We start from the raw sequence: 72,089 nt of genomic DNA on the forward strand, positions 1-72,089 counted from the left end.
CGCAGCGTGAGCTGCTCATCTATCCCCACCACCTCATCTCTCTCTAGCGGGCTCCCAAACAGTCTATTGGGGTTCACGGGTAAGGAGCAGGCTGGTTCGGTCTCCATCCGTTCGCCATTCGGATAGGAGCGCTCCACTCCAAGTGGACATGTGTCCTGATGAATTGGGAAGTGGAGGGTGGAAGAGGAGTCCTGGGGGCCGACTTTATCGTAGGACACAGGACCCTGGTGGATTTGAGGAATCACTGCCTCTGGGGGGCAGGAAAAGTAAAGAACGGTGAGATCGTAGTTATCCCGGGTAAAGAAGGGAAGGGGACCCTCTGCACCATGAAGCCCAAAGAGGATTATAACCTCGGGTCATTGGTCAGCAATACCCCACCCGAGTTCCAGGCATTTGTGCAGGCCCACCTGGCCACATTTGCCACTCACAAACACAACTGTGGGAGGGTCCCAGGGTTTGAGGTCAGAGTAGACGGGGACCCCATGGGCCGACCACAGAAACAGTATAACTTCCCCCGAGAAGCAGAGCCGGACATGGAAACAGCCATTTCCTCGTTAGTGCAGCAAGGAGTTCTGAGGCCAATAGCCACCCATGTGAACTCTCCGTTGTGGCCGGTTAGAAAACCGGACAATTCCTGGATGGCCATGGTGGATTTATTGGGTGCTCAATAGTAACACTCCAGCCCGTGCACCTACAGTGGCAGCAGTTGCCGACCTGATAGGGAGTATTCCAGCATCCGCGACCACTTTCACGGTGCTGCTTTTTTCCAATGGGTTTTGGTCCATCCCTGTAAGGAGGGAGGATCAGTACAAGTTAACCTTTATGTTTAAAGGGCAACAGTACATGTGGAACTGCTTGCCTCAGGGCTTCCATAATAGCCCCAGCATCTTCCATCAGTGCATGGCAGACAGTTTGAAGGACTTTAGCCCGGACAGTTGGTTCAATATGTGGATGACCTGCTCCTGTTCACTGATTCGAAAGAGGAGCATGGCCCGCTATTGGCCGAACTACTGGAGCTGTTAGGACAGGCGGGTTTCAAAGTGAATCCCAAGAAGGCGCAGATCAGCCAGCAGGAGGTGAAATTCCTCGGTCTGACCATGCGCGCCCGAGAAAGGGCCATATATAAGGCTAGGAGGGAGGCAGTACAAGAACTACCAGTCCCCAACACAGTAACGGGTGTGAGGTCGTTCCTGGGGCTCATCGGGTACTGTAGAGACTTCACTGAGGATTATGCAGCTACCGCAGCCCCTCTGCTCAGAATCCTACACAAGGGAGTGGAGTGGTTGTAGGTTGAGGGTTGCCAGGCAGCATTTGTCAGGCTCAAGGAAGAGTTGCAGACCGCGCCAGCTTTAGGGGCCATAGATGGGGAAAGAGTTTTTCCTGGAGTTAGCAGCCAGCGGGGACAGCATGAGTGCTGTACTGCTCCAAGAGCGGCATGGCCGATTGCGGCCGGTGGTCTACTCCTCCAGGATACTCACAGATGCGGAAAGAAGCTATTCCAATTGTGAACGGCATCTCTTGGCCACACATTGGGCTGTGAAAAGATCATTGATCTTCACAGGCACATATCCCATCACCCTCCTCACCCATCACACACCCACCCAGATGCTTCTGGATGGGAGGATCAAGGATGGGACAGTGAGCAGTGCCGGCATTTTCCGCTGGACCCTGCTCCTCTCGCAGATAGATCTGAAGGTGAAGGGTCTCTGTGAGCCAAAGCTCGCAGCCAACCTTGTATATCTTGGAAAAGCCCACCGGTGTTCCATTGAAGGCGTTTGTGAACTAATCATAGGTTTACGGGCCGGGATACATCCCACAGGCCGCGAGATCTATGTAGACGGTTCCAGCACGGTATCTGTTGGCGAGCATCTCACAGGGTGTGGAGTTTATGACCCAGCAGCAAACATTGCCCTGGTGATTAAGCTCCCCATCACCATGAGCGCCCAGCAGGCTGAACTGTCCACGGTGGTGTACGTTGTTACACACCCCGAAAACTTCCCTACCCCCTACACGATTTCCTCAGCCAGCATGTTCACGTGCAATTCGTGTATGGAGTACCTGGCCATCTGGTCCCACCGCGGATCCCCCTCCACTGACGGGAGACCCCTCAAAGTAAAATCCCTGCTGGAAAGATCCTGGCGGCAGTGGTGGAGAAAGCGGAGGTTTTCATCCACAAGGTGATCGCCCATTCCTGCACAGAACCCCGCGGCCAAGGCAACCAGCAGGCTGACTTGCTCGCCAAGGTGGGTGCCCGCTGTGGTAAACCACTGTTATTGTTGTTGTTGTTGTTACACACTGTTGTACCTATGCATGCCTCAACATGTCTCGGCTGGCTCCACCCACAGGCCCAGGTATAAAGGTGATTGACCTGCAGCCCCCTGCCTTCTTGGAACCCAGTCAACCACGAGAGGCATGCTCTGTTCTTTGCTAATAAAAGCCTTTAGTTACTCTCTTAACTCTCAGTCTTTTATGAGTAATTGATAGCGCATCAATTTTATTAGCAAAAACAAAATGTCGACATTTGCTGAACAGCAGGCTGCTGCACCAAACGCTGAACAGCAGACTGCTGCACCAAATGCTGAACAACAGCCTGCTGCACCAAACGCTGAACAGCAGGCTGCTGCACCAAACGCTGAACAGCAGACTGCTGCACCAAACGCTGAGCAACAGGCTGCTGCACCAAACGCTGAACAGCAGGCTGCTGCACCAAACGCTGAACAGCAGGCTGCTGCACCAAACGCTAAACAGCAGACTGCTGCACCAAACGCTGAACAGCAGGCTGCTGCACCAAACGCTGAACAGCAGGCTGCTGCACCAAACGCTGAACAGCAGACTGCTGCACCAAACGCTGAGCAACAGGCTGCTGCACCAAACGCTGAACAACAGCCTGCTGCACCAAACGCTGAACAGCAGACTGCTGCACCAAACGCTGAACAACAGCCTGCTGCACCAAACGCTGAACAGCAGACTGCTGCACCAAACGCTGAACAGCAGCCTGCTGCACCAAACGCTGAACAGCAGCCTGCTGCACCAAACGCTGAACAGCAGCCTGCTGCACCAAACGCTGAACAGCAGGCTGCTGCACCAAACACTGAACAGCAGGAGCTGCTGCACCAAACGCTGAGCAACAGGCTGCTGCACCAAACGCTGAGCAACAGGCTGCTGCACCAAACACTGAACAGCAGGCTGCTGCACCAAATGCTGAACAGCAGGCTGCTGCACTAAACGCTGAACAGCAGCCTGCTGCACCAAACGCTGAACAGCAGGCTGCTGCACCAAACGCTGAGCAACAGCCTGCTGCACCAAACGCTGAACAGCAGGCTGCTGCACCAAACGCTGAACAGTAGGCTGCTGCACCAAACGCTGAACAGCAGACTGCTGCACCAAACACTGAACAGCAGGCTGCTGCACCAAACGCTGAACAGCAGGCTGCTGCACCAAACGCTGAACAGGAGCTGCTGCACCAAACACTGAACAGCAGGAGCTTCTGCACCAAACGCTGAACAGCAGCCTGCTGCACCAAACGCTGAACAGCAGGAGCTGCTGCACCAAACGCTGAACAGCAGGAGCTGCTGCACCAAACGCGGAACAGCAGGCTGCTGCACCAAACACTGAACAGCAGGCTGCTGCACCAAACGCTGAACAGCAGGCTGCTGCACCAAACGCTGAACAGCAGGCTGCTGCACCAAACGCTGAACAGCAGGCTGCTGCACCAAACGCTGAACAGCAGGCTGCTGCACCAAACACTGAACAGCAGGCTGCTGCACCAAACACTGAGCAGCAGGAGCTGCTGCACCAAACGCTGAACAGCAGGCTGCTGCACCAAACGCTGAACAGCAGGCTGCTGCACCAAACGCTGAACAGCAGGCTGCTGCACCAAACGCTGAACAGCAGGAGCTGCTGCACCAAACACTGAACAGCAGGCTGCTGCACCAAACGCTGAACAGCAAGCTGCTGCACCAAACACTGAACAACAGGCTGCTGCACCAAACGCTGAGCAGCAGGAGCTGCTGCATCAAACACTGAACAGCAGGTTGCTGCACCAAACACTGAACAGCAGGAGCTGCTGCACCAAACGCTTAACAGCAGCCTGCTGCACCAAACGCTGAACAGCAGGCTGCTGCACCAAACGCTGAGCAGCAGGCTGCTGCACCAAACCCTGAACAGCAGGCTGCTGCACCAAACGCTGAGCAACAGGAGCTGCTGCGAGCCCTCAGACCAACATGCCTGGACCTAGACCCGCAAGAAGCGGGTTCGGCTACCAAATTCGTGCATTGGCTGCGTTGCTTCGAGGCCTACCTGCAAGCCTCAACTGTGACCCTGGACGAAAACAAGTTGGAAATCCTGGCCTCAAAGGTGAGCCACCAAGTTTATACAATAATCCAGGACGCGACGACCTACACGGCGGCTATCGGTCTGTTAAAAGGGCAATACGCACGCCCGGTAAATACGGTCTCTGCCCGGCACCTCTTAAGATCCCGCAGACAGCAGCCCGGGGAATCGGTGGAGGCCTTCCTACGGGCACTACGGATACTCGGCCGAGACTGCGATTGCAAAGAAGCATCAGCCGCAGCACACACGGAGGGACTGGTCCGAGATGCTTTCGTTGCGGGTCTAAGGTCCGACTACTCCCGGCAGAGACTGTTGGAAAAGGGAGAAATGGACCTGAGAAAGGCAGTGTCCCTCGCGCTCTCGCTCGACGCGGCCCACAGGAATATGGACGCCTTCTCCCCTAACCGCTCCGCAATGTGGACGCCACAACCTTGGGTCATGGGACCGCCACCTCCAACAGCTGCTGCGCCGTCCAAGGCACAGAAATGTTATTTTTGTGGCCAGGCAAAACACCCCAGAGCACGCTGCCCAGCGAGAAACGCTACCTGCTCCGGCTGCGGGAAGAAAGGACACTATGTCAGCGCCTGCAAAGGTAAAACCGCTAACGCCAGCAGCACCGTGTGCGAACCGTGGGGGCAGCCATCTTGTCTGCCATCTTGGGCTTCCCCAGCCGCGTGGGGATCGGGACCATGGGCGCCGCCATTTTGTCCGCCATCTCGGACGTCTCCAACTTCAACCACGGGGGACCCGGACTCAACCACCGCCTCATCTGACGACCACATCGACTCGCTCGACCATACGCTGGCCTCCGTGACGCTGGACCAATCTCTCCCTCATCAACTGTCCAGGTCCATGATGGACATTAAGGTAAACGGCCGCGCCACTACCTGCCTTTTTGACAGCGGGAGCACGGAAAGCTTTATCCACCCCGACACGGTGCGCAGTTACTCTCTCCCGGTACTGCCGACGTGACATCGGATCTCTTTGGATTCCAAAGCCCAGTCAGCGGACGTCGGTGGCTACTGTGTAGTGACCCTTTCAGTAAGGGGCACAGAATACAAAAATTTTAAACTCCTGGTCCTGCCCCATCTATGCGCTGCCGTTCTACTGGGGTTGGATTTTCAGTGCAACCTTAAGAGTGTCACATTAGCGTACGACGGACCCCTCCCCCCACTCACAGTCTGCAGCCAGCAGCTTTTAAACCGCCCGCCGCGCACCATTTGCAGCCTCTCCACCCTTAAAGTCCCCCCCTCCTTGTTCGCTAACCTCACCCGCGACTGTAAGCCCATCGCTACCAAAAGCAGCCATTACAGTGCCGGGGATAGGAGCTTCATTAAATCCGAGGTAGCAAGACTCCTGAAGGAAGGGATTATTGAAAGCAGCACCAGCCCATGGCGAGCACAAGTGGTGGTAGTGAAGACTGGCGAAAAACAGCGCCTAGTTATTGACTACAGCCAGACGATCAATCGCTACACCCAGCTAGATGCATACCCACTCCCCCGCATATCTGACATGGTCAATCAGATAGCACAATACCGGGTGTTCTCGACGATTGATCTGAAGTCGGCATACCACCAGCTCCCCATCAGGGCTGAGGACTGCCAGTACACAGCTTTTGAAGCTGACGGTCGTCTCTACCACTTCCTCAGAGTTCCCTTCGGCGTCACCAACGGGGTTTCAGTCTTCCAACGGGAGATGGACCGGATGGTCGACCAGAACGCGCTCCAGGCCACTTTCCCCTATCTAGACAACGTCACCATCTGCGGCCGCGACCAGCAGGACCATGATGTTAATCTAAAGAAATTCCTCCGTACGTCCCAGCGGTTGAACCTAACATACAACAAGGACAAATGTATGTTTCGTACCAAGCGCCTTGCCATTCTTGGCTGTGTAGTGGAGAACGGAGTCATCGGCCCCGACCCCGACAGGATGCGCCCCCTTATGGAGCTCCCCCTCCCCCACTGCCAAAAAGCACTGAAGAGATGCCTAGGGTTTTTCTCGTACTATGCTCAGTGGGTGCCCAACTATGCGGACAAAGCCAGACCCCTCATCAAGTCCAGCTCCTTCCCCCTGACAGCAGAGGCCCGTGCAGCCTTCACTCTCATAAAAGGAGATATTGCGAAGGCCACAATGCACGCAGTGGATGAGTCCATCCCTTTCCAAGTGGAGAGCGACGCATCCGACTTTGCCCTAGCTGCAACCCTTAACCAGGCGGGGAGACCCGTGGCCTTTTTCTCAAGGACCCTCCAGGGCCCCAAGATTCGACACTCCTCTGTCGAAAAGGAGGCCCAGGCCATTGTGGAAGCTGTGCGACATTGGAGGCATTACCTGGCCGGAAAACGATTTACCCTGCTCACTGACCAGCGTTCAGTAGCTTTTATGTTTAATAATAAGCAGAGGGGCAAAATCAAGAATGACAAGATCTTGAGGTGGAGAATCGAACTCTCCACCTACAATTACGATATCTTGTACCGGCCCGGGAAACTCAATGAGCCCCCAGATGCCCTATCACGTGGTACATGCACCAACGCGCAGGTCGATAGACTGAAGACCCTCCACAATGGCCTCTGCCACCCGGGGGTCACCAGGTTTTTTCACTTCATCAAATCCCGTAACCTGCCCTACTCCATCGAGGAGGTCAGGACCATGACCAGGAACTGCCAAATCTGTGCCGAGTGCAAACCGCATTTTTATAGGCCAGACAGAGCAAGTCTGATCAAAGCCACGTGCCCCTTTGAACGGCTGAGCGTCGATTTTAAAGGGCCCCTCCCCTCCTCCGACCGCAATGTGTACTTCCTCAACATAATTGATGAGTACTCCCATTTCCCGTTTGCCATCCCTTGCTCAGACATGACCAGTACCACGGTCATTAAATGTCTGAATGACCTCTTCGCCTTGTTCGGTTTCCCTAGCTATATTCATAGCGACAGGGGCTCATCCTTTATGAGCGACGAACTCCGGCAGCACCTGCTCTCGAGAGGTATCGCTACAAGCAGGACCACCAGCTACAACCCCCGGGGGAATGGCCAGGTGGAAAGGGAGAATGCGACGGTCTGGAAGGCAGTCCTTTTAAACTTGAAATCTAAGGGCCTTCCGACCTCTCGCTGGCAGGAAGTCCTCCCTGCGGTGCTCCATTCCATTCGGTCACTGCTCTGTACAGCCACCAATGCTACCCCTCACGAGAGAATGTTTTCCTTCCCCAGGAAGTCCACATCGGGGATCTCGTTATCAACATGGCTGACTTCTCCAGGACACGTCCTACTGCGGAAGCACGTGAGGTCCCATAAGACGGACCCCCTGGTCGAGAGGGTGAGCCTCCGCCATGCCAACCCTCAGTATGCTTACGTGGTGTACCCGGACGGGCGGGAGGACACAGTCTCCATACGAGACCTCGCACCTTTGGGTGCTCCCGAAACACCTCCCTCGCCACCCACCACTACCCACGCCTACCCCCAGTATGCTTACGTTGCGTACCCGGACGGGCGGGAGGACACAGCCCCCACACGAGATCTAGCACCTTTGGGTGCCCCTGAAACACTACCATTGCCATCCACCACTACCCACAACCCAACCCCGCTAGATGGCATGCCGCAGCCCCAGGACCCGTCATTGACCACCCAACCACTCAATGAGATGCCAGATTCAATGTTGGATGCTGCACCATCACCGCCGCCACCACGACGATCAGGACGGCATACAAGGCCACCTGATAGACTTACTTACACGAACCTTTAGTACACTTCACCCCGCCGGACTCAACTTTAAACAAGGGGTGAATGTGGTAAACCACTGTTATTGTTGTTGTTGTTGTTGTTGTTGTTACACACTGTTGTACCTATGCATGCCTCAACATGTCTCGGCTGGCCCCACCCACAGGCCCAGGTATAAAGGTGATTGACCTGCAGCCCCCTGCCTTCTTGGAACCCAGTCAACCACGAGAGGCATGCTCTGTTCTTTGCTAATAAAAGCCTTTAGTTACTCTCTTAACTCTCAGTCTTTTATGAGTAATTGATAGCGCATCACCCGCACAGGCACTTTCTGGGACCCATTTGTGTCCAGACCCATGGCGGCGGTCAGAGGTAGGGATGGGACCCAAGGGAGTGTAGGGATAGCGTTAGCCCCGGACCTTAAGACGGTCCAAGCCCAAGACCCGGTCCTAAAAGCAGTCCTCAGTGTAGTCGCTGAGGGAAAGGGAATAGATGGTACATATGGCACAGCGACTCTCTCCGTTAAAGGGGGCATGCTGTTTCGGGGGGGACAGTGGGTGGTGCCGCAGCAGCACAGGAGGGGATTCCTTCAACTGACCCATGAGGGTCCAGGAACGGGACACCACGGGCCTGAGACGACCTGGCAGCGGGAGGAAAAGACGGGATGGTGGCCGGGACTCAGGGCAGATGTCCGCGAGTTCTGTGCAGGCTGTCTTGTGTGCGCTGCGAATAACCCCGACCCCCACAAAAGGAAGGTACCTATGGGTCACGTCAGGAGGGTAGAGGGACCATGGCAGTCAATACAGGTCGACTGCATCGGGCCCCTGCCCACCGCCCATGGAGACTATAAGTACTGCCTAGTCCTGGTGGACGTGTTTACCAAATGGGTAGAGGCCTTTCCCTGCAGACCATCCACAGCTCTGGGTACTGCCAGGATTCTGGTCCGGGAAGTGTTCTCACAGTGGGAACTACCACTGTCTGTGGAGTCCAACCCAGCGAGTCACTTCACCGGACAGTCTAAAAGAACGGGGTATTCCACATACAAGCTAATGACTAGCAGGGTTATGTGGACCACCACCCATGTACTAGCCCCGGTGCTCACGGAGGGTCAGCTCAGAGAGGTCAACCGGGGCAGGATCGCCCGAAACCTCTTTGAGCACCTGAAGCAGGTCCATGAGCAGGGGGCTGGGAACATGGGAAGGCAGCATCGGAGTAACCGTTTGCTGCTCAAGCCAAGAAAGCACCACAAGTGGGAGGTAGGAGATCAGGTAATGGTAAGAAACTATGCCCGAGTAGGGGGTTTGTAACCATTAAAAATGGGGCCCTACAGCATTGTAGGTTAAGCCAGCCTCATGGTATATGCTGTGAAGATGCCCCGGCGTACAAAATGGTTTCATATCAACCAGTGTAAGCGGTTTACACCTGAAAGGGGAAAACAGCCAGTTGGGAAAAGGTCTGAGGATAATGATCCTCAGATGCAGCAGGAGCGAGTTCAAAGACTGCACAGGCAGGTGCTGTGGCTTGATTGAAGGGGGAGGCCATCCCGCCCATCGATTGGGACACTTCCCCACTCTTCTGGGATACAGACGAGGGGGAGGGACATGAGGGCAAAAAACCCACCCCTAACCCAGGTGTAGAGAGGGAGGGACTTGAGGTCGAAAACCCCGCCCCTAACCCAGGTGTAGCGAGGCAGGGACCTGAGGTCGAAAACCCCGCCCCAGACCCAGCCATGGGACCTGGGGGCGGAGACTCTCAGCTCGCAGCAGAAGGCTGCGAAAGGTTACCTGCCCCCAGCCAAGGTTCGGGAGGGGTCAAACCTGAGGGAGCGGCGGTTTGGTTTAACGGCCCAGCGGCCAAGAAAGCCCCACCCGTCAAGGCCCCCAGAAAGGTCCCCATGGACACCCCAGCTGAGAAAGCCATGGTCACCAGCCCTCCAGTTACCAAGAGCCGCCCCTCAAGCCAGGGAGAGGTCCAAGGACAGAGGTCCTCAGCCAGCAGCCATGGGCTGCGAGGGACCAACACTGAATGACGGTGCGGCCACGCCGGGGTTAGCAGTGAGCTGCAGTCCAGCAGGGATTAGCCTGGCTGCCCGGAGATGGGTGGCGGATGTATATAGATTTAGTTTAAGTTTTGGAAATTTTTATGTTAGGTATTTAGCAGTTTTAAGTATTTAGCTTAAGTTTGGGTGTTTTTGCTTAAGTTAAATAAGGTGATGGGTAGTTTCAATTGAGTAGTAATCTGCTAAGAGTGTATATTTGGGTCGAGGTCGCGGGACCCGACCATGCTTCACCAAGCCAGGGAATCTCTTGGGGACCTGGCTGCATGTTTTTGTATCTCTTTGCAGAGAGGATTTCAGGGTGAAGGGGAGCTTAGTCCTATTCACCCTGATTGGGATCAGTGCCGGAAAGTGAGTCGATGTGGAAGACTCCCACATCTACTTGTGCTTGGGAGAAAAGACTCCAATGGTGACTGCCGGGAGCAGCGGACATGGCACGGTGGGACCTGCCGTCTACTCCCACGAGGGAAGATGGCCCAGGTGGTGGGGATGCAACACCACATGGTACTCCAGCCAGACCGGATTCACCTCCAGGGAAGCCTCCCTCCTCTGCCCCAGCATACCGGTTGTGGCCTCATGGATCGGGGTCACTGAGGGGAAACACGTGTGCCTGACGTGCGAAGGACAGATTCACCTGGGAAGATGGTGGTGGCTCAGGAAGCTGAGCATGGACATGGGAGATCACACGGCCGACTAGGAACGGATGGGAAATGACACCCACCGAATGGTTACCGGGACCCAAGAAGGGACGACTGTATATTGGGGCAAGTGGTGGGAATAAGAACAGGGTATTTATGTCTGTATGTGGGGGTCGAAAATGGCCTGCCCTTCGGGCGTATCTATCATCTTCTCTGCAGCCTGGCAGGATAAGGGGAACGGTGTAGAATGGGATTCCCACCTACACACATGCATACTCCCGCGGTACCCAGCCCCAGTAAAAGCCACTGAGCTAGCGATGCGCGCCTGAAAGCCCTTGCCAACGACTCGGGCAGCAAGGACTCGCCGGGACAGGTGCCCCACCACCACCAAGGGACCAGGGAATGGGCTGGTATTGGTGCCTATGGAACAGGTACTGTACCAGGGGCTACACTACGCAGTAGCCTCTGTGACTTTAAATCTCACCGAGGTACATTTGCCGGAGTGGTGTCCCAAAGAGACAGAGCAGCTATACAAGGCCCTATTAAAGGACATGTTCAAGAAGTTTTATGAGTTCGATTTCGCCAAAGTGGACAGAACCGAACAGTACACCACACACCGAGAATTTTTGGGCAATACAGGGAGACAAAGAATGGGTGTATGGAATGATGTTTTTACTGCTTTTCATACTGGGTACTCTGTCATCAACAGTTTGGATGACATAGAGCTGCAGTCCCAGGTTAACGGTTTAAAAACACAGTTACGGAAGATATTACTGGATGAGAACAAGGAAGTGGGCTCGGAGCTGCATGAGAACCAGGCCATGATGGTCCATTTAAAGGAAATCATAACGGAGTTGGAAAAGGATGCAAAGACGGTAAATGCTCTCATAAGGGAGGACAGAAATGCTTCTGACCAGGCTACGCAGAATGAGGTGTTATATGGGGTGTGGATACTGGGCGAGGGCCACAGTAATCTGGAGGATTTAAAACAGGGTTTGGTCCCCTCCTGGATTACCAACAAGCACCTCGCAGCCCTCCACCCATTTGAGAATGTATTAAGCCCGTGTCAACTTTGGCTAACATCCGAAGCCTACCCAGTCCCCGTGGATTGTGGGAGGTCCAAGCACACAATCATGGGCGTAGTAGTTAGGATGCCGGTCATGCGTAGGACAGCCCGACCCATGCCGGTATATAGGGTTGAGAACATTGGAGTCATTCAAGGGGGTGCACGCATTTGTTTCACAGTGGTCCCGGCTTACTTCATAGCATGGGAGCACGCTATCACAGGTACTCAGCTCTCAGGGTGTCGGAGCCAGGGAGCACACATAATCCTCTGTCCCCATCACTTGAATACCTATTCGAAACCGCAGTGTGGGTTCAGAGCTGCTGGCGCGAAACCTATACATTGTAGCATGGAGGCAATGGCACAAGGCCATGTTCCCCCACAGGTAGCATATATAGGAGGTGGGACATATTGTCAGCATAGTTGGTGTCCGGTCAGGGACAGCAGTTTCTGTTTTAAACCCGAGGCAGAAGTTCAAGTGGCCAAGGAGCAAATTGTCCCCAATTCCTGAAACCTCCACTGTTCACCTCACTGTGAAGGAGAATTTTACGAATTAGCAAAAGTACGTAGCGCACTTTGGCTACGAAATTCCCCCTCTCCCTGAAAACCTTACCAAATTACTCAAAGCCATTATAGTTTTGCAGAAACATTTTTACACTCTAGAGCAGAAAACAGTAGAGATAGGGGCTAAGATATTGGATATTGTGATTCCACCCTGGTGGGATATTTTCAATAACATAGAGGCCCCTTTGTGGATCAGATAGGCTTCCCACATTCTCGTGGTTTGCCAGTTAGGGATAGTGTTGTATCTAGTTTGCATTCAATGTAAGGGAAAATGTCAGTTATTAGAATTCCGAAACCAGAAGATCTGGAAGGAAAATTACGTGAAGGTGGCGGGAGATACGCCTGTTTGAGTCTTTTCCTTGTATTTTGATTAAAGGTTGTTGTTTTTTTGTGTTTGTTATTTTTAATAAAGTTTTTTCTGGGTTTTTTTGCATCGCGGTTAATAAAGGTGTGTGTGTACCAAGTAGTGCAGGGGTGTAGGACCCCCTCCATGCTTGGATGTGTGTAAAGTCTGTGATTTATCCTGTGTATGCTTATGTACATTACATTTTCGCTGAATGAGAAGTGCATGTGTTGTGCATATGTTAGATCGATCATTACAGGGGAAGGTTGACTATGGAGGGTCAGAAAATTTTGCTCACCTTGTAACAATGATACATCAAGCAAGTTTTAGTATCAGAGGGGGGACTGTAAGATTCGCAAAATTTCCACATTTCCCCAAAGGTTATTAATAAGAAAAGGGACCCTGCGTGAACATTTTAATCAAAAGGGGTACCCAAGATGGCATCCGCAACTTGTGGCCAAAAGCCTGCAAGATTTTAAAAGGTTGGACTCTGTGGTACAGGCAGCTTCTTGTGAAATCGAAACCCAGGCTGCAGTTTCTGTGAAGAGAGACTTTTGTATTTTGAAAGCAGACAGGACTTTCAATTATGCATTAAGTCAAATCGGAGACAGATCAAAAACAAGTGAGGCCTATACTTGAGGCCATCAAGTTGTTTGCATAAATAATCGGGAACAGCTTAAGGAAGCCATTGAAGCTGGGCAGACCAATTAAGATGTATTAACAACAAAAGCAACTCAGGAATTGGGCCAGTAGTTGCGATTACCAGCCATCCAAAAACAGTTAGTTTAGATTGCTACAATTATTTAAACTAGCCCACCAAGATTGGGACAATGAATCAACCTGATTTGATACGCAGATAAGGATTTTGGTAAGGAGTATAACTGCAGGCCGCGGGTAGCAATCGCTCTATTGACTCTTGCTCTTTCCCTTGACTCTGCTCTCTGCTCTAGTGGCTCTGGCCTCTTGGGCTGCCACTCATACTCGTGCCCTGGCCTCGTGGTGGGTTCTCTCCCCGGAGCAGATTTTCAGTAGCCAGTAACACCATACCAACTGCTAGGAAGTGGAACGAGGCGCAAGTCCATAACCATCCAGGATGCCCAGGCCGCAGAAAGGGGCGAGACAACGTTGAGCAGGTAGCCCAGGACTCGTATAGTAGTCTGATGAGACGAGATGAGTGGAGACGAAGAAGACGATAGTAACGAGTGGAGATGAAGAAGACAATAGTAACTCATTAACGACAGAGCAGGGCAGCGAAAAACGTATCGATAAGTAAACCAAGCGCCTAGTTATAAGCTGATGCTTAGGGAAGAAAGTCCTTGTGGACGCTGAAGACAAACACCTTGTTAAACACTGCAACAACGTATGTGTCTACGCCGCAGCGAATATACAGGCGTTTGATGCATGGCTAGTAAAATCTAAATGGAAGCGACTGATGACTGTTCAATAAATATAACGTTACCGCCGACGACCGCCTGAGGGAGAAGAAGAGGAGAACCAATCGAGACGAGACAATGATGGTAGCAGAGGGGAGAAGGTGTGTTGCAGTTGCAGACCCAGCACCACGCCCCGGAAGACCACGTGGCAACGGGGTACCTAGAAGGGCCAGATACCAGACTTCAAAACTCGCACTCGTTAACATTTGGCTTTTACTTTGGATTGGTGAGCATGAATTCTGGCCCCTCATAGCTTAATCCAGTTAGGTATAGTGGGTGGGATAAGGATAAGGGGATTGTTAAGATAGTTTGTTTTCCCTCGATGTGCCGTGTGTTCCCCATTCCCTGTGAAAGCATAGTTAGTTGTATTTGCCTGTAATTTTTATACTGGTAACTTCTCGTAAGACTGTGTTATTTTCTGTTCGATAAAATCGTGGTTTTGCTTACATCCAACCACCTGTCTACTCGAGTCTTTTCTGTATCGCCCCTGTACCTAAGTCCAGTGTCTAGAACCCAGGGGCGTGGGAGCGATTCGAACCATTCACAGACAGTCAGGGGCATAACCAACTGGGCGCACGCGCCACCCCACAACATCCCCTACAGGCTGTACTCTCTCCTCTGTCTTGTTCATGTATTTTATCGAAAATTTTGCTGTGTCCGGCAGGAAGGAGGTGAGTGTAAGTGGGTTGATGATCCCAGGCAGCGGAGGTGCTCCGGTCATGCCTCCCTTAAGACAGACAATGTCGCCATCTGCTGCTGAGCATCTGCGACCAGTTTGAACTGGCCTCGGGAAATCACAACAAAAGCGAGGCAATGTTCTTTGGCAACTCGGCCGAGCATCCTTTAACCCCTTCTCCGTTAGGTGGGATTACCTAAAGGTGCAGGGAATAAGACTCAGAGTGAATGGGGCTTGCACCAAATACTGGCAGGAACATAACGCCAAGGTCAAGCAGAAACTGGGAATGTGGGAGCAGCGCTCCTTATCGATTAAAGGCAAGAACCTGGTCATCAAGAGCGAGGTGCGGTCTGTGTTGCTGTACGTGGCGCAGGCATGGCCCATACCATGACCCTACACCGCCGCAGTTACCCGAGCCATCTTCCAATTTATCTGGAGATCAAAAATAGACCGTGGCTGCAGGGGCACGATTTGAAAATCTCCAGATAAAGGGGGAAATAATGTAACCAACGTCGCCCTCATCCTGATGGCCACCTTTGTGTGCGGCTGCATCAAGCTGTGCATAAACACTCGGTAGGCAAACACCAAGTGTCACTACGTGCTGAGGTTCTACTGTCCCAGGTGTTGTGAAGGATGGGTCTGACCACATTGCCGAAGAGCACTCCATTCATATGGATCGTACCGGACCACGTGTCCTTCACGGAAAAGTTTGTGCTGGGAAACACCTTTGACCACAAGACCTTAAAGCTGTGGTCTGCACGTAATGTCCTTGAAGTCCCATGGAAAAAGGTGATGGTGAACCCTGTCGGATGGTTCCCCGAGCAGACTGTCAACGTCTGTTGGCAGAATACCTCATCGCCAGAATTTTCAAACAGGCACCAAGACGTAGCTTGGCTGGTTGTGAGTAGGACACTATCCGTAAGATCCTTCATGCATAACCGGTGTCTCAGTGCCACAGCACACCATGTGCGCGGTGGCGGCGGTGGGGATGATATGGTCATCCATTTCCTTCTGGAAAGTGAGGTAGCAAAGACGGTGTGGAAAGAGATGCAGTGGTCTTTGTTGAGGTTCATCCCGAGCAGCTCTGTAACACAGGACTCTCTGCTCTACGGACTGTTCCCGGGGATGCAAACCGATACAGTAGACAGAAGGCTGGAAACTATAGACTGGTTAGGCTAACATCTGTGGTAGGTCAAATTTTGGAGTCCATTATTAAGGAGGCAGTAACAGGACATTTGGATAATCATAATTTAATAGGACAAAGTCAGCATGGTTTTATGAAGGGGAAGTCATGTTTGACAAATTTGCTGGAGTTCTTTGAGGAAGTAACATATAGGGTGGATAAAGGGGAACCAGTGGATGTAGTGTGTTTAGACATCCAAAAGGCATTTGACAAGGTGCCACACAAAAGATTATTGCTTAAGAAAGAAAATCACGGGATTGGGGGTAATATTCTGGCATGGATAGAGGATTGGCTATCTAACAGAAGGCAGAGAGTTGGGATAAATGGTTCATTCTCAGCCTGGCAATCAGTAACTAGTGGTGTTCCACAGGGGCCAGTGCTGGGTCGCCAACTCTTTACAATCAATATTAACGATTTGGAGGAGGGGACCGAGTGTAACATATCAAAGTTTGCAGATGATACTAAGATGGGAGGAAAAGTAGTGAGTGAGGAGGACATAAAAAACCTGCAATGGGACATAGACAGGCTAATTAAGTGGGCAGAGATTTGGCAGATGGAATCCAATACTGGAAAGTGTGAGGTTATGCACTTTGGCAGGAAAAATCGTAGAGCAAGTTATTATCTTAATGGCAAGAAACTGGAAAGTACTGAAGTACAAAGGGATCTGGGGGTCCTGGTGCACGAAACTCAAAAGGTTAGTATGCAGGTGCAGCAAGTGATTAAGAAGGCCAATGGAATGTTGGTTTTCATTGCTAGGGGGATAGAATATAAAAATAGGGAGGTATTGCTTCAGTTGTATAAGGTATTGGTGAGACCGCACCTGGAATACTGCGTACAGTTTTGGTGTCCATACTTAAGAAAGGACATACTTGCTCTCGAGTCAGTGCAAAGAAGGTTCACTCGGTTAATCCCGGGGATGAGGGGATGGACATATGAGGAGAGGTTGAGTAGATTGGGACTCTACTCATTGGAGTTCAGAAGAATGAGAGGCGATCTTATTGAAACATATAAAATTGTGAAGGGGTTGGATCGGGTGGATGCGGGGAGGATGTTCCCGATGATAGGTGAAACTAGAACTAGGGGGCATAGTCTTAGAATAAGGGGCTGCTCTTTCAAAACTGAGATGACGAGGAACTACTTCACTCAGAGGGTGGTAGGTCCATGGAATATGCTGCCCCAAAAAGCTGTAGAAGCTACATCATTACATAAATTTAAAACAGAAATAGACAGTTTCCAAGAAGTAAAGGCATTAAGGGTTACAGGGAATGGGCAGGAATTTGGACATGAGTCTAGGTTCGGATCGGTCATGGCCCTGTGGGTAGCGGAGCGGGCCCAGGGGCCATGTAGCCTGATCCTGCTCCTATTTCGTGTGTCTAATTCTGTTAGATTCAGGAGATGGTTCTGTGATAGTAGATTGGCGGTTAGGATCAGATCAGCCATGATCTTATTGAATGGTGGAGCAGGCTCGAGGGGCCGATTATCCTACTCCTGCTCTTATTTCTTATGTCCTTATGTTCTTATGTTAACATCAACTGCTGCTGGAGGACCACCAAATCAGTGAAAGAAGGCCTTTGGTCTGCCCAAAACTTGCTGGTCTTCCAGAGTAAAGAGTTGTCCATGACTGAGTGTTGCAGACTGACCCATTCCAAAGACCAGGACTACGTGCTGAGGGACGCACTCAAGGTTGGTGCTGAAGCCACAGAGGCCGGATGGGGAAGGTCCACAGTTTAAGGCTCTCCCACGATTGTACAGCGAAGGGCTGGAACCAGCGAAAAATCCCCTTCGGGCCTCATGTATCACATTGTTTGTTTGTAAATGTACATAACACATGAAATGTAACTGGAATGAAGCGCACTAGACTGCCATGCAATGTATCCAACCTGGACTGTACGATTTGAAATATGACATGGGCATTGTGAGTAAAGGGTCACTATTCCCGGGCATGGTGGGTGAAATGTCGAGACAGGCCCCTCATGGCATTGTGGGTAAGGTCTTGAGGGTGAGTACAGCCCCCTGTGGGTGTTTGATTTTAAATGCTGTTAGAACTCATCTTGCTCCCATCGCAGACCTCTCTGTGACCTGCCCAGCGAAGTGGGCCCAGGAATACCAGAAAGAAACGGCAGAGGAACTGTGGGGAGGGGGGAGAATCCGAGCTGGAGCAGAGTCAGGAACAGAAATGGTATGGAGTGGGAAGTGGGAGGGAGAATTAGTGGAAATGCCAGGGTAATGTAGAGAGGTCTCTTTATTGTCCCTGCCCTAGCAGGACTCGATGCTGACACTGGGTATTAGGTGGCTGTTCACTTTCATGCTAATGTAGAGGGAGCTCTGTATTATACCTGCCCTTTGAGCGCTCAATGCTGACACTGGGTATAAAGTGGACGCACACTGTCAGGGTAATGTAGAGGGAGGTCTTCATGTTACTTGCCCTGGGAGCTCTCGATGCTGACACTAGGTATAAAGTGGACGCACACTGTCAGGGTAATGTAGAGGGAGGTCTTCATGTTACTTGCCCTGGGAACTCTCGATGCTGACACTAGGTATGAAATGGGGGTACACTGTCAGGTTAATGTAAAGTGAGCTCTATTTTCTACCCTCACTGTGAGCACTTGATGCTCAAGCTGCAACAACAAAAACTTGAATTTATATAGCGCCTTTTACATAGTAAAACATCCCAAGGCGGTTCACAGGAGTAAGAAAGATCAAAACCTGACATCGAGCCACATTATGTTCGATGACCAACAGCTTGCTCAAAGAGGTAGGTTTCAAGGAGCGTGTTAACGGAGGAAACAGAGCTGGAGATGTTCAGGTAGTGCAGGAATCCCCTGGCTCCATCTCCCTCGCCAACATATATTGGACACTGCTGGGAGAGCTGCTTTCTCAGGGGAATGCAGCAAGAGCCAATAATATTCCTGGCTGCAAAGTATTCAGGAAAGATAGGGGAGGAATAAAAGGATGGGGTGGCAATACTGATTGCAGCAGTAGAATGGTAGATATACTTGAGGGTTAAAGGTCAGAATCTATTTGGTCAGAATTAAGGGACAATAGAGTTGCTATTACGCTACTGGATATGTAATATAGGCCACCAAATAGTGGGAATGAGATAGAGGAGCAAATCTTTGGGCAATATGCAAGAGAACTTGGAGAGACAACTAAGACGTGCTGATAATGGGGGACTTTAATTCTCCTAAAATAGACTGCGATAGAAACAGTGTAAAGACCAAAGAGGTGGGGGGGTTTTCTTGAATTTTGTACAAGGTAACTTTCTTCATCAGTGTTTCTGAAGCCCAACAATGAATTGGGGCAATAGAGAGTGTTTCAGTGGGGGTACATTTGGGGAACAGTGATCAAAATATCATTAGGATTATAGTAGTTAAGCATAATTACAAGGAAAAATCAACTGGAGTAAGGCTAATTTCAGTAATTTTTAAAGGGATCTGGGCCAGGCAGATTGGAAACAAAGATTGACAGGTAAAACAGTAAATGATCAAAGTGAGGCCTCCAAAGAGGAGGTTGTTCGGCGGGTAAAGGAAGGTCATGCACAGCTAGAGCTTCCTGGTCGAGTAAAGATATGGATTATAATGAGAGTGAAAGAGGAGGCTTATGACAATTGTAAGGTTCATAATTCAATAGAGAACAAAGCTGAATACAATAAGTACAAAGGGGGAACCGGAAAAGGAAATCTGAGAGGTGAAGTAGAATAGATTAACGGGTGACATAAAAGGTAACTGGAAAGTCTTTTATAAACATATAAATAGTAAAAGTGTTGTCAAAGGAAGAGTGGGGCCAATTAGGGACTGAAAAGGATTAAAGGAAATTTACTGGAATGGTACCTGGAATGCGGGATTTCAGTTACGTGGAGCGACAAGAGAAAATGTTTTCCGTGGAGCAAAGATTTGAGGAAGATTTGCTAGAGATGTTGAAAATCCTGAAAGCTCTGATAGTTTGGAGTGGCAGGAAGGTCGTTAACCAAAGCGCACAGATTTAAGGTAATTGGCAAAAGAGGCAACGTTAGCATTAGATTATTTATGCTAGTTGTTGTGATTTAGAATGCACCAACTGAAAGGGCGGTGGAAGCAGACTCAATAGTAACTTATAAAGGGAATTGGATGCATATTTGAAGCTGAAACAGGTGCAGGGCTATGGTGAAAGAGCAGGGCAGTGGGACTAATTTGTTAGTGCTTTGAAAGAGCCATCAAAGGCATGATTGTCCGGATGGGCTCCTCCTGCGCTGTATCATTCTATGATTCAATGATGGGAGCGGGGTCAGAGATGGGACTGATTGTGCAACCTGTGTTCAGGCCCAGTGAAACCGCACAGCAGGAGCAGAGCCTGGTCATGTGACACTGTGACACCACGGGTAGGAGGGGGTCCGGTCGATTTGTGACATAATTCCAGGCCGCTGTGTGATTGGCTCCTTACTCCTGCGTGATGTCACCGGGTGAGAGATCCCCGCCCCTGGTTATGGCCCATCAGTGGAATGTCAGTGTCGGAGGAGCTGGAGTGACAGCTGACACTGGGAGTGAGTTTAGACCTGATAAAAGAGCAAAGGGCAGGAAAGAACAATGTAATATTAAAGTAAGTTATAAAACAGACTCATTAATTGCAAACATTCAAATTAAATATAATCCCAGTCACAAAAGCAGCCCCACTGTATTCCAGTTACAGATTTTGGGATTAATATGAAACATTTTTGTATTGATAGTTTATTTGAATGAGGAATACCTCAGGAACGTGGAGAAAGAGGGAAGTCGCAGCATCGCCGCACTAACTGGGACTGGATAATGTTGCTTCCTTCAAAGAGCAGATCTGGTGGGACACAAACCCCCCAGTATCGGAGACGGGAAAAAAAGGGAAAGCTTCTACAATGATTGGAAAGGTGAGGAACTTTACTGAGAATCCCTTCAGTCCAGGATTTATATAAAATATACTCAAAGATTCAGCATCCAACATCCTCTGGGCTGAGAATTCTAAAGATTCACGACTCTCTGAGTGAAGAAATTCCTCCTCATCTCAGTCTTAAATGGACTGCACCTTATCGAGAGTGTGAAAGAGATAAAGGAGAGATCGATGATAGCAGACAACTGAGGAGTGAGAAGCAGATTATAGACAGAGGGAGTTATGCTTCCCTCTTGTATCTGTAAAATTCTGTGTGCTGTGGGCCCTTTGAGCTGGCCATGATCCTTTAACAGAATGTGCTTTATAACTGGGTGTAATCCCAGACGTATTATCTCCAATAATGTCACAGAGCTGAGCTGTTGCCAACTAAACAGAAGCCACTTTTTGGAAGGATAGTAGAGAGGATCCAGGAAAAAAGTCGTTTAATTCAAGTACACTGGGACGACAGAAACAGGAATTGATATTTCGACACTGATCCGACAGAAAGACTGGAGCAGAGCATCCCAGGGAGGAGCATCACTGAGTTTGTGGGGAGGCAGTGATCGTTGGGAGAAGCACAGGGTCCATCCCCGGCCTGTGCTGGGTTAGCCTGATCTCACACCCGGTGTGATACTGAGCCCCAGACAGCCACTGATCATGAAAGAGCCAGGCCTCATTCCCGGCCTGTGCTGAGTTAGCCTGATCTCACCTGCTGTGGTACTGAGCCCCTCACCCATACAGAGCAGGAAAGGCCAAGGCTCCACCCCAGGCCTATGCTGTTTTTGCCTGAACTCACACCCGATGTGGTACTGAACAGCTCATACACAGAGAATGGCACAGTGTAGAGTGAGGTTTACTCTGTTGCTAACCGCGTGCTGTACCTGCCCTTGGAATGTTTGATGGGACAGTGTAGATGGAGCTTTACTCTGTATCTAATCCCGTGCGGTAACTGCCGGGGGAGCAGATTAAACTAATATAGTTACAGAAAATGCTGGAAAAACTCAGCAGGTCAGGCAACATCCGTGGAGAGAAATTTGAGTTGACGTTTCGGGTTGGACACTTCTTCAAAACTGGAAAGAAAAGAAACTAGATCGGAGGCAGGGCTGCGATCGGACAAAAGAATAAAAGAAACAAAAGAAGTAAAAGAGATTAGAAGCTAGACGAGATCTCGTCTAGCTTCTAATCTCTTTTACTTCTTTTGTTTCTTTTATTCTTTTGTCCGATCGCAGCCCTGCCTCCGATCTAGTTTCTTTTCTTTCCAGTTTTGAAGAAGGGTCCAACCCGAAACGTCAACTCAAATTTCTCTCCACGGATGTTGCCTGACCTGCTGAGTTTTTCCAGCATTTTCTGTTGTTATTTCGGATTTCCAACATCTGCAGTATTTTGCTATCAAACTAATATAGTTGTCATTCCCAAGTATTAAATACCTGACCATTACTCTGAGACAGTGTTTGTGTTGATCAGTCCTGTTATTACAAAACTTCTTCTATTCACCCTGTAACGTTTTGTCTCTCACTGTGGTCCGGCTTCCTCGGGCAGTTCCTTCATGTGTCAGTGCTCAGCGTTGCAACTGAACTGTGGGAGTCATCACGGTCAGTCTCCATCCTGATTTCCACATCACTAACATTGGCTGTATCCGCCCCTGCCTGAGCTAATCTTCTGTTGAATCCTGCATCCATGTTTTGGTTACCACAAGAAACGATATCCTGAGAACAACAGATATAAATAATGTAATAGGATTATAATCAATGATTTTTACTTCACTGATTGAAACCAGGCAAGGCCTGTGATCAGAGCGGGGAGTCATGCTCCGCTGAACAAATTACATAGAATGTACAGCACAGAAACAGGCCATTCAGCCCAACTGCTCCATGCTGGTGTTTATGCTCCACACGAACCTCCTCCCACAACTCTTCATCTGAAACTATCAGCATAACCTGCTATTCCTTTCTCCTACATGTGTTTATCACGCTTCCCCTTAAATGAATCAATGCCTTTCACATCAACGACTCTCTGTGGTAGCGAGTTCCACATTCTCACCTCTCTCTAGGTAAAGAGGTTTCTCCTGAATGCCTGATGGCATTTCTTCGTGACTATCTTATATTCATGGCCGCTATTTTATTCTCTTAATTTTTCATGATTTCAGTTTTTATAAACTCTATTATAAATTTGTCAACACACCTTGTCTCACCAGCACATTGTGTTTGCTTTTCCGCTGTTGACTTTATCAGAGTACAAGTAACGATTAGAATCCGGCTCAAAAACTGCAGAAAGCCGAATCTACACACGAGACCAGGACTCAGTGGCTTTTGTTATCACAAAGTCACAGAATCATTCAGCGCAGAAGGAGGCCTTCAGTCCATCGAGCCTGTGCCGGCTCTTTGAAAGAGCTATTCAATTAGTGCCCCTCCCCTGTTCCTTTCCCACAATCCTGCAAATCCCTCAATTCCAGTATTGATCCCGTTCACTTTTGAAAATCAATATTGAATGTGCTTCGATCACCTTTTCAGGCAGTGCATTCCAGATCATAACAACTCACAGCGTAGAACAAATTCTCCTCGGCTTCCCTCTGGTTCTTTTCCAAATTATTTTAAATCTTTGTCTTCTGGTTAGTGACCCTCTGCCAGTAGAATTTTTTGCTCCTTATTTACTCTATGAAACCCGTCATAAATTTCAGGGGCCCAGAAATTAGCTTCGGGGGCTTGCCGCGCGTGCAAGCCCCCAATGTGCACTCACCCGGCGCGCCGACATCTGAAGCCTGGGCCTGCTTGGAATTCTTGTCACTGGCCCAGTTCAGAAGTTGGCGCGCTGTGCTTACCTGATCCAGCGGCGTAGTTAGTTCGATGTGCCGGCTGGGATCAGGTGAGCACTGTGCAGCCAATCAGGGGAGGGGAAACTTCATTCATGAGTTTGATAGTAAGAACTGTCAAACTCATGAAAAGTGCGGGCGCCCAAAAGACTAGTTTACCTTTAAATAAAATTTTAAAAAAACATCCCAATAATTAATATAAACTATAAATAACTTTAAAAAGCTATTTTAAACAATTAATCACATTTTTGAAAAAAATAATTTTTTAAAAATCGGGACTAAAGCTACACTTACCTTACTGTAAAGTCCTTAAAAACAATAAAGCTGTGGAAAAAATGTTATAATTTTCAATAATAGACCACTTACCTTAAAGAATGAAGTCCTTACATCTCCTTTTTACATTGGTAAAAAGGAGAGGCCCTTACACACGCGCAAACCTGTGGAAAAAAAGGAATTTCAGCGCGCACACGCAGACTCCTGCACGCATGCGTTCGTCTTCTGAACCCCTTGGTTCAGAGGACAGGAAATGCCGGTTTTCTGCACATGCGCTATGCATGCTGAAAACCGGCACTTCCATCGGGCCCACGCGTGAGTACCCCATCCGTACTCACGCGTTGGGCCCGGAATTACTGGGCCAACATCTCCAATATATCTCCCTTTTATATTGCGTGCTTTCTGGAGATTAATTCCAGCATTCCTTGTCTCTCCGCATAAATTAAGACCATCATCGTTTGTACCTTTGCTGCAAATCTCCTCTCTGCCCACACCAAGGCCTTGACCCTATTCCTAAAGTTTGCTGCCAAGAATTGGACAAATACACCAGTCGGGGCCTAAATGGTGCTTTATAAATATTCAGCATAACTTCCTTGCTTTTGTTCTCTGCCTCTATTTATAAAGCTAAGAATCCCATGTGTTTCTTTTAACAATCTTGTCAACTTGTCCTGCCTTCTTCAGAGGCTTCTGTACATAAAATCCCAGGTGTCTCTTTTCCTTCACCAACTTTAAAATTGTACATTTTAGTTTTTATTGCCTCTCCTCATTTTCCACCCTGATTTATCCTACACACCTCGCTGTGTTAAATTTCATCTGTCGTTTTTACATTTTTATTAATTCATGGGATGTGGCCATGGCTGACATGGGCAGCAAATATTGCCCATTCCTAATTGCCCTCCAGAAGCTGGATTTGAGACGCGTTCTTGAACTGCTGCAGCCCGTGAGGCTACTTTACTCCCACAGTGCTGTTACGGAGGGAGTTGCAGGATTTTGACCCAGGGACGATGAAGGAACGGCGATATACTTCCAAACCAGGAAGGTGTGTGATTTGGAAGGAAACTTGGAGGTGGTGATCCTTCCATGCGCCTGCTGCCCTTGCCCTTCTACATGGTAGAGGTCGCGGGTTTGGGAGGTGCTGTCGAATAATTGCTGCAGTGCATCTTGTAGATGGTACACACTGCAGCCACGGTGCACCAGCGGTGGAGGGAGTGAACGTTTAAGCTGGCGGATGTGGTGCCAAACAAGCAGGCTGCTTTATATTGGATGATGTCGAGCATATTGAGTGTTGTTGGAGCTGCACTTATCCAGACAAGTGGAACTTATTCCATCACACTCCTGACTTGTGCATTGTAGATGGTGGAAATGCTTTGGGGTGTCGGAGAGTAGTGGTGAATGGTTGTTGTCCTGAACTGGATCTGACCTGCTCTTGTAGCCACACTTTTTTTGTGGCTGGTCCCGGTCCAGTTAAAATTCTGGTAAATGGTCTCCCTCAGGATAATGATGGTAGGGGATTTGGCGAAGGTAATGCCATTGAATGTCACGGTAGGTGACACTTGTTAGAGATCGTCATTGCCTGGCACTTAAGTGGTGCATGTGCTACTTGCCACTTATCAGCCCAAGCCTGAAAATCGCCCAGGTCTTGCTGCATGCGGGCACTGACTGCTTCATTATCTGAGGAGTTGTGAATGGAAGTGAAAACTGCAATCATAAGTGAACATCCCCATTTCTGACCATATGAGGGAAGGTTATAGATGAAACAGCCATCTTACTTTCTGCTAGGTTTGACTCCAGCCAATGGAGAGCTTTCCGCCTCATTCACAATGACTTCAATTTCACGAGGGCTCCTTGAAGCCAGACTTGGTCAAATGTTGCCTTGATGTCGAGGGCAGGCACTCTCAGCACAGCTTTCGCATTCATCTCTTTGTCCATGTTTCGACCAAGGCTGTAATGAAGTCTGGCGCCGGGTGGTGCTGGATGAACCCAAATTGAGCCTCCATGAGTAGGTTATTGGTGAGGAGGTACAACTTAATAGCACTGCACACCTTTCATCACTTTGCTCATTTCACCAGATTGTCTATGTCCTCCTGAACCCTACTCCTATCCCACTCAGTGTTTGCTACATTTCCTAGTTTTGTGTCATTAGCAAACGTTCATATTATGCCATTTCTCTCTCTCTCTCTCTATATATATATATATATATATTTATGTAAGACACTATGCTTCATATTGATCAAAATGATCAGTGGTCCGAATAGCGCCACCTGGGGGTCACCACTGTTTACTTCCCTGCTGCCTGAACAACATCCATTCACCACTACTCTCTGTTTTCTGCCCCTTAGCCAATGTCAGAACGGCACTGCCACTGCACCTTTGGTCCAAACAAGTTTATTCAAAGACATTTTATCAAATGCATTTTTAAAGTCATGCAAAAACGTCAACCACATTAAGCTCATCAACCCTCTCAGTTACTTCACCAAAGAACTCAATCAAGTTTGTCAGACACACTTCGCCGTTAACATATCCATGCTGGTTCTCACTTATTAATTCATGTTTATTTCCAAGTAACAGATAATTTTCTCCGGTTTTATGACCTCTAGAAGTTTCCCCACCGCCGACGTTAGCCTGACTGGCCTGTAGTTACAGGGTTTAATCATCTCTCCTGCTTTAAACAGGTTGTAACATTTGCATCCCTATAATCCTTTGGCCCCACTCCCATATCCAAGGAGGATTGAAAGATTCTGGGCAGATCCCGCGCGATTTCCACCATTCTTTCCCTCAGCAAACCTCATACATCTGATTCGGATCGTGGAAATGTTCTACTTTACTGTGGGACAAAACGTGCTGGATTGAAAGGGGTTAACTGAAGTTGTTTGTTCAGTGACTGTAATTAATGTCAGTCTCCACGGCTTAGCTGAAGCTGTTTGTTCAGTGTAATTAATGTCAGTCTCCATGGTCCCTAATTGCATCAGTGCATGGTTTCCCTCATCTATTAATAAGGGACTCCTTTCAATTTCTTATCCCATAGTGACAGTGAGAGCATCAGCTCCGGCACTAACAGTGATCAGTGCGCTGCTCAACAAAGATTGAGTCAGAATCTGAGATCACTAGATTGGAATGTTACAACAATGGATCAGAATCTGAATTCAGTCGATTGGAATGTTACAACAATGGACAAGAGTTTCTCCTGGGCGTTGGACTTTTTTTCTTACTATTATGATTACATATCATTAGCAAATCAGATCTATTACGCACTTCTGATTATTCAATGCATTTACTATCCCCTCCTTGCTGCTGTTGGTGTTGCTGGTAAGTCTCTCTATTCAACTATCAATTCTGTAAACCGTGATTAACTGCATTACTGTTCTTGCCTTTTACTCTCCCCGCCTTGCTGCGGTTGTTGTTCCTGCTATGTCTCTGTATCCAGCTATTAACTCTGCAAACCTTTGCATTCTGAATTACCATTCTCGGAAGCTATTCTCTCATCTGTGCTGCTGTTGGTGTTCCTCTTAAATCTCCACATCCAGCAATTAGATCTGTACACCACGTCTCACTGTATTTCTTTGATTATCATTTAAATCTTAGGAGGACGAAAGCTATTGCCTTCGGTCCTCATCACAAACTCCATTTTTTATTTACCAATTCAGTCCCCACCCCTGACCAATTTCTGAGGTGAACCAGGTTGTTTGTAACCTAGGCGTTCTCTATGAACATGAGCTGAGTTCCGACCACATATCCTCTGAACCACAAGTCCTGCCTACTACCACCTCTGTAATATCGACCGTCTCCGCACCTCCTCAGCACTTCCACTGCATAAACCCTCACCCGTGCCTTTGTTAAATCTAACTCGAGGTTACAGAGATAGGGAGGGTTTTAGGGCTGGAGAAGGTTGCAGAGATTGAGAGCGTTGTAGCTCTGGAGGAGGTTACAGAGATAGGGAGGGTTTTAGGGCTGGAGGAGGTTTCAGAGATAGGGATGTTTGTCGGGGCTGGAGGAGGTTACAGAGATAGGGAGGTTTGTAGGGGCTGGGGGAGGTTACAGAGATAGGGAGGTTTTTATTGCTGGAGGAGTTGCAGAGATAGGGAGGGTTGTAGGGCTGGAGGAGGTTACAGAGATAGGGAGGGTTGAAAGGCTGGAGTGGGTTTCAGAGATAGGGGGTGTTGCTGTTTTACATCATTGCTTGCGAATGTTGTCCATTTTATTTCCTAAGTGTCATTGTCAGCCTCTCAAAATCAGCTGCTGTCCACTCTATTACCCTGGTCGTTGACACACATATGCACTTCTCAATTATTATCTTAATGCGTATTATAGTATGGTTAATATTGCCTGGTTGTTCCCCTACTTTTAATTCTCTTACCTGCTCTGGTACATTCCCCATTACTAGGTCCAATAGTGAATCCTCCCTTGGACTTTTAAAATATTGGGTTACACAGGAGCCTTGTAAACATTGTCAGAACTCCATTCGCTTATCCCCCTTACCTGCCTCTTTTGTCCAATTGATACATGGATATTTTAAATCCCCCATGATTATTATAATAATTTTTTTATTAATTTACCAAATGTATTTGCTCTCTCTTCCAATATTAGCTGGTCTGTTGACTGCAGTATTAGTGTGATTGATCCTTTATTATCTTTCATCCCTATACACATGTATTGAATTTCAGTCTTTCTGATGCCTGCTTCACTTTTATCTACTGCCATTATGGTATCCCTAATAATTACAGCTACTCCACCTCCTTTTTCCCTCTCTCTAACTTTTCTGAATGTGTTATACCCTGCAATATTTAATTCACAGTCCTGAATTTTCAATGGCCATGACTCAGCGAAAGCAAAGAGATGGAATGGAAAAATATTAACAAGTTAAATCAAGGAAAACCAAAGGATGTTTTATAAATACATAAAGAGCAAGAGGATAACTAAGGAATGAGTAGGACCTATTACAGACTAAAAAGGTAACCTGTGTGTGGAGGCAGAAGACATGGGTATGGTTCTTAAGGAATACTTTTCGTCTGTGTTTGCAGAACAGAAGGACAATGCAGACACTGTAGTTAAAGAAGAAGACTGTGAAATATTAGATAGGATAAGCACAGAGAGAGAGGAAGTATTAAGAGGTTTTGCTTCTTGGAAAATAGATAAATTCCCAGGCCCAGATGAAATGTATCCCAGGCTGTTAAGAGAGGCAATATTAGGTTGTCTCTGAGTAAATTGATTGAATTTCATAGGGAGGTAAGGAGGAGGATCAATGAGGGTAGTGCATTAGATGCAGTCCACATAGATATTAGCAAGGCATTTGACAAGGTCCAAAATGACAGGTTGGGAAAAATAGCAAAAGCCCAAGGGATCCAACGGACATTGGCAAGTTGGATCCAAAATTGGCTCAGTGGCAGGATGCAAAGTGTTATCGTCGATGGGTGTTTTTGTGACTGGAAGGCTGTTTCCATTGGGTTTCTGCAGGACACAGTAATAGGTACCTTGATTTTGTGGTTTATATCAATTATTTAGACCTATAGAAACATAGAAACATAGAAGATAGGAGCAGGAGTAAGCTATTCTGCCCCTCGAGCCTGCACCGCCATTCAGTGCGATCATGGCTGATTATCCAACTTCAGTACCCTGTCCCTGCTTTCTCCCCATCCCCCTTGATCCCTTTAGCCTTAAGAAATATATCTAACTCCTTCTTGAAAATATTTAATGAACTGTCATCCACCGCTTTCTGTGGTAGAGAATTCCACAGGTTCACCACTCTCTGGGTGAAGAAATTGCTCCTCATTTCTGTCTTAAAAGGCCAACCCATTATCCTTAGACTGTGATCCCTGGTTCTGGATTCCCCGACCATCCGGAATATCCTCCATGCATCTAGTCTCTCCAGTCCTTCCAGAATGTTATAAGTTTCAATGAGATCCCCTCTCATTCTTCTAAACACCAGCGAGTAAAAGCCCAATCAACCCAATCTCTCCTCATATGTCATTCCTGCCATCCCAGGTATCAGCCTGGTGAACCTTCGCTGAACTCCTTCAGCAAGGATACCTTCCTCAGATAAGGCGACCAAAACTGCACACAATACTCAAGATGTGGTCTCAACAAGTCCCTGAACAAGTCCCTGTACAACTGCAGCAAGACATCCTTGTACCTGTACGCAAACCCTCTCGCTATGAAGGCCAACATTCCATTTGCCTTCTTAACCTCCTGCTGCACCTGCATGCTTACCTTCAGTGACTGGTGCACATGGACGCCCAGGTCTCGTTGCACTTCCCCTTCTCCCAATCTATTGCCATTCAGATAATAAACTGCTTTCCTGTTTTTGACACCAATGTGGATAATCTCACATTTATCCACGTTATATTGCATCTGCCATGCTTCTGCCCAATCACCCAAACTGTCCAAATCATCCTGTAGTTTCTCGGCATCCTCCTCACAGAACACACGCCCACTCAGCTTTGTGTCATTTGCAAATTTGGAGATATTACATCGAGTTCCCTTGTCCAGATCATTAATATATATTGTTAATAGCTGGGGTCCAATGACCGAACCCTGCGGCACCCCACTAGTCAGACAGAGCCAGTCACACAAGCTTCAAAAAAAACAGGACCAGTCACACAGGCTTTTGAAAGAGACAGAACCAATCACACAGGTTTTAAAAGAGACAAAACCAGTAACACAGGCCTTTAAAAGAGACATAACCAGTCACACAGGCTTTTTAAAGAGACATGAACCATCAGTCAAGTGTTTTAAAGCGAGAGGTCCAGTCACAGAGGCATTTAAAAGAGACAGAACCAGTCACTCAGGCTTTTTAAAGACACATAACCAGTCACACAGCCTTTTAACAGAGACAGCACCAGTTACACAGGCTTTTAATGACACAGAACCAGTCACACAGCCTGTTAACAGAGACAGGAGCTGTCACACAGGCGATCTGTGACCTGGCCAATATTTCTCCTCCAACCAACATTTAAAAAGATTGTCTGGTCATTATCACATTGCTGCTTGTTGGAAGTTGCTTTGAGCAAATTGGCTGCCACGTTCCCCACGTTACAACAGTGCTTCAAATGTACTTCATTGGCTGTAAAGCACTTTCAGATGTCCGTTGGGCGTGAAAAGCGCAATATATACGCCAGTCTTCCTTCTTTCTTTTAAAGGGACAGTCCAGTCGCACAGACCTTTAAAGCAGATAGGACCAGTCACAAAGGCTTTGTAAAGAGACAGAATCAGTCACACCCCCATTTTAAAGAGACAGGATCAGTCATACAGGCTTTGTAAAGAGAGATAACCAGTCACACAGGATTGTTAAAGAGACATAACCAGTCACACAAGCTTTTTAAAGAGACAGAATCATTCCCACATGCATTTAAAAGAGACAGGACTAGTCACGCATGTTTTTTTCAGTGAAAAGACCAGTCACATTGTTCTTTAAAAGGAACTGGACCAGTCAAATAGGCTTTTTAAAAGACAAAACCAGTCACTCAGGCTTATTACAGAGACAGAACGAGTCACACACGATTAGTAAAGAGAAAGGACCAGTCACATTGTCCTTAAAAATTAACTGCACCAGTCACACAGGCTTTTTAAAGAGACAGGTCCAGTCGCATTGTCCTTAGAAAGAGATAGGACCAGTGACACTGGCCTGTAAAGAGACAGAACCAATCTCATAGGCTTCTTTAAGAGACAGGACCAGCCACAGAGGCTTCTTAAAGAAACAGGAACAGTCACAAAAACTATTTAAAGAGACAGGATCAGTCACTCAGGCTTCTTTAAGAAACAGGATCAGTCACACTGGCTGTTTTAAAGAGCGAGAAAGTCTCACAGGAATTTTAAAGGAACAGAACCAGTCACAATATCTTTAAAAGGAGACAGGACCAGTAACATAGGCTTTTTTTTAAGAGAGAGGACCAGATATACAGGCTTTTTAAAGAGACAGGGTCAGTCGCAGAGGTTTCATAAAGAAGCTGGAACATTCACATTGGCTATTTAAAGAGACAGGACCAGTCACACGTTTTTTAAGAAGCCATGACCTGTCACAAAGTCTTTATAAATAGACAACACTAGAGACAAAGGATTTTAAAAGTTACAGGAATAGTCTCACTGGCATTTTAAAGAAACAGGTAACAAAGGCTTTATAAAGAGACAAGTTCATTCACGCACTACTTGAAAAGAGGCAGGACCAGTCACACAAGGTTTCTTCAAGAGACAGGACATGTCGCACAGGCTTTTTAAAGAGACACGACCACTCACACAGGCTTTGGACAGAGACTGGACCTCTCACACAGGCTTTTTAAAGGGACAGAACCAGTCAACCAAGCTTATTAAAGAGAATCAGAAGTAGTCCCACAGGCTTATTAAGAGATAGGAGCAGTCACACAGTCTTTTTAAAGAGACAGGACCAGTCACACAGGCTTTTTAAAGGGAAAAAAAGGTGACATCACAAGAGCCTAGAAATCCCTCTTGAATGACGGAACTAAACAGAATATTTCGGATCGGAAATTCAAGGCCCCCATATCTGTCCCCACAGATTATTAGACCATTAATTTTCGATCACAGATTGCAATCTTGTTCTGAATATGAACCCTTAGAACCGTGCTTATTTTGCAGAGGGGCAGTACTGAGTGAGGGCTGCACTGTCGGAGGGGCTGTACTGAGGGAGCGCTGCACTGTCGGAGGGGCAGTACTGAGGGAGCGCTGCACTGTTGGATGGGCAGAACTGTGGGAGCGCTGCACTGTCGGAGGGGCAGTACTGAGTGAGCGCTGCCCTGTTGGATGGGCAGTACTGAGGGAGCGCTGCACTGTTGGATGGGCAGTACTGAGGGAGCGCTGCACTGTCAAAAGGTCAGTACTGAGTGAGGGCTGCACTGTCAGAGGGGCAGTATGGAGTGCGCACTGCACTGTTGGATGGGCAGTACTGAGGGAGCGCTGCACTGTCGGAGGGGCAGTATTGCTTGAGGGCTGCACTGTCGGAGGGGCAGTGCTGAGGGAGCGCTGCACTGTCAGAGGGTCAGTAGTGAGTGAGGGCTGCACTGTCGGAGGGGCAGTACTGAGTGACGGCTGCACTCTCAGAGGGTCAGTACTGAGGTTGCGCTGCACTGTCGGAGGGGCAGTAATGAGGGAGCGCTGCACTATCGGAGGGGCAGTACTGAGGGAGAGCTGCACTGTCGGATGGGCAGCACTGAGGGAGCGCTGCACTCTCAGAGGGTCAGTCCTCAGAGAGCGCTGCACTGTCGGAGGGTCAGTACTGAGGGTCCGCTGCACTGTCGGAGGGGCAGTAATGAGGGAGCACCGCACTGTCGGAGGGGCAGTACTGTGGGAGAGCTGCACTGATGGAGGGTCAGTACTGAGGGACAGCTGCACTGTTGGAGGGTCAGTACTGAGGGAGCGCTAATTTGTCGGAGGGACATTATTTTAGTAATGCTCAGCTGTCGGAGATGCAGTACTGAGGGACTGCTGCAGTCTCTGATGCGCAGTACTGAGGGAGTGCTGTGCTATTAGAGGGGCAGTATTGAGGGAGCGCTGCACTGTTGGAGGTGCAGTACTGTTTGATCGCCGCAGTGTTTGAGGGGCAGTACTGAGGGAGTGCTGCACTTTTGGAGGGCCAGTACTGAGGGAGCGCTACACTGTTCGATGGTCAGTATGGAGGGAGCGCTGCACTGTCGGAGGTGCAGTACCGAGGGAGTTCTGTCTTGCCAGCGTGGCCTTCTTTCGGGTGCGACGTTAAACCGAGGCTCTGTTTGTTCTCTCTCAGCTTTGTGTAAAAGATCCCATGGCACTATTCGAAGGAAAGCAGCGGAGTTATCCCCAGTGACGCTTTTGCTCTGTCTTCACAAAGGAGGACACAACTAACCTCCCAGAGATGTCGGGGAACATAGGGTCTAATGATAGAAATCAGTATTTGTATGGAAATGGTGTTAGGGTAATTGATGGGATTGAAGGCTGATAAATCCCTAGGGCTTGATAATCCACATCCTCGGGCATTTAAGGAAGTGGCCCTAGAAATATTACATGCATTGATGATCGTCTTCCAAAATTCGATGGAATCTGGAACAGTACCCATGGATTGGAGGGTAGCTAATGTTTCATTACTATTCAAAAAGGGTGGAAGAGAGAAAAGGGGAATTACAGATCTGTAAGCCTGACTTCGGTAGTGGGGAAAATGCTAGAGTCCATTATAAAGGATGTAATAGCAGAGCACTTGGAAAAAAGTGACCGGATTGGACAAAGTCAACATGGATTTACAAAGGGTAAATCGTGCTTGCCTAATCTATTGGAATATTTTGACGATGTAACTAGTAAAATAGATAAGGGAGGACCAGTGGATGTGGTGAATTTGGACTTTCAAAAGGCTTTCAATAAAGTCTCGCATAAGAGATTAGCGTTCAAAATTAATGCCCATGGATTTGGGGGCAAGGTATTGACTTAGCTAGAGAACTGGTTGGCAGACAGAAAGCAAAGAGTTGGAATAAACGGCTCGTTTTCCGAGTGACATGCAATGAATAGTGGGGTACTGCACGGATCGGTCCTTGGACCCCAGCTATTCACAATATATATTAATCATCTGGATGAGGTAACTAGATGTAATATCTCCAAGTTTGCATACCACGCAAAGCTGGGTGTGCGTGTGTGCTGTGAGGAGGATGACGAGAAGCTTCAGTATGATTTGGACAGTTTGGGTGATAATGCAGAAGCATGGCAGATGCAATATAACGTGGATAAATGCGTGGTTATCCACTTAGGTGTCAAAAACAGGAAGGCAGATTATTATCTGAATGGCAATTGATTGGGAGAAGGGGAAGTGCAACGAGAACTGGGCGTCCTTGTGCGCCAGTCGCTGAACGTAAGCCTGCAGGTGCATCAGGTGGTTAAGAAGGCAAATGGTATGTTGGCCTTCGTAGCGAGAGGTTTTGAGTACAGGAACAAGGATGTCTTGCTGCAGTTGTACAGGGCCTTGGTGAGACCACATCTTTAGTATTGTGTGCAGTTTTAGTCGCCTTATTTGAGGAAGGATGTACTCGCCATGGAAGGAGTGCAGCGAAGATTCACTAGGCTGATACCTGGGATGGCAGAATGATGGATGAGGAGAGATTGCGTCGATTTGGCTTGTACTCGCTGGAGTTTAGAAGAATGAGATGGGATCTCATCGAAACTTATAAAATTCTAACAGCACTAGACAGACAAGATGCTGGAAGGATGTTCCCGACGGTCGGGGAGTCCAGAACCAGGGGTCACAGATTAAGGATGAGGGGTAAGCCGTTTAGAACAGAGATAAGAATGAATTTCTTCACCCAGAGAGTGGTGAACCTGTGGAATTCTCGACCACAGATGGCAGTAGAGGCCAATTCATTAAATATATTCAAGAAGGAGTTGGATATATTTCTTAAGGCTAAAGGGATCAAGGGATATGGGGAGAAAGCAGGAACAGGGTACTGAATTTGGATGATCAGCCATGATCTCATTGAATGGTGGAGCAGGCTCGAGGGGCCGAATGGCCTACTGCTGCTCCTATCTTCTAGGTTTCTATGTTTCTATGATCTGGCCAATACTTTTCTAAATCAATATCATTAAAACAGATGAACTGATAATTATTGCAATGCTGTTTGTGTGATCTTGCTGTGTACAAATTGGCTGCCGTGTTTCCTAAAGCACAACAGTGACTTCACCCCAAAAGGACTTCTTTAGCTCTAAAGTGCTTTCCGGCATCCCAAGGTCGTTAAAGGCACTCTATAAATGCAAGTCCTTCTTTCTTAATAGAAACTTTCAAAAGGAAATTCGATAAAAACTTGAAAAGGAGAAATATTCTGGACTATGGGGAAACGGCTTAGTTTTCACTACCATTCACGAAATGATATGACAGCTTTGAAATAATCTGATCTGTTGGTTGTGGGATCGCTTGAACCTGTCTAATTCCATCCCACTGAGCTCGATGTTAGTGGCACATGATACGATGGATGGTGTACTCAGTGTGAAGGCGAGATGTATTCACCACAAATATTGTTCAGTGGTCAGTCCTACCAATAGCGTCATGGGCAGATGCATATACAATAGGTAGATAGGTGAGGACGAGGTCACAAAGACAATTTCCTCATGTTGATTCTCCCACCACCTTCCTCAATCCCAGTCTGGCAGTTCTTCAGGGCTCGGTTAATGATGGTGCTTCTGAGCTACTCTTGGTGATGGAGATTGAAGTCACCCCTTCCCCTCCCGGAGAGTATATTTCGGGCCCATTCTGCTCTCAGTGCTTCAATCAACTGGTGTTCTGCATGAAGATGTGCTGATTCATCAGCTGAAATAAGGTGGTAGGTAGTTACCAGCAGGAACCTACCTTGCCCATGTCTGACTGGAAGCCATGAGACTTCAATATGTCCTCAGGCAATGGGCAGCACCAACATCGAGAGACTGGAATGCTGTAATGCTATTGTAGACCGGGAGCTCAGGCGTTTCGATGTCGACATTGCTGCCATAAGTTACACCAGGTGGGCAGGGTCAGACCAGCTCAAGGAGCAAGGTGCTGGTTACGCCTACTGCTGGAAAGGCAAACCAGAACAAGAACGCCGGCTCCATGGGGTAGGCTTTGCCATAAAAAGTGAGTTTATTGGACGTCTCAGAGAAACCCCTTGTGGAATAAACGAACGCCTAATGACTCTATGACTCACCCTAGCCCGGAACCAGTCCGCTATGGTCATCACTGCGTATGCCCCAGTGCTGGAAGCCACAGACGATGCCAAAGAGGAATTCTACTCCAGCCTCGAATAAACCCTGTCCCGAGTAACAACGGGCAACAAGCTAATTTCCCTTGGCGACTTTAAGGTCAGAGTTCGAAAGGACACAGATCTCTGGGGAGGTGTGATCGGCAGAGAGGGGGTAGAGGAAGCCAAATCCAACAGTACACTCCTCCTGACGAAATGCTTAGAACATGTTCTTATCGTAACCAGCATCTTGTTCCGTCAGAGAGACAAGTACAAGGATTCAGAGCAACACCTTCACTCCAAGCACTGGCATCTGCTGGACTATGGCATCATCTGAGCGAGGGCAGCCAGGACATCCGCATCACCCGCGCCATGATAAGAGCTGGTGACTGCTGGACAGAGCACCTTCTAATCCACTCTGTCATCTCCATCAACGTAGCCCCAAAACAGCGGCAGCAACAGAAACAATGCAACAGGAAAATCAACGCTGGAGCACTCAAACACTCTGCAATGAAATCCCTATTCAGCCTGCGCCTCACAACCAACCTGACAACTCCACGTGATTCAGAGGCACAGGGTGTCCACAGTGCCTGGTCTGCACTCAAGGCCTTCATAATCAGCACCTGTGAAGAGACGCTCAGTCACTCGATCAGGAAACACAAAGACTGGTTCGACGAGAATGGCCAGAAGATCCATGAACTAATAAGCCGCAAGTGCAAGGCATTCCTGATCTTGAAACAGCAACACAACTCGAGAGCAAGAAAGCAGCTCAACAGATGCCTGAAGGCCGATGTCCAACAAAAAACTCGCGATCTAAAGAACAGGTGGTGGGTGGAGAAAACGCAGGAGATCCAGCAGCTAGCTGACAGCCACGACATGCGTAGATTATTTAGCACAGTCAAGACCACCTACGATCCAAGCACCCAAGAGCCTACCCCAATGCGGGCCAAGAACGGAGAGGTAATCATCAAGGACAGAGAGGCTGTCAGTGCCTGCTCGAAGGAACACTTCGAAGGTCTCCTTAACCAAGACTCTGTCTTCGACATGACTTTCCTCAACTCCATCCCAGAGCATGCAGCACGCCACCACCACAGCACAATCACAGCCCGGCATGAGGTTGGAAAGGCCACCCGACAACTGAAGAACAACAAGCCCTCAGGGGCAGATGGAATCCTCACTGAGGCGCTTAAGCATGGCGCAGAAGCACTATTGGCCCGAATACATGAACTCATTTGTCTTATTTGGAAGGCGGCGAGCATGCCAGGGGATCTCAGAGATGCCGCAGTCATGACCATCTTCAAGAAAGATGACATGTCCGATTACGATAATTACAGAGGAGTTTCCCTGCTGTCTGCCTCAGGGAAAGTCATTGCAAGAATCTTGCTCACTTGTCTTCTCCCAGCGGTTGAGGTGTACCTGCCAGCTTCGCAATACGGATTCCGCCCACTAAGGTGAATAAAGGCTATGATCTTCACTGCGCTTCAAATACAAGAGAAATACAGGTAATAGCACCAACCACCGTACATGGCCTTCTTTGACCTCACAAATGCCTTCAACACTGTCAACCTTGAGGGATTATGGAGTGTTCTCCTCAAATTCGGCAGCCCTCAAAATTGTGCCATCATCCTGCGCCTGCTTCACGACGACATGCAAGCCGTGATCTTGACCAACTGTTCCACCACAGACCCAATTCACGTACGGACCGGGGTCAAGCAAGGCTGTATCATCGCACCAACGCTCTTCTCGATCTTCCTGGCACCAAGCACATGGTCTACAGTGCAGTAGTGATCCCCGCCCTCCTGTGCGCTTCAGAGACATGGACCATGTCGAGCAGACACCTCAAAGCACTGGAGAGGTACCACCAAAGCTGCCTCTGCAAGATCCTGCAAATACATTGATAGGATTGACGCACCAACACCAGTGTTCTCGCTCAGGCCAACATCCCCAGTATCGAAGCATTGAACATGCTCCGCATGCCCGATACGAGACTCCCAAAGCAAGACCTCTACCCGGAGCTCTAACATGGCAGGAGAGCCCCAGGTGGGCAGAGGAAACACTTCAAGGACACCCTCAAATCCTCCTTGGAAAAGTGCAACATCGCTTCCGATACCTGGGAATTCCTGGGCCAAGACCGCTCAAATTGGAGGAAAAGCAACCGGGAAGGCACTGAACACCACGTGTCTGTTCCCCAGGAGTAAGTGGAAGCCAAGCACAAACAGCAGAAGGAGCGCACGTCAACACAAGCAGCCCATCCACCCGCCCGTTCAACCTTTAGCTGCTCCACCAGTGACAGAGACTGGTTATGCCGCATTGGACTCCTCATTCACCTGAGATCTCATTTTTAGTGTGGAAGCAAGTCATCCTCGGTTCCGAGGGACATCCTAAGAAGAGAAGAAGAGGAAATGTTGAGGACTCGCAGGATCTCTCCCAGCCGACTGTATACCCCTGCGCCCCCACCTCTAGTGAGTGTGTCCTGCTGGTGGAACAGGATATAATCTGGGATGGTGATGTAGGAGTCGGGAATGTTGACTTATAGTTCTGTTTCTGTGACTATGATTGTGCGAGAATTGAATGTTTCCAGAGAGATTCATGGAATATTGAGACAGGTCCAGGATATTTAGCTGATTTGTTAATATTTTAAGCGTTTTGCTTTGATACCTTGGTGTCAACCCATTGCTCGACTTATTACTTGCCCCCTCTGTAAAGCACCATTACAAGATTAGGTGTTTCAGGTCAATCACTAGAAAGAACCTGTTGTTCTTGTTCTGGATTCTGGCAAATAGAATGCCCTGGGACTCAATTTGGTGGACTGAGGCGGGAACATATAACATTGGCTGCTCTGCAATTGAAATTCCTGATGGAAGCAATGTTATCTTGGCATTTACTGTTACTGTTTACTGTGTAAATCTAAATTTCCCAGCTTTAAGCAGGGTTATAATGGGATATGCAAGCCCAACAAATCAGAGCAGCTGAAGGCAGTTAATTAGGGAAAGTAGATTAAACTGGTTCTCCTGCAACTGGGCTCAGCGTGTCTCCTTTGATTCAGGGAATATAAAACAGCCTTTGAACTGCGATTTTGCACTGAGTGCGGTTTGAACAGAGTGCTGCGATTTGATTGAGTCAGAAGGTACGTGAAGAGTGCAAGGAGGAGCTTCCTTGATTCGCCTTTGTTTTTCCTGACTTTTCACCCTGAAGGCATTGGTTCTTACTGTACACCAAGGAAAGAATCCAAGAGCGGGAGCAGTCAAACAGCAACATCTGCGAAACTGCTAACGTGACATCACTATCAGCCAAAGAGCTGATTGGTAAGTAGGGCCTGGTGTGTATTTCTACAGTCCAGTCCTTAAATTCAAAGTAACATCTCTAGCTTAGAGCAGTATTGTTTGAAGGGAAGTAAGGTCCCTAGTGCATTTAATATTCGTTTATTTTAAGGAAGTAAAGGGAGCAAATTAAGGCTCGGACATGGCAGGGCAGCTCGGCACCATGGTGTGCTCCTCCTGGGCAATGTTGGAAGTCATGGACTTTCGGTGTTCAGGGTGAACACATGTGCAGGAAGTGTCCCCAGCTGCACATACTCGAATTCCATGTTTCGGAGCTGGAGCTGTGGCTGGAGTCATTGTGGAGCATCCGAGAAGTTGAGATCTTAGTGGATAGCACGTTTAACGAGGTGGCCACAACATAGGTAAAGAGTGCACAGGGAGACAGGAAATGGGTGACCGCCAGAGAGAGTAAAAGAACGAGGAAGGTAGTTCAGGTGACCCCTGGGTCCATCACCCTCTCCGACAGATTTTCAGTTTTGGGTACTGGTGGGGGACATGGTTTATCAGGGGAATGCAGCAAGAACCATGTCTGTGGCACTAAGAGTGGCTCAGCTGCACAGGAGGAGATTAAAAAGGGTGTGAGAGCAATCGTTATCGGGGATTCTATCGTAACGGGAACAGATAGACGTTTCTGTGGCCGCAGACGTGACTCCAGGATAGTATGTTCACTCCCAGGTGCCAGGATCAAGGAACTCACTGAACAGCTGCAAATCATTCTGAAGGGGAGGGCAAACATTCAGAGTAGTGGTTCACATTGGTACAAATGACATGGTTAGAAAGAGGGATGAGGTTCTGCAACAAGAATTTAGGGAGCTAGGTAGCAGATTAAAAAGCAGGACCTCAAATGATGTAATCTCTAGATTACTCCCGGTGCCACGTGCTAGTGAGTATAGGAATAGGAGGATATTGCAGATCTCTGCGTGGCTAAAAAATGTGTGCAGGAGGGAGGGCTTTAGTTTCCTGGATCACTGGGTCTGCTTCTGGGGAAGGTGCGACCTGTATAAGTCGGACGGGTTGCTCCTGAACCGGAACGGGACCAACATCCTTGCGGGGATGTTTGCTGGTATGGTTGTGGGGGGTTTAAATTAACTTGGCAGGGGGGTGGGTTATGGTGTGGCGCTATAGTAGTGGGTGATGCACAGCCAAAAATAGAGGGAAAGAAACACGTCATCCTAGAAGGTAAAGCAAATCCATAACGGCACCAGGGAGTATGGCAAGGCTGGATGGCATTTATTTGAATGCAAGGAGTCTTGCGAGTAAGGCAGAAGAATTGAAGATGTTGATGAACACATGAGAGTAGGATATTGTTGCTATCACAGAGACATGGTTGAGGGAGGTGCAGGACTGGCAGCTCAATATTCCAGGGTATAGAATCTTCAGGCTAAGGTGAAAAAGGAGGGAGTGTCGCAATATAAATGATGGAGGCAATTGCTGCTGTAAGGAGGGAATATATCTTAGCAAGTTCCTCTAATGAGACCATAAGAGTTCAACTTAAAAAAAAATGGGACAAGCACTTTGCTGGGAGTGTACTATAGGCCGCCAAGCAGTCAGGGGGAGATAGAGGAACAGATATGTAGGCAAATCGCAGAGAAGTGTAGTAATAATAGGATAATCATAGTAGGGGATTTCAACTTTCCCAATATTAACTGGGATAGTCAGAGTGTGAAAGGCTTACACGGTGCAAAATTCTTAAAGTGCATCCAGGAGAGCTTTTTGAGCCAGCATGTTGAAAGCCCTACAAGAGATGAGGCGGTACTGGATCTAATTCTAGAGAATGTAGCCGGGCAAGTGGTAGAGGTGTCTCTAGGAGAGCATTTTGGTGGCAGTGGCCATAATTCCTTGAGATATAAGGTTGTCATTGAAAAGGACAAAGATGGACCAGAAATAAAGGTTCTAAATTGTGGGGAAAGCCGATTTTAATATGATAAAGCAGGATCCGGCCAAAGTGGACTGCGTTCAGCTACTTGTAGGCAAATCCAAATCAGAGCACTGGGAGTCTTTCAGAAAGGAAATAGAGAGAGTACTGCGCCAGCATGTTCCCTTAAAGGTCAAGGGTGGGAACAACAAGCCCAGGGAATACTGGATGTCAAGGGATATACAAGAATGGATCAGGGAAAAAAAGGGAGGCTGTTGGCAGATGCAAATGACTAAAAACAGAGGAAGCCATAGAGGATTACAGAAAGTGCAGGGTGGTACTTAAAAATGAAACCAGGAGAGCAAAGAGGGGGCAAGAAAAAATACTGGCAGGCAAAATAAAGGAAACTCACAAGGTGTTTTATAAGTATATTAAGGTCAAGAGGATAACCAGGGATAGAGTAGGGCCCATTAAGGACCAAAGTGTCCATCTGTGTGTAGAGCTGGAACATGCGGCTGAGGTTTTAACTTAATATTTTGCATCTGTGTTCACTGTGGAGAAGGAGAATGTAGGCATAGAAATCAGGCAGGGGGATTGTGATATACTTGAACAAATTAGTATTGAGTGGGAGGAGGTACCAGCGGTTTTAGCAGGCTTAAACGTGGGTAAATCCCCAGGCCCAGACGAGATGTATCCCAGTCTGCTGCGTAAGGCAATGTAGGAGATTGCAGGGGCTCTGACACAAATACGCAGAACATATTTGGCCACAGGAGAAGTGCCAGAGGACTGAAGGACAGCTAACGTAGTACCATTATTCAAGAAGGTGAGTAGGGATGAAGCAGGGAATTACAGGCCAGTGAGCCTAACATCAGTGGTAGGGAAATTATTGGAAAATATTCTGAGCGACAGAAATGGTCTCCACTTGGAGAGGCAAGGATTAATCAAGAATAGTCAGCATGGATTTGTCAGGGGGAGATCAAGTCTGACCAATTTCATTGAATTTTTCGAGGGGCTGATTTTGGTTTGTCGATGATGGTAGTGCAGTTGATGTAGTCTACATGGACTTCAGCAAGGTTTCTACAAAGTTCTGCATGGGAGACTGGTCAATAATTTAAGAGGCCATGGGATCCAGGGCAATTGGGCAATTTTGATCCAAAATTGGCTTAGTGGCAGGAGGGAGAGTGTGATGATCGAAGTTTGTTTTTGTGACTGGAGGCCTGTGTCCAGTGGTGTACCACAGGGATCGGTGCTGGGACCTTTGCTGTTTGTAGTATACATGAATGATGCAGATATGAATGTAGGAGGAATGATCAGCATGTTCGCAGATGACAGTAAAAATGGGAGAGTGGTTAATAGCGAGGAGGGAAGCCTTAGGCTACAAGATGATATTGACGGGTTGGTCAGTTGGGCAGAACAGTGGCAAATGGAATTTAACCCTGAAAAGTGTGAGGTCATGCATTTAGAGTCATAGAGTCATAGAGTTATACAGCACGGATAGAGGCCCTTCGGCCCATCGTGTCCGTGCCGGCCATCAAGCCCTGTCTAATCTAATCCCATATTCCACCATTTGGTCCGTAGCCTTGTATGTTATGGCATTTCAAGTGCTCATCCAAATGCTTCTTTAATGTTGTGAGGGTTCCTGCCTCCACAACCCTTTCAGGCAGTGAGTTCCAGACTCCAACCACCCTCTGGGTGAAAAAGTTCTTTCTCAAATCCCCTCTAAACCCCCGCCCTTTACCTTGAATCTATGCCCCCTAGTTATTGACCCATCTACTAAGGGAAAAAGCTCCTCAGTATCCATCCTATCTATGCCCCTCATAATTTTGTACACCTCAATCATGTCCCCCCTCAGCCACCTCTGCTCCAAGGAAAACAAACCCAATCTGCCCAGTCTCTCTTCATAGCTGAAGCGCTCCAGCCCTGGTAACATCCTGGTGAATCTCCTCTGCACCCTCTCCAAAGCGTTCACATCCTTCCTGCAGTGTGGTGACCAGAACTGCACACAGTATTCCAGCTGTGGCCTAACCAGTGTTTTATACAGCTCCATCATAACCTCCCTGCTCTTACATTCTATGCCTCGGCTAATGAAGGCAAGTATCCCAGATGCCTTTTTTACCACCTTATCCACCTGTTCCGCCGCCTTCAGGAATCTGTGTACTAGCACACCCAGATCCCTCTGCCCCTCCGCCTTGCCTAGGGTCTTACCATTCATTGTGTATTCCCTTGCCTTGTTAGTCCCCCCAAAGTGCATCACCTCGCACTTTTCCGGGTTAAATTCCATTTGCCACTGTTCCGCCCATCTGACCAACCCATCTATATCGTCCTGCAGACTGAGGCTACCCTCCTCGCTATTTACCACCCTACCAATTTTTGTATCATCCGCGAACTTACTGATCATACCTTTTACATTCATATCCAAGTCATTAATGTAGACCACAAACAGCAAGGGACCCAACACTGATCCCTGTGGAACCCCACTGGCCACAGGCTTCCAGTCACAAAAACAACCTTCGACCATCACCCTCTGCCTTCTGCCACTAAGCCAGTTTTGTATCCAATGTGCCAAGGCACCCTGGATTCCATGGGCTCTTACCTTCTTGACCAGTCTCCTGTGCGGGACTTTATCGAAGGCCTTACTGAAATCCATGTATACCACATCCACTGCGTTACCCTCATCCACACACATAGTCACCCCCTCAAAAAATTCAATCAAATTAATCAGACAAGATCTTCCCTTGACAAAGCCATGTTGACTATCCCTGATTAATCCTTGTCTCTCCAAGTGGAGACTAATTTTGTCCCTCAGAATTTTTTCCAATAATTTTCCTACCACTGATGTTAGGCTCACTGGCCTGTAGTTCCCCGGTTTTTCCCTACTTCCCTTCTTGAATAATGGTCCTACATTAGCGGTTCTCCAGTCCTCTGGCACATCCCCTGTGGCCAGAGAGGTCCTGAATATATGTGTTAGAGCCGCCGCAATCTCTTCCTTTGCCTCACACAGCAGCCTGGGATACATTTCGTCTGGGCCTGGGGATTTATCCATTTTTAGCCCTGCTAAAACCGCCAATACCTCCTCCCTCTCGATGTTAATATGTTCGAGCATATCACAGTCCCCCCGCCCTATTTCTATGTCTACATCGTCCTGCTCCATAGTGAAAACAAATGCAAAAAATTCATTTAGAACCACTCCTACATCTTCCAGCTCCACACACATATTGCCACTTTTGTCCCGAATGAGCGCTATTTTTTCCCTAGTTATCCTCTTACCCTTAATATACTTATAAAACATCTTAGGATTTTCCTTTATTTTGCTCGCCAGTGTTATTTCATGGCCCCTCCTTGATCTCCTAATTTCTTTTTTAAGCATCCCCCTGCACTTTTTGTACTCCTCTAGGGCTTCCTCCGTCTTTAGCCTTTTGTATCTGCCAAAAGCCCTCCTTTTTTTCCTAATCCATTCTCGTATATCCCCTGACATCCAAGGTTCCCTGTGGTTTTTGGAACCACCCTTGACCTTTACGGGAACATGTTGCCATTGTATGATCTCAATCTCCCTTCTGAAATCCTCCCATTGCTCCGATGCGGATTTTCCTACAAGTAGCTGATCCCAGTCCATTTTGGCCAGATCCTGCCTTATCCTATTAAGATCGGCCTTCCCCCAATTTAGAACCTTTATTTCCGGCCCATCCCTGTCCTTTTCCATGACCACCTTAAATCTCACCATATTATGGTCACTGTCACCAAAGTGCTCACCTACTAGCACTTTTTCCACTTGGCCGGCCACATTCCCTAGAATTAGGTCCAGTACCGCCCCCTCTCTTGTAGGACTTTCTACATGCTGGCTCAAAAAGCTCTCCTGGATGCACTTTAAGAATTCTACACCCTCTGAGCCTTTCACACTTTGACTATCCCAGTTAATATTGGGGAAGTTGAAATCCCCCATTATTATTACCCTATTATTTGCACATTTCTCTGAGATTTGCCTACATATCTCTTCCTCTATCTCCCCCTGACTGTTTGGAGGCCTATAGTACACTCCCAGCAAAGTGCTTGCCCCCTTTTTGTTTTTAAGCTCCACCCATATGGCCTCATTAGAGGAACCTGCTAATATATCATCCCTCCTTACTGCAGTAATTGACTCCTTAATTAATATTGCGACACCCCCTCCTATTTTACCTCCCCCTCTGTCTCGCCTGAAGATTCTGTACCCCGGAATATTGAGCTGCCAGTCTTGCCCCTCCCTCAACCATGTCTCCGTGATAGCAACAATATCATACTCCCATGTGTTTATCAACACCTTCAGTTCATCCACCTTATTTGCAAGACTCCTTGCATTAAAATAGATGCCATCCAGCCTTGCCATTATATATTTGCCCTGTCTACCAAGCTGACTTGTTTTTTTCTCTATAATTGGCAGCACATCACCCCCTATTTCAGCTCCCCTCTGTATCCCATCCCCCTGCCAAGTTAGTTTAAACCCCCCCCCCAACAGTGCTAGCAAACCTCCCCGCAAGGATATTTGTCCCGTTCTTGTTCAGGTGCAACCCGTCCGACTTGTACAAGTCCCACCTTTCCCAGAAGCAGGCCCAGTGATCCAGAAAACTAAAACCCTCCCTCCTACACCAACTCTTTAGCCACGCATTCATCTGCACTATCCTCCTATTCCTATACTCACTAGCACGTGGCACTGGGAGTAATCCAGAGATTACAACCTTTGAGGTCCTGCTCTTTAATCTGTTACCTAGCTCCCTAAATTCTTGATGCAGGACCTCATCCCCCTTCCTACCTATAATTTGGGAGGGCTATCAAGGCAAGGAAGTACAACATGACTGGTAGGATCCTAGGAATGACAGAGGATCAGAGGGACATTGGTGTGCATGTACATAGATTCCTGAAGGCAGCAGGACAGCTAGATAAGGTGGTTAACAAGGCATATGGCATAATTGCCTGGATTAGCCGAGCCATAGAAAATAAGAGCATGGAGGTTATGATGGAGCTGTACAAAATGCTGGTTAGGCCATAGCTGGAACGCTGTGTGCAATTCTAGTCGCCACACTATAGGAAGGATGTGATTGCATTGGAGAGGGTGCAGAGGAGATTCACTAGGATGTTACCTGGGCTGGAGCACTTCAACTATGAAGAGAGACTGGACAAGTTTTCCTTAGAGCAGAGAAGCCTGAGGGGGGAACTGGTTGAGGTGTACAAAATTATGAGGGGCATAGATAAGGTAGATAGCAATGACCTTTTCCCCTTAGTAGTGGGGTCAATAACCAGGGGTCATAGTTTCAAGTTAAGGGGCAGGAGGTTAGAGGGGATTTGAGGAAAAACGTTTTCACCAGAGGGTGGTTAGAATCTGGAACTCTGTGCCTGAAAGTGTGATAGAGGCAGGAACCCTCACAATATTCAAGAAGCATTTGGATGAGCACTTGAAACGCCTTAGCATACAAGGCTATGGACAAAGTGCTGGAAAATGGTATTAGAATAGATAGGGCTTGAAGGCCGGCGTGGACACGATGGGCCGAAGGGCCTCTTTCAGTGCTGTGTAAATCTATCGGGGAGAAATTCAGTATCACCACGTTTGGGGCGTTATATTCGAACTGGCGCGAAATTTAGCGTCCGGTGCTAATTATCGCCACCTATAGCTAAATTGACCTGCTTCGCCCCAGGAGGTGCTTAGAGCGCTAAAACAGGCACTGCACAACTGTCCTAAGGTGCTAAGCTGGAAAAGCGAGGTGCTACCACCGAGGGCGGGCACAGCGCAGGAACAGCCAGTTAGCGATTGCACGCAGACACGCTGGCGCCAGTCAGCTATTAAAGGGGATGGTCGATCTTGGATTGCAGCCACACCCTACACATCGGAGCCCTGATTCTCGGCCTGGACATACCTGCTGCCACATTCTAAGGCCTAGGACCATGGAGAGGGCCAGGGAGCGAGCGCAGTGGTTCTGTGAGGGGCCCCTGCAGGTTCTGATTGTCGCAGTGGAGCGCAGGGGATCTATCTTGTTTCTTGTCAATGGCAGGAGGCCGCTGCCCACTGATTTTCGCAATGCTTGGAGGGAGGTGGCTCACAGAGTGATCTCCAGCAGCATGGCGCCTACGACCCCTGTGCAATGCAGGAAGAAGTTCAGCAACCTCACTCGGGTCCGTCAGGGTGAGTACCCTTTTCAGTATCCTCTTCATCTCTGCATGTGCACCTCACTTTATGGCCAAAAGGTCCTGAAATCCCCAATGCCAGCCCTCATCCAACACCTATGGGCCTTTCATGAAACTTACGCGCACATTCAGCACTTTACACACTGTAGTGGATCTTCCACCATGGGAGGCAGTGCAGCCAAGATCAGGGCTTCACAATGTAAGGCTTATTCTACCATGGGAGGCAGTGCAGCCAAGATCAGGGCTTCACAATGTATGTGCTATTCGACCATGGGAGGCAGGGCAGCCAAGATCAGGGCTTCAAACTGTAAGGGCTATTCGACCATGGAAGGCAGTGCAGCCAAGACCAGGGATTCATACTGTAAGGGCTTTTCGACCAAGGGAGGCAGTGCAGCAAAGAACAGTGCATCACACTTTAAGGGCTATTCGACCATGGATGGCAGTGCAGCCGAAATCATGGCTTCACACTGTACTCAGAGCCCGTCCTTTCTCTTGCAGGGCAAGCTGGCCCATAACAGGAGGCAGCAGCAACAGACTGGGGGAGGCCGGCCTCACCTTCAAGACCTCTGTGATCTGGAGCAGCGAGTCCAGCGCATTATGGCAGGCCGGATGATTGGCCCTGTCGCCACTGGAGATGCCGACCCCGTTCTGGACAGCAATGGTAAGGTCTTCACCTTTTTGACCTCTCTCCTTCCACTTGTGCCTCACACCAGCATCCTTTGCCACTATCGAACCAATACAGTCCATTGCAGCACTCATGCCTCCCTCGCTGCCAGCCTGTCCTCACGGTAAAGCAACTCTTTTACCTCCCTGCTTTCAGATGCTTATTCGCCAGGTGAGGATGCGGACCCTCAAGCTGCCACTCTGAGTATTTCTGAAGGCGAGGAGGAAGAGCAAGCCGGGCCATCAGTGCCTACCTCAGCCGAGGCAGCCCATGGCCATAATGGGAACAAGTCTTCCCTGGAGGGGAGCAGTTGGGAAGGGTCTGAGGAGGGTGAAGCTCCGGGAATGGCCAGCGGGCTGCAGCAATGTGGGGGGGGGATAGGGAAGCCCTGAGGCAAGCTCTCCCCAGAGGGAGAGTGTGGCCTCCAATCCTGCTACAGTGAACGCAGAAGAGGTATGGTTCCTCACTGAAATGGGCGCCCAGGCAGAGCAGAGGCACACTGATCTCATGGATGCAGTGGCAAGGATGCCCGAATCCATTGAGTCACTGGCAAGGAGCTCGAGTGTCCAGGACTTCGGCGCAGCACAGGCAAGGAGTGTCCAGGTCTTCGGCGCAGCACAGTCAAGGAGTCTGCAGGACATTGGTGCAGCACTGGCAAGGCATCTGCAGGACTTCGGTGCAGCACAGGCAGCACAGGCAGCACAGGCGGCTTCCACGCAAGTGCTTAGTGGTGCAATGCAGTCAGTGGCTGGTCTGAATCAGACGCAGATTGAGGCCACACAAGCACTCACTGCTGCCACCCTTGCTGCATCGGGCACGAATCGCCGGGGCCCTCGCCGTGCCGCAGCAGGCCAACAGCCTGTGCTTCAGCAGATTGCTCCGCATGCTGCAGTGCTGCCACGTGGGAGTGCCAGTGTGTCGTCCAACCAGGGAGTGCTTGTCTCTGTCAGGATGGCAGCATTCCTGCTGCCAACACTGTAACTTCTCCACTGCAGCTGCCACCACACGTAGGACAGACTGCTGCCACCCATGCAGAGTTGGAGCAGTCAGCAGCCAGGCCCTCCAGGCCCAGAGCTGGTCCAGGCCGTCCCTCAAGGGCATCTGCCGACTCAGTTTCTGACACTCAGCAGCCTTCTCCCAGCCTTGCTGCAGCCACTGGGTCCCATTGCGGAGGAGCTGCAGGGTGGGATGGAGCCAATATCGCAAGCGAAGCAGATCACCCTCGAAGGGCAAAAAGTAGGAGGTGTGGCAAAATGCTGTTAAATTTTTTAGTGAAGGAAGATGATCTTGGTCATTTTTGTTAACTCTTTTGTTCATTGTCTCCAGGTTGTGAGAGCCAGTTATGTAAATTACTGCTTTTCTTGGGGTTTCTCTCTTTTACATTGTCATGCGGGTAGGGCACACAGTTTGTTAAATAAAGAAGTGTCTTTATTCAGATTGTGCATGTTTGCTCTTTGAACTATTTGTTGCCTTGACCGGCTCAGGGGTTCCAGAACCATTCCATTCATGGTCTTTCAATGGCAGAAGCCATTCCCTCAGAGGGGTCCTAGTACCAACTTCCAATAAGCCACTGACGGACGGCCCTTGCACTTTCTGCCTCCCTCCCGTCTTGGTGCTCCTCCTCCTCCTCCTCTGCTGGTGCTCCAATGTCTGGTTGCAGTGGCTGAGACCTGCGGATTGCCATGTTATGCATCATGCAGCACACTGCAACAAAATGGGAGTCTCGCTCAGCTGAGTACTGAAAGGCTCTCCCGGAATGGTCCAGAAAGCGGAACCATTACATTAGCACACCGATTGTGTGCTCAATGATGTTCCTGGTCGCTTGATGGCTCTCATTGTATCATTCTTCAGCAGGGGTGCTGGGCGCACGGAGCGGGGCCATCAGCCAGGTGCACAGAGGACAGCCCTTGTCCACGAGAAGCCAGCCTCCTGGGTGAGCCAGGGCTTCGAAAAGGTCTGCCACAGATGTCTGGTGCAGAATGAAGGCGTTGTGGTTGCTGCCTGGAAAGCCGCCATTGACAGCTAGTATCAGCTGTCTGTGGTCACAAACCAACTGGACATTCAATGAATAGAACCCCTTCCGGTTGCGGTAATCCTTGGCAATCTCTTGCAGCGCCCGCAAAGCCACATGCGTGCAGTCAATGGTGCCCTGGACAATGGGGATGCCCGCTGTTCTTGCAAATCCCATTGCGTGCTCTTGCTGCTTGTCCAGGGTCATGGGGAAGGAAATGTGCTGACGTCTCCTTTTAAAGAGGGCATTCATGACTTGGCGGATGCAGCAATGCACCACAAACTGGGAGACACTGGAAATGTCCCCAGTAGCAGATTGGAAGGAGCCAGTCGCATCGATGTTGAGGGCGACTGTCACCTTCACTGCCACCGATAGAGACGTCCTGCTCCTCAGTTGAGGATGCAGATCTGGCTGAAGCAGGTGGCAGTGCTCAGTGACCACCTCCCTGCTGAATCGAAGCCTGTGGAAACACTGCTCCTCAGACATGTTGAGGTAGGAGAACTGTTGCGGAATACCATGGGAGGGTAAGGCCTCCCTTGCATTTGCCTGCTGGCCCTCCTCCGTCTGGCAATAATTGGCACACTCTCTCAGCGTCTCTGAGCCCTCTCAATGCAATGGAGAAACCGAACGTTTCCAGCCAATGCAGTCCACATCGTATGTGTCCACTCAAGGTTATGCCAGTGAAAAATCAAACCAGCTACAAACTTCTGGGCCGAAGCCAGAAGTACCTCTGCGAGCGCTGACTCAATGCAGAAAACTCTCTCCCTTTGTCTTTCTGCAAATCTCTCTCTCTCTCACAGAAGGTGTGGTTCAAAAATGGCTACCACAAAGAAGCCAGGAAGAGCCCCCTTTGAATAACGCCCCCTCAACCCCACAGAGACTAGGAACCGTTCCAGTCAACCAGTCGCTGGGAGCACCAGGTGGAAAGAAGGGGGACGCCACTGAGTTTCCGGTTCGGGGCACCCCAAGGGCGTTGCACCGTGAAATGACATCAGGATGTACGCGCGCAGCTGAGCGGGCATTGTGATTTTGCGCCGCTGCTAAATATCCACTGAATTTCGTGAGAGGCGCAGGTTTCACCACGCCCGGGCGCTAGCCGTATCGCGCCCCACTTATCGCCCTCTTAAGGAGCTAACGGGTGTTGCTAACAACTGAATTACAACCACTATGACTCTATGGCAGCCCTGGGATTAAAACCTGGACTGAGGCGGGAGCAGTGTAAACTAGGGGGCCCTAGGAACCAACTTTCTGGAGTGAGGCGGGAGCAGTTTAATCTGGGCGTCTCTGGGAATGAAATTCCAGGGCTGAGGTCGAAGCAGTGTAAAGAAGGCGGCCATGGGAATGATGTTCCTGGACTGAGGGAACATGTATCTTAACTAGGCGGCCATGGGAATGAGGCGAGAACGGTGTAATCTTAGCGGCCCAGGGAATTAATTTCCAGGACTGAAGTGGGAGCAGGGTAATCTAAGCGACCCAGGGAATTACATTTCTGGAGTGTGGAAGGAGCAGTGTTATCTCGGCTGCCCAATGAATTACATTCTTGGACTGAGCGGGAGCTGTGTAATCTTGGTGGCCCTGGGAATGTAATTCCTGTACTGAGGAAGGGTATAATACTGAGCATACGCTCATTTGTAATTTAAAGCTGTGTACAATAACGTGAGCTCTATTGTATTGTAGTGAAGTGTTGTGGTGAAAATGTGTCAATGAGTCTGTTTGTTCAATGAATGTAATTAATGCCAGTTACAGTGAGGCCTAATGATGTCACTCACGGATTTCCCTCTGCTCTAATTAAGGAGCTCCCTTCACTATGTAACATCACACAATCAGCGGGTTGCCTCCAGCACAAAGTCCACCAGCCTCTCAGAGAAGGGATGCCCTGGGTTCGAGGATCTATATGGAAAGCATTCTTGAACAGTGACATTTAACAAGAATACATTGGAATAACAACAGAAAATGTTGAAAACACACAGAAGGTCAGGAAGCATTCGTGGAGTGAGAAAGAGTTAACGTTTCAGGTCTGTGATCGTTCGTCAGAACTGAAAAAGTTGGAGCTGCAACAGATTTTAAGTAGATGCAGGGGCAGGGAAATTGGAGAGGGGTGGAGAATAGAACAAAAGAGTCTGTCTGTGATAGGGTTGAGTGCAGGCGTGCTTAAATGTTGCAAATGGCGATGGGAGAAACATCAACAGCTGCCGCCGGTAAAAAAACAGGGGCGGAGGATATGGTGCGAAATTGCGGAACCCAAGGTTAACTTCAAAACACTTCTTACAGCCCAGTTATCTTTAACTGCAGTGGAATTGTATTTATTATCTTAGCACTTGCATATTACAGCCGTACATTTTTAAAACAAATGCTGTAATTATTGCACACCAGGATTTCATTTCTGTATTTTGCTGTTGCATTCATTTTCAGTTATGAATATAATGGATATTTTAAGCAGGTGCAGGATCCTAGCGGGATTCCCCCCTCCCTAATATAGTGGCACTGAAGCGAATAGCACCCTCCAAATGCTGACTGATCCCGGGACACAAAGGCTTCCTGAGGTGTTCTGGTCCTTTGTGACCCTGGTACCTCGGGCGGTGTTTCTCTCTGCAGGGCTAAAGATAGTTCTACCATTTCATCACTCATTGATCAAACATCTGTTACTTCCCTGTTCTATTTATCCCAGTTTCATTTCTTAATTCCACAATGTATTCCCGATTACTCTTACAACAAACCCTGTATTCAGCTCCACGAGCAACAGATTGGATCATATCAGTAAATGTCGCTTTTGAGTTGCAGATTTACCCCTAATTCCATCAAACTGCTGTACTTGCTCCCAGCCTGATGTATTATTTCCCTTCCTCACAGTGAACTTAGTGACGATTGTGATCCTGTCTCGGGGAAAGTGCGGTCTCTCCAAATGTGTCACTCGCTACCTGGTGGCCATGGCAGCGGCGGATCTACTGGTCGTTATTCTCGACCTGATACTGAGGCAGATTCCGATTGTTTATAGGGAACAGTTTCGTTTCGTGGAGTCCATCCCAGTGTGTAATATCCACGCCGTCCTGCTTTATGCGGCCACAGACTGTTCTGTCTGGTTCACCGTCACTTTCACCTTTGATCGATTTGTGGCCATTTGTCGCCAGAAGCTGAAAACTAAATATTGCACCGAGAAAACGGCAGCTGTGGTCCTGGGAACAGTGACTGTGCTGAGCAGTTCAAAGAACATTTTCTGGTATTTTATGTTCACAGGTCGGTATCGGCTTCAGAACCTCCCCTGGTTTTGTTATGTAACATTACATGTTACGTTTTCCAGGGTATGGGGAGCAATTGAGTTCCTTCATTATATTCTCACCCCGGGGCTCCCATTTGTTGTGATTCTGCTGCTGAATGCTGTCACCGTCAGACACATTTTAGTTTCCAGCAGAGCCCGCAGGAGACTCCGGGGTCCCAGCAGTGGGGAGAGTCCTCGAGACCCAGAGATGGAGAGCCGCAGGAAATCCATCATTTTACTGCTTCTTATCTCCGGCAATTTCATCCTCTTATGGGCAGTGTTTATGGTGTATTATATATTGAGGCGGATAACGTTTTTGTGGCCAGTGTCTATAATTCTGCCGCATTTTGTCAGGGAAATAGGATTGATGCTGCAGATGCTGAGTTGCTGCACAAACACTGGGATTTATGCCGTGACACAGACTAAGTTCAGAGAGCAGTTGAAGAATGTAGGAAAATACCCCTTTTTTTTAATTGTAAAATTCATTAAAGGATGATGTGAAGCAGAGACTTTGCAGCCTGAGAGCTCCATGGGCCTGATGTTGTGTTGAGGCTTTATCCACAGGCCGGGCCACCCGCCACAGGGAAATTCACGTAACAAAGATGATGGCTCCGGTGTCCACACAAATATGATGATTGTGGCGCCTCGCAAAAAGATTGTGGCCTCGGCGCCCCACGCAAGGTGGCGGAGCTGGCGCTCCCCTGAAAGATGTTGGCCTCGGCACCCCGCACAAGATCGCGACCCCAGCGCCCCACACAAAGATGGTGGCCTCGGCGCCCAGCACTAATGGCGCCCATGTGCTTCCCACAAAGTTGTCGGCCCCGGCACCCAGCAAAACGATTGCTGCCCCGGCACCACCACAAAGAATCCCCCCCGGGGTCATGAACAATTATGATGGCACCGTTGCCCCGCACAAAAATGGTGGAACCAACGTCACGCACAGAAATTGCGTCTCCGGTGCCCCACAGAATCATGTCAGCTTCGTAGCCTCGCACAAAGAAAGCTACACCGGCGCCAGTAATAAAAATGTCCGGTCCGGCATCTCGCACAAAAATGGTGGATCCGGTATTCCGCACAAAGTTGGCGGCTCCGTTGCCCCAAACAAAGATGGCGGCTCTGGCGCCCCGAACAATATTGGCACATCTGGCTCCCCTAACAAAGATTGCGGAACTGGTGCCCCTACAAAATATGGTGGCGCTTGTGTCCCGCACAAAGTTGGCGGCTCTGAGTCCCCAGAACAATGATGGCGGCTCTGGTTAAAACATTATATCTCTTTATTAATCATTATGATCATTAAGAAATCATTAAGAATTCAAAGACCAAATAAATACATACTTTGTTTATGTATTCGCAAAAGGAGGACACAAATAATCCCCCAGAGATGGGGTCTAACGCGAGGGAGGAATTGAATGAAATCAGTATTTGTAGGGAAATGGTGTTAGGAAAATTGCAGGAATTGAAAGCCGATATAAAAACATAGTAAAATAGAATACTGGAGCAGGAATAGGTGATTTGGCCCCTCGAGCCTGCTCCGTCATTTATTGAGATCATTGCTGATCATCGAAATTCAGTACCCTGTTCCTGCTTTCTCCATATATCCCTTGATCCCTTTACCCTTAAGAAATATATCTTACTCCTTCTTGAATATATTTAATGAATTTGTCTCAACTGCCTTTTGTGGTAGAGAATTCCACAGATTCCCCACTCTCTGGGTGAAGAAATTCCTCCTCAACTCCGTCCTGTAGGGGGTTGGCGTGTGCCCAGTCAGCTTCACATCTGACGGTCTCCGAGCAGTTCGAATCGTCCCCACACCCCTGGGTTCCAGACACTGGACTTAGGTACAGGCGGCGATAGAGAATAATCAAGCAGACAAGCGGTTTGGTGCAAGAAAATTGCGATTTTTATTAAAGGCACGATAACACAATCTTACTGAGAATTACTGATATAATTACGGGCATAAACAATTACAATTATATGGGAATGGGGAAAACACGGCTCATCGAGGGAAACAAATACGTTAAAAATCCCCTTATCCTTATCCCACCCCAATACCTAACTAGATTAAGCTACGAGTGGCCAGGAATTCATGCTCACCATTTCGAAACCTGTTGCTTTAAATAATTGTGGGTTTTGAGGTTCCATCTGGTTGTCCTTTGTGGTTTGTCATTGCCACATGTTCATAGGGCGTGGCGATGGAGTTGTTTGTGCGAAGCACCCTCCTTTATTTCCTCCGTTAACGTCTTCGTTCAGTACCTTGTTATGATGGGTCATCTTCTTCAGACGGTTGGTCATCGACGGGTTTTACTGCGGTTGGGGCTCGGTTTGCGGTTTTTACCATTACTATGAATTTCCTACCCAAGCTTCGAAAGCCAGTTTATTCTTATTTGGGCTTTACTGTCCAAGCATCAAACGCCAACTTATTAATCAAACGCCATCTTATAACTAAGCCATTTGTCCCTCAACGCGTCTTTCCGCTGCCCTTCTCTGCCTTTACCGGTTTTACCGTTGTTCTCATCTGGTCTCATCAGTTTGTGGCCCCGTATGTCCTGTGCGTTTTCGATTCGGGTCTCGTTCTCCTCCCGCGTTTGGCCCCTGGTGTAGTAATGGGCGTCCTTGGTGTCGATTGGCACGGGGAGGGAGAAGAGGGCCTGCAACAAGGAACGAAGCAAGAGCGAGAGGCAGGAGGCAGGAGCAAGAGGCAAGCAATAAGAGAGCAAGAGCTACCAGTGGGCTTAAAATTATACCTGGTTGTTCACCCCTTATCTGCACGCCAAACCAGGTCAGTCCTTTGTCTAACATTTGGCGGGCTCGTCTAAAATGATTACAGCCATTTACTTTAACGACTTCTGGGGCGGTTGTCTCCTTGTATAATGGCTTCGATATCCTGGATGTTTGTTATTTATGAGACTTAATCGTCTTTCCTATGTTGGCAGCTACATGTGAGCTGTTAACGATTATTTATGTGAGAAGTTAATGGCCTTCAGATTAGGGCCATTCTGACTTGATCTGTTCCAAGGTGAAGAATGCATATTCTGTGTTTACCTAGCTGTCTGGCTTTAGAAAGGGCAAAGTCATTCACAGATACATGCAGTTTTGTTTCATGTTTTGAAAGGGCCTGCCATCTGCAGGGCCTTGCTTTTAAAATCCTGCAAGCCTTGCTCACGAGGTCTCAGATGCCATTTGGGTACCCTTGTTAATAACTTGTCCAGACAGTGTCCCTTTATCCATAACTTTCGGGGAATGTGGGAATTTTTGAGAACCCTACACTCCCCCCTGTTGATACTGAACTCGCTTTAAGTATCTTCCTGACAAGGTGACCAAAATTTCCGACCCGCCATTGTGAATCTTCCCCTGTAATTACCTATATATGATCCCATGACACATGCATTTCCCATTCTGTAAAAAGGTCATATACATAAGCATACATAGAATAACCACAGTCGTTTACACACATCCAAGCATTGAGGGGGTCCAACACCACTGCACCACTTGGTACACATATATCTTTATTAAAACAAAACGTCGAAAACCTTTATTAAAACAGCAAAAAAGAAAAAAACAACAATCTTTATTCGGAAATACCAAAAATTCAAACAGGTGTATCTCCCTCCACCTTCACATAATGTTCCTTCCAGGTCCTTTGGTTTAGGAATTCTACTATTTGGCATTTTCCCTTGCACTGAGTGCATACCAGGTACAATACTATTCCCAGCTGGCAAACCACAAGGATATGGGAAGCCAGACTAATCCACGAAGGGACTTCTATGTTTTCAAAAATGTCCCACCAGGGTAGAAATACTATGTGCAATATCTTAGCCCCTATCTCTATCGTCTTTTGCTTCAGAGTGTAGAAATATTGCTGTGAGACTATTACTGCTTTGAGTATTTTGGTAAGGTGTTCTGGGAGAGGGGGGATTTCATAGCCGAAATGCGCTACGTACTTTTGCAGGTTGCTGAAGTTCTCATTTCCAGTGAGGTGAACATTGGAGGGATGAGGAATGGGGACAATTCGTTCCTGAGCCACTTGAACTTCTGCCTCGGGTTTAAAGTAGAAACTGCTGTCACTTACCGGACACCAGCTATGCTGTCCATGCTGGTAGTGGTGCGCAGCTGTGGTGACACAATATGTCCCACCTCCTATATATGCTACCTGTGGGGGAACATGGTCTTGTGCCATTACCTCCATGGTACAATTTATAAAGTTTCGCGCCAGTAGCCTTAAACCCACACTGTGGTTTTGAATAGGCGTTCAAGTGCTGGGGACACAGTATTATGTGTGCTCCCCGGCTCCGGCACCCCGAGAGGTCAGTACCTGTCATAGCGTGCTCCCACTTTATGACTTAAGGTGGGACCACTGTGAAACGGATGAGTGCACCACCTTGAATGACTCCAATGTTCTGTACCCTGTATACCGTTGCGGGTTGGGCCGTCCCACCCATGAATGGCACCCTCACTACTATCCCCATGATAGTGTGGTTAGAGCGCCCACAATCTACTGGGACACGGTAGGCCTCAGAAGCTAGCCGGAGTTGGCACGGGCTCAATGCATTCTCAAATGGATGGAGGACTGCGAGGTGCTTATTGCTGATCCAGAAGGGGAAGAAACCCTGTTTTAAATCCTGCCGTTTACTGCGGCCCTCGCCCAGCAACCAAGCCCCGTACAGTACACACACCTCATTCCGTACAGCCTGATCGGAAGCATTCCTGTCCTCTCTTATGAGGGCATTTACAGTCTTTGCGGGCTTCTCCAGCACAGCAATGATCTCTTTTAATTGGACAATCATAGCCTGGCCCTCGTGTAACTCTGAGCCTAATACTGTATTTTCATCCATTAAGATTTCCCGCAATTGTGTTTTCAAACTGTTTATCTGTGCCTGCAATTCTATGTCATAGAGTCATAGAGTCATAGAGTTATACAGCACGGATAGAGGCCCTTCGGCCCATCGTGTCCGCGCCGGCCATCAAGCCCTGTCTAATCTAATCCCATATTCCAGCATTTGGCCCGTAGCCTTGTATGCTATGGCATTTCAAGTGCTCATCCAAATGCTTCTTAAATGTTGTGAGGGTTTCTGCCTCCACAACCCTTTCAGGCAGTGAGTTCCAGACTCCAACCACCCTCTGGGTGAAAGAGTTCTTTCTCAAATCCCCTCTAAACCTCCCGCCCTTTACCTTGAATCTATGCCCCCTAGTTATTGGCCCTTCTACTAAGGGAAAAAGCTCCTCAGCATCCATCCTATCTATGCCCCTCATAATTTTGTACACCTCAATCATGTCCCCCCTCAGCCTCCTCTGCTCCAAGGAAAACAAACCCAATCTGCCCAGTCTCTCTTCATAGCTGAAGCGCTCCAGCCCTGGTAACATCCTGGTGAACCTCCTCTGCACCCTCACCAACGCGATCACATCCTTCCTGTAGTGTGGCGACCAGAACTGCACACAATATTCCAGCTGTGGCCTAACCAGTGTTTTATACAGCTCCATCATAACCTCCTTGCTCTTATATTCAATGCCTCGGCTAATGAAGGCAAGTATCCCATATGCCTTTTTTACCACCTTATCCACCTGTTCCGCCGCCTTCAGGGATCTGTGTACTTGCACACCCAGATCCCTCTGACCCTCCGTCTTGCCTAGGGTCTTACCATTCATTGTGTATTCCCTTGCCTTGTTAGTCCCCCCAAAGTGCATCACCTCGCACTTTTCCGGGTTAAATTCCATTTGCCACTGTTCCGCCCATCTGACCAACCCATCTATATCGTCCTGCAGACTGAGGCTACCCTCCTCACTATTTACCACCCTACCAGTTTTTGTATCATCTGCGAACTTACTGATCAGACCTTTTACATTCATATCCAAGTCATTAATGTAGACCACAAACAGCAAGGGACCCAGCACCGATCCCTGTGGTACCCCACTGGCCACAAGCTTCCAGTCACAAAAACAACCTTCGACCATTACCCTCTGCCTTCTGCCACTAAGCCAGTTTTGTATCCAATGTGCCAAGGCACCCTGGATTCCATGGGCTCTTACCTTCTTGACCAGTCTCCTGTGCGGGACTTTATCGAAGGCCTTACTGAAATCCATGTATACCACATCCACTGCGTTACCCTCATCCACACACCTAGTCACCCCCTCAAAAAATTCAATCAAATTAGTCAGACATGATCTTCCCTTGACAAAGCCATGTTGACTATCCCTGATTAATCCTTGCCTCTCCAAGTGGAGACAAATTTTGTCCCTCAGAATTTTTTCCAATAATTTTCCTACCACTGATGTTAGGCTCACTGGCCTGTAGTTCCCCGGTTTTCCCCTACTTCCCTTCTTGAATAATGGTACTACATTAGTGGTTCTCCAGTCCTCTGGCACATCCCCTGTGGCCAGAGAGGTCCTGAATATATGTGTTAGAGCCCCCGCAATCTCTTCCTTTGCCTCACACAGCAGCCTGGGATACATTTCATCTGGGCCTGGGGATTTATCCATTTTTAGGCCAGCTAAAACCACCAATACCTCCTCCCTCTCGATGCTAATATTTTCGAGCATATCACAGTCCCCCGCCCTATTTCTATGTCTACATCCTCCTTCTCCATAGTGAAAACAGATGCAAAAAATTCATTTAGAACCCCTCCTACATCTTCCGGCTCCACACACAGATTGCCACTTTTGTCCCTAATGGGCCCTATTTTTTCCCTAGTTATCCTCTTACCCTTAATATACTTATAAAACATCTTAGGATTTTCCTTTATTTTGCTCGCCAGTGTTATTTCATGGCCCCTCCTTGATCTCCTAATTGCTTATTTAAGTATCCCCCTGCACTTTTTGTACTCCTCTAGGGCTTCCTCCGTCTTTAGCCTTTTGTATCTGCCAAAAGCCCTCCTTTTTTTCCTAATCCATTCTCGTATATCCCCTGACATCCAAGGTTCCCTGTGGTTTTTGGAACAACCCTTGACCTTTACGGGAACATATTGCCATTGTATGATCTCAATCTCCCTTCTGAAAGCCTCCCATATGTTATAAACAACCTGTCATCCAGGTTGTTTATAACAGAGGATCCCGCGTTAAATGCTGTGAAAACAGCATTCCAGGTTCCCCTTCTTTGCCTCCCCGCATTACCAAAATACTCAGTGTGTGTAGTGTACAATTCTGTCTTGTCTACATTGTCAAAATCGAACCAGTAGAATTTCCTAAACATTTCTTTAAACAGGGCCTGGTATAGCTGTTCTGTCTCTTTGGGGCACCAATCAGGTAAGTGTACCTTGGTAAGGTTTAAAATCACGGAAGCTACCATGTAGTGTACCCCTTGGTATAGCACCTGTGCCGTTGGCACTAGTACCAGCTCATTCCCTGGTCCTTTGGTGGTGGCAGGGCACCCCTCTCTGTGTGTACTTGCTGTTTGAGTCATGGGCAGTGGCTTTCGGGCGCGTGCCATTAGTTCAGTGGCTTTAACTGGGGATGGGGAGCCTGCGACTATGCAAGTGTGTAGGTGTGAATCCCATTCCACCCCCCTCCCCTAACCTGCCATGATGCGGAGAAAATGATGGATATGCCTGTGGGGCAGGCCCTTTGAGACACCCACATACAGACATAAATTCCTTCTTCCTACTCCCAACACTTATCCCAGCATACTCTATTCCCCCCTCGGGTCCCTTTGACCATCCAGCAGGTGTCATTCCCCAGTCGTAGCCAGACAGCTGTACGGCCCCCCATGTCTCTGCTCAGCTTTCTTAGCCACCACCACCTTTCCAGGGGAATCTTGCATCTGCAGGTCAGGCACAAGCGTTTCCCCTCAGCGACCCCGAACCGTGAGGCCACAACCTGTACGCTGGGGCAGGGGAGGGTGAACCCGATCTGGCTGGAATACCGGGTGGAGTTGGATCCCAGCCACCCTGTCAATCTTCCATCATGGGAATAGATGGCAAGCTCCTCAACGCCTCGTTCGCTGCCCCCAGCAGTCACAACCGGTGCTCTCTCTCCTGAGCACCCATAAATGTGGGAGATCTCTACGTCACCTCGCTTCCCAGTTCTCACTCCTATGAGGGCGATTAGGGGTATGCTCCACTTCATTTCGAAATCCCTTCTGTAAAGAGCCACAAGAGCATAAAGCCAGGTCCCAAGAAGATTCTCTGGCTTGGGTAAAGCGAGTCGAGACTTGAGACCTCGACTCAATACAAACACTCTTAAAACAATAACACTTAAACTACCAATCACTTTGCATAAATTGAACTAACACCCAAACTTAGCAATAACTAAAATTGTATTACAGAAACTAAGTACATCCACCGCCCGTCCCCGGGTGGCCAGCCTAATCCCTGTTCGGGCTGCAGCACACGACACCCTTCGGTGTGCCTGCTCAGTCCTGTGCTTTTGGTCCCTCGCAGCCTGCGGCTGCTGGCTGGGGACCTCTGTCCTCAGACCGATCCCTGACCTTAGATGCTGCCTGTTTTAACTGGGGAGCCGGTGACCACGGTCCCTTGGCCGTGGCGTTCGTGGGGACCTTCTTGGGTCTTTGGTTGGTGGTGTTTTTCTGGCTAATGGTTCTTAAAAACGAGACACTGCCCCCTCCGGTGCGATGTGTGGGCTCTCCACTGCCGCTGGCTGGGGATTTTCATCCTCAGGCTTTACCTCTCCTGAACCTGTGCTAGGGGCACGCAACTCTACGCAGACTGATGCTGCAGGCTGAGGGTACTCGCCCCCAGGTCCCACCTCTCCGAAATCTGGGTTAGGGGCAGGTAATTATCTGCAGTTTAATGCTGCAGGTTGAGGGTCCTCGCCCGCAGCTCCCACCTCGACTAAGTCCCAGATGAGTGGGAGAGTGTCCCAAACGCTGGGCGTGATGGCCCCTCCCTTAAAACAGGCCACTGCACCTGCCTGTGTAGTCTATCTGTTTTCTCCTGCTGCAGGCTGAGGATTTCGATCCTCAGACCTTGCCCCAACTGGCTGTTCTCTTTTCTCGGGCTTAAACAGTTTGCATTGATTAATATGGAAACATTTGATGCGCCGAGGCTTCTTTATGGCATATACATTGCTGTAGGGCCCCATGTATAACGGTTCTAGACATCCTGCCGAGCAAAATTCCTCACCATAATCTGATCCCCTATCTCCCACACATGGTGTGTTCGGGGATCTAACAGCAACCAGTTACTCCACTGCTGCTTTCCCATGTTCCCAGCCGCCTGCCCGTGGACCTGTTTAAGATGCTCAAATAGGTTCCTGGGGAATCTGTCACGGTTTACCTCCCTGAGCTGACCTTCTCTGAGCACCGGGGCTATTACATTGGTGGGGGTCCGCATAATTCTGCCAGTCATCAGCTGGTGCAGAGAGTAACCTGTACTTTTTGATTAGCTGCCTCGGATTCCCATCAGGACAAACGGTAGGACCTCTGCCCAATTTCTAGGGGAGTCCACCGTTTCTTTCCTCAGCCTTTCTTTCAAGGGCCTGTTCATCCTCTCCACAATCCCTGAGGACTGTGGGTTGTGTGCAACATGCCACTTCCCCTTAATGCTGAGTACCATAAGGGTATTCTGCATGACCCGCCCGGTAAAGTGACTCCCTTGGTCAGAATCCACATACTGCGTTAGCCCCCATCGCGAGAACACTTCCCTGACCAGGTTCCTGGCTGTACACAAAGCTGTGGCTGTTCTGCAGGGGAAGGCTTCTGCCCACATCGTGAACACATCTACCAGGACTAGGTAGTACATATAGCCTCCCTGGGCAGTGGGTAGGGGCCCAATGTAGTCGACATGGATCGACTGCCATGGTCCCTCTACCCTCCTGATGTGTCCCATAGCTACCTTCCATTTGTGGGATTCAGGGTTGTTAGCAGCACACACCAGACAGCTGGCACAGAACTCGCGGAGATCTTCCCTGAGTCCTGGCCACGATCAAGCCTGTTCCACCCGCTGCCAGCTGGTCTCATGCCCGGGAAGCCCCGCTCTTGGATTTTCATGAGCTAGTTGAAGGAATTCCCTCCGGTGCTGCTGTGGTAACACCCATTGTTCTCCCCTAAACAGCATGCCTTCCTTCACAGGGAGGGCTGCTGTGTCATAAGGGCCCTCTACCATTTTCCCTCAGCCACTGCACTGAGGACTGCCTTGAGGATGGGGTCTTGGGTTTGGACCGTCATAAGCTCCGGGGCTAATGCTACGTCTGCAATCCCTTTTGTCCCGTTCCTATCCCTGAGTGCTGCTATAGGACTGGACCCATATGGGTCCCAGAAAGTGCCTGAGCGAGCACCCTCCTTAGCTAGCACATCGGCCTGCTGGTTGCCCTGTCTACGGGGTCTGCGGAGGAATGGGCTTGAACCTTATGGATGAAAACCTCCCCTTTCTCCCCCACTGCTGCTAATATTTTCTCCAGCAGGGGTTTCACTGTGAGGGATCTCCCGTCAGCCGAGGTGTATCCGCGTCGGGTTCAGATGGCCAGGTACTCCACACATGAATTGCATGTGAACATCTTGTCCGAGCAAATCCTGCATGGGGTGGGGAAGATTTTGGGGTGTGTAACGACGTACACTACCACAGACAGTTCAGCCTGTTGGGCGCTCATTGTGCTGGGGAGCTCAATTGCCAGGGCAATGTTTGCCGCTGGGACATAAACTCCACACCCTGTGAGTCGCTCACAAGCAGATACCGTGCTGGAGCAATCCACATAGATTTCGTGGCCTGTGGGGTTATCCCGGCCCTCAAATCTATGTCGACCTCCCAAACTCCTTCTATGGAACACCGGTCGGCTGTTCCAGGATGTCTAAGGTTTGCTGCGAGCTTTGGCTCGCAGAGCCCTTTCACCTTTAAGTCCATCTGTGAGAGAAGCAGGGTCCAGCAAGCAATGCGGGCACTGTTCACTGTCCCATCCTTGATACTCCCATCCAGGAGCATCTGGGTGGGCGTGTGATGGGTGAGGGGGGTGAAGTGTGACGTGCCTGTGAAGATCAGTGATCTTTTGACAGCCCAATGTTTAGCCAAGAGGTGCCTCTCACAAGTGGAGTAGCTCTTCTCCAGATCCGTGAGTATCCTGGAGGAGTAGCCGACCGACCTCTGCCTGCCATGCCGCTCTCAGAGCAGCACATCACTCAGGCTTACCCCGCTGTCTGCAACCTCCAGGAAGAAATCTTTCCCCCCATCTATGGCCCCTAGAGATGGTGCGGTCTGCAGGTCTTTCTTGAGCCTGACAAATGCTTCCTGGCAACCCTCATCCCAAGCCCACTCCACTCCCTTATGTAGGATTCGGAGCAGAGTGGCTGCTGTGGTTGGATGGTCCTCAATAGAATCTCTGCAGTACCCGGTTAGCCCTAGAAAAGATCGCACTCCAGTGACTGTGTTGGGGGCTGGTAACTCTTGTACCGTTTCCCTTCTAGCTTTGTCTATGGCCCTTTCCCCTGCACATACGGTCAGGCCCAGGAATTTCACCTCCTGCTGGCCGATCTGCGCTTTCTTTGGGTTCACTTTATACATTTCCTGCCTGAGCAACTCCAGCAGTTCAGCCAATAGTGGGCCATGCTCCTCTCTCAAATCCGTGAAGAGGTGCAGGTCATCCACATACTGTACCAGTTGGCTGGGCTGGCTGAAGCCCTTTAAACTGTTTGCCATGCATTGATGAAAAATGCTAGGGCTGTTGTGGAAACCATGAGGCAAACAGTTCCAGGTGAAACAGCGATTTACTTGTACTTCTCGCAATCTAGTATACTGTATTCGCTGCTCACGATGCGGTCTCCTCTACATTGGGGAGACCAAACGCAGATTGGGTGACCGCTTTGCGGAACACCTCCGTTCAGTCCGTAAGGGTGACCCTGAGCTTCCGGTCGCCTGTCATTTTAATTCACCGCTCCATTCCCACTCGGACCTCACCGTCCTTGGCCTCTTGTATTGTTCCACGTAAGCTCAATGTAAACTCGAGGAACAGCACCTCATCTTCCGATTAGGCAGTCTGCAGCCTTCCGGACTCAATATCGAGTTCAACAATTTCAGATCATAAGCTCGGCCCCCATTTCATTTTCTCTTGTAATTGTTCCACTCCTTTCCCCCCCGCCTTCCTTTTGTTTCTCTCTCACACCTGGCAGCTATCTTTTGCCCTGCCAGTACACTTTACACCTAATCCCAGCCTATTACCATCTCGTCTAGCTTCTAATCTCTTTTACTTCTTTTGTTTCTTTTATTCTTTTGTCCAATCGCAGCCCTCCCTCCGATCTAGTTTCTTTTCTTTCCAGTTTTGAAGAAGGGTCCAACCCGAAACGTCAACTCAAATTTCTCTCCACGGATGTTGCCTGACCTGCTGAGTTTTTCCAGCATTTTCTGTTGTTATTTCGGATTTCCAACATCTGCAGTATTTTGCTATAGTTCCAGGTGTACTGTTGCCCTTTAAAAGTAAAGGCAAATTTTTGTACTGATCCTCTCTCCTTAAAGGGATGGACCAAAACCCGTTGGAAATAACCAGCACCATGATAGTGGTCGCGGATGCTGGGATACTTCCTATCAGGTCGGCAACTGCTGCCACCGTGGGTGCACAGGCTGGAATGTTACTGTTGAGCACCCGATAGTCCACCATGGCCCTTCAGGAGTTGTCCGGCTTTGTAACCGGCCACAGTGGAGCATTTACGTGGGTGGCTATCGGCCTCAGGACCCCCTGTTGCACTAAGCAGGACATGGCTGCTTCCATGTCTGGCTCTGCTTCCCTGCAGACGTTATACTATTTTTGTGGTCGGGCCATAGGGTCCATGTCTACGCTGACCTCGAACCCGTTGACCCTCCCACAGTCGTGCTTGTGTGTGGCTAGGTTGGCTCGCAAAGATGCCTGGAACTCATTAGTGGTATTATTGTCCATGAGTTAGAGGTTATAACCCTCTTTAGGCTTCATGGTGCACAGGGTCCCCTTCCCTCTTTTCCTGGAATGACTACAACTCTGCCTTCCTTTCCTATACTTGCCCCCCATAGGCAGTGATTCCTTAAATTCACTAGGATCCCGTGACCCACAATAAATTCCGCTCCCACGATCCATTTTCCACCCTCCACTTCCCACTTCATTAGGATACAGGTCCACTAAGAGCGGAGTGTTCCTGAACGAATGGACAACGGGATGGAAAACGAGCCTTCCTGTTCTTTACCTGTGAACCCTGACAGACTGTATGGACCCCGCAAGGTAGAGGTGAGGTGGTGGGGTTATCTGAATGGATCACGGTGCATGATGCCCCCGTATCCAAAAATATGTCCCCTTTACCTTTTCCACCTCCATCTTAGCGAGGGGTCTCTTCCATAAGTCATACTGAAGGGAACATAGGTAAACAGGCTGCACTGGCACTAGTCAGGGCTGTGGGTTGGATGGGGCTGATGGGGTCAGAGCACTGGTAGTCGCTGCTACCCTCCCTGGGCCAGTCAAATGAGTCCTCATCGTGTTGAAAAAGGACTCGACCGTGGCGGGAGGGATTCCTAACTCTGTCTTTTGGGCTGGGGCTGAGGAATTCTTTCCCTTGTTATCCTTCCAAGGGTTTTTGCACTCCTTCCTCCACCCTTCCCACACCCATAACATATAAGCTTCGTGCTGGAAGGGTTATTCCCTTCCTGATGCCACACGTTACTATCCTGTCCGTGTTTTGCTTCATGCACCATCCCCTTAGGTGGGTGGGCATCGGTTCCCCTACCATTCCTGTAAGCTAGGTTCAATTGTCTGATCACTGTCAGTTCAGTAGTCAGGGGATTGGTAGGATCGAACCAGACTTCCGCCTTGGCCCTGACCTGTGGCAAGCCATTTGCCACCAGGCAACGGAGCCAGTGGGCGAGCTGATCCTGGTCCAGATAGTCCAGTCAAGTGGCCCGTTACAGGCACTCCTGTACACCGGCCACAACCTGTCCGCGAAAGTCTGCGGGACTTCCCCTGTGAACTGCACTGTCTTCTCCACTCGGGAGAAAGGACTTCCCTCATTCATCCCCATGGCCTCAAGAACTTCCCACTTGAGCACCCCATACTTGCACTGTCCACTATTACACTGGTCCGAGAGGAACGGGAGGAGTTTACCCTCCAGGGAGAACAGGCGCATTTCGGTCTGTTCGGCATCATCGCACTCGTTGATGCTGGCTGCCTGTTCCACTTCCCTGAAGTGGACTGTCGGTGCCCCATTCTCTGCGATTTTTGGTATATGTCTTACCATGGCCCTAAGCTGTTGGGTGCCGTAGGGAACTACAAAGAGGTTTTGGAGCGGTCCCGCTTACCCGTCATTAGTGGGTGGGCCAAACCTTCGCTGCCAGGCCGGGCACATCGGCCCCGGTCCCAGCCTCTCTTGCGGGGGTTTTTCCACCTCCGCTTCTACCACTAACTCCACCCCCGATAAAGTGCCAAACCTGGCTGAAATCTGGCGCTACGGCTGGTGGTCGTGAATTCTCCTGCTCCTTAACCGGATCGTCCCTGGGCACTACCCGTGGTGTCTGAACAGCTCTCCCCTCGTTCACTGTAAAGTCGGCCTGGGCTGCCTTCGATCTTATGAGGCACACCATGCCCTCTGCCTTTCTTAGAGCAAGGCTCAGATTCTCACTCTTTTCCTTGCAGCGCCCATGATCTGCATCTTCATACCCCTGTGCGCTCGCTAACTTATAATTCGGTATTTATGTCTTTTACTTTTTCCTCCTGCTCTCTTACTTGTTTTGCTAGGTGGGCATTTTATCCCACAACCTCAGCTCATTGCTCTTGGCCTCGGTGACCTGACACTGTAGATATTCCAGCCTGGCCTTATTCCCCCCCATTAATTGTACCCTTTCCTGGTTCAGAGCCTGCAATTCTACCAGTAACTTCTCACCTGCGAGAGTCCTGCCTTGGACTTCCAGGGTTCACTCCCGTATCGTGGCTGCCTGTGCTTCAACGAGCCTGTCCAAAAGCTGGATCTGTTTCTTGAAGCAGATCAGCCAGACTGCCTTTTCGATGGATTTCTTATGATCCTTCCCTTCTGTCCATTTAGCTGCAGCATCTACTGGACGCCCAGCATTTAACAGATTAGTGATCCACTTCTTAGTGTTATTCACTTTACTGAACACATAATTAGAAATCATCTCTTCCATTACTGTTTGCTCTTCCAAATCAGTGTCTACTGGATCGCACCCCTGTTGCCGGAGTCCTGCCGTGGTCGCCATTTCTGTAGGGGGTGGCGTGTGTGCAGTCAGCTTTGCCTCTGACTGGGTTTTGAGTTGTTCAAATCGCTCCCACACCCCTAGGTTCTAGATACCGGACTTAGGTACAGGCGGCGATACAGAATTTGAGTAGACAACTGGCTTGGTGCAAGAAAACCAAATGTTTATTAAAGGCACAATAATGTTACAACACTGAAAATTACTGGAATAGTTAAAGGCATATGAAAGTACACTTAATTATGAATGGGGAACAAACGGCATATCGAGGGAAAAATCACATTAATAATCCCACTACCCTTGTCCCACCCCCAATATCTAACTTGTCCCACCCCCAATATCTAATTAGATTGCATTATAAGAGGCCAGGGATTATGCTTGCCAATAAGGGTTTCTGGACATGTCAATTAAGCTGGTTGCAGTTTTGGGTTCGCTTTTGTGTCCTTTGGGGCCTGCCATCGTCACGTGGTCCCAGGGCACGGTGGTGGAGTCGTCCAAATAAAGTACCCTCTTTTCTCCATTAGAGATAGGGAGTAAAGGCTTTGTTGGGTACTTTACCTTGTAGAGTGGAAAACCTCGGGTTTTGTTCTTCTGGTGGTGGTCTGGTCATCAATGTTTTGTTGCGGTTGGGGCTCGGTTGGCAGTCATCAGTGTTGCTTAGGTCGTGGTGGCCTAGATCACTACCTGTGCAGTGGTAATGATCTTAAGGTATGGTTTATCTGGCCCTTTGTTACCACGGTGTTCGTGGTCATTCCTCGCGTGAGGCTGTGGTTGTGGCCTAATTATCTTCGATCGAGCCTGCCTCGCCGTGCGGGTCTGATTATTTGAGTTTCGAGAACTCTGGACCTGAGTGTGTGCCTGGTCGTCCCCCAACGCTTGTCCACACTGCCCTTCTCTGCTTACTCGTCAGCCTTGCCGTTCATCTCGCCTCACTTGCCCTCTTGCTGCCCTGTGCCACACACATTTGGTTACCAGTGGGCCTACAATTATACTGCTTTGGAGGTTGTTTTGTGCGTGCCAAATCAGGGTTAGTTCTTTGTCAAATTTTGGCGGGCTCGTTAAAGTGATTACAGTCGTTCACCTCCCTGCTTAAGGGGTGGTTGGCTCGTTGCTAAATGTCATAATTATCTTGGGTGTTTGTTATTCATGATGTTTAATCAACGTCTTCCTGGATTGGTAGCTACTTCGAACTGTAACCTGATTATTTATGCAATGGTTTGATGGGTTCAAGATTAAGTCTTTCCTGATTTGATCTGTTTCAAAATGAAGAATGGGAATTCTGCAGTATCTAGTTGTCTGGCTTCAGAAATAACAAGATTCTCACAGGCCCAGGCATGCCGTTTGACCTGCCGTTTTTGCAGGGCCATGCTTTCCAATCTGGCAGGCATCTGCTACGAGGTCCAGAAGCCATTTTCTTTAGGGCGCCCTTATTTATAACTTTGTCCTTCAGGGTCCCTTTATTATCAACTTTGGGGAATGTGGGATTTTTGAGAACCCTACACTAGAAAAAACAGAAAGCTGATGGATGTCCTGATAGAGGTCTTTAAGATAATGAAAATGTTAAAAAGGGTGGTCCTGGAGAAAATGTTCCAATTTGTGGTAGACTAAAACTAAAGGTCATCAATATAAGATATTCATTCATAAATCCAATTGGGAATTCAGGAGAATCATCGTTACCCAGAAAGTGGTGTCAATGTTGAACTCACTACCACAGGGAGTGGTTGAGGCGAATAACATAGATGTATTTGTCCTTGTACCCGAATCAGTGAAAGTTAACATGCAGGTACAGCAAGCAATTAGGAAAGCAAATGGTATGTTGGCATTGATTACAAAAGGATTTGTGTATAATATCAAAGGCAGCTTACGGCAATTATATAGGGCCCTGGTGAGACCACAGCTGATGTATTATATACAGTTTTGATCACCTTGCCTAAGGAAGGATATACTTCCTATAGAGGGAGTGCAATGTAGGTTTACAAGGCTCGTTCCTGGGATGCCGGGATTGTCCTATGAGGACAGATTGATCACACTAGGCCCCTATTCTCTGGAGTTTAGAAGAATGAGAGGTGATCACATTGAAACATGCAATATTCTTACAGGGCTTGACAGGGTAGATGCAGGGAGGATGCTACCCTTGGCTGGGGAGTCTCGAACCAGGGATCACAGTCATAGAATAAGGTGTCAGTCATTTAGGACTGAGATGACTAGAGATTTCTTCACTCAGAGGGGGATGAATTTTTGGAATTCTTAAACTCAGAGCGTTTTGGGGGTTCAGTTGTTGAGTATAATCAAGGCAGAGATCGAAAGATTTTTGAATATTAAAGGAATTAAAGGATATGGGGATAGTGCAGGAAAGTGAAGATGAAGTCGAAGATCAGCCATGATCTTACTGAATGTGGAGCAGGCTTAAGGGTCAAATGGATTTCTGCTGCTACAAATTCTTATGTTCTTATGTTATTATGCAGAAGCTCGATAAACACATGAGGGGGAAAAGAACAGAAGGTTAAATTAAAAGGGTGGGAGGAGCCATGTGACGAGCATAAACACTGGTACAGACCAGTTGTTCCGAATGGCGTCTTCCTGTGCTGCAGACTCGAATTAATTCTATATAACTCTCTGTAAGAATGTCTTCTGACGTCTGAGGCAGCTGGAAATGCTTTTGCTATTAATGCCACAATTGTGCACCATTTTATTTTCCAAAGATCATTTAGCTTCACTAATGGCTGCGTTGTCAGTGGGGCACTGCTGAGGGAGCGCTGCGCTGTCAGATGTGAATTACTGAGGGAGCGCTGCACTGTCGGAGGGGCAGTACTGAGGGAGCGCTGCATTGTCGGAGGTGCAATACTGAGGGAGTGCGGCAATGTCGGAGTGGCAGTACTGAGGGAGCGCTGAACAGTTTCTTTGGCAATACTGAGGGAGCGCTGCTCTGTCAGAGGGACAGTTATGACTGAGCGTTGAATTGTCGGAGGGGCAGTACTGAGGGAGCGCTGCATTGTCTGAAGTGCAATACTGAGGGAGTGCGGCAATGTCGGAGTGGCTGTATCTGAGGGAGCGCTGCACAGTTGGATTGGCAATACTGAGGAAGCGCTGCCCTGTCAGAGGGACAGTAATGACCGAGCGT

The 72,089-nt window shown here is 48.7% G+C and overlaps 1 protein-coding gene across 1 annotated transcript; it reads left to right on the forward strand.

The window, feature by feature from the left end:
* The first annotated feature begins 26,990 nt into the window (after window positions 1-26,990).
* Window positions 26,991-54,369, forward strand: LOC147083078 (putative G protein-coupled receptor 139). Its single transcript, XM_085980279.1, has 2 exons — window positions 26,991-27,258; window positions 53,468-54,369. The coding sequence occupies exons 1-2, from the start codon at window positions 27,078-27,080 to the stop codon at window positions 54,367-54,369; spliced, it is 1,083 nt and encodes a 360-aa protein (XP_085836405.1). The 5' UTR covers window positions 26,991-27,077.
* The last annotated feature ends 17,720 nt before the right edge of the window (window positions 54,370-72,089 follow it).

Source organism: Somniosus microcephalus, unplaced genomic scaffold (genome assembly GCF_052327205.1).
Source record: "Somniosus microcephalus isolate GS21.2 unplaced genomic scaffold, FLI_Smic_1.0 scaffold96, whole genome shotgun sequence".
NCBI lineage: Eukaryota > Metazoa > Chordata > Chondrichthyes > Squaliformes > Somniosidae > Somniosus > Somniosus microcephalus.

Bases quoted from the DNA above. Each gene is read 5' to 3' on its own strand.
- LOC147083078 (XM_085980279.1), top strand. From the start codon at position 27,078: ATGGATCAGAATCTGAATTCAGTCGATTGGAATGTTACAACAATGGAC. The intron at 27,259-53,467 runs GTAAGTCTCTCT...CCTTCCTCACAG, and splicing joins TGCTGCTGTTGGTGTTGCTG to TGAACTTAGTGACGATTGTG.